The sequence below is a fragment of the Vigna unguiculata genome, chromosome 1, assembly GCF_037176805.1.
Source record: "Vigna unguiculata cultivar grain cowpea cultivar isolate G323 ecotype 2 chromosome 1, ASM3717680v1, whole genome shotgun sequence".
Lineage (NCBI taxonomy): Eukaryota > Viridiplantae > Streptophyta > Magnoliopsida > Fabales > Fabaceae > Vigna > Vigna unguiculata.
Genome location: NC_140792.1, coordinates 27144279 through 27216367, shown reverse-complemented (window position 1 = coordinate 27216367; position 72089 = coordinate 27144279). Strand labels below are relative to the sequence as shown.

Genomic DNA, 72089 nt, shown 5'->3' with positions numbered 1-72089 from the left:
TAAATATTTTTTTAATATTTTAGTATACATGTCTAAAGCAATCTGTAAATAGAAATCGATTTTAGTACAAGTACGTGATCAATTCTTTTATATATATATATTTAAATATACATTTGGTCCCTATTTTTGTTATTTTTATTTAATTTGATCTCTATTTTTTTTTGTGTTCAATTAGGTCCTCATTTTCGTCAAATTGTGGTCAATTTGGTCCTTTTCACTAACGGTGTTTAAATAGTTAACGTGTTTTTTTAACCGTACATGCACGTGTTAGCTTCTGGTTTTTTTGATTTTTTAAAATTTTTTTTTAAAATTTTTTTAAATTTTTCTTAAATTTATATTTTTTTTATTTCAAAAAATTTGTTCACATGTTAAGTCATAATTGTGCCACGTATCAGTTTATAGTAGTATTATTATTTTTTTCAATTGAGTCCCTATATTCGTTATTTTTGTTCAATTTAGTCCCAATTTTTGTTAAAAAAAATCAATTTTGTCCCTTTTAAATTGACATTAAATTTAATATCTTTTATACAAATTATATTAATATTTTTCAAAATTGACATTTGAATTTATTATTTTTTAAATTCAATTATAAATTATTAAATTTAAATATAAATCGAATAAAATTCTTATATTTAATTGCTAAATAGAATATAATTATTTAAAATATTATAAGAATATAGTTATTAAATTTTTTTCTAATATTTATATTTTAAAATACTTTTAAAATTGATATATAAAAATATTTTAAATATTCAAAATATTTTAGAAAAGTAAACTAATATTTGTAAAATTAACATTTAAATATAAAATGTTTTAGATTCTAATATCTAAAATGCAATAAAAATATTAAATATTTTAAATTTAAATGTGAATTTTACAAATGTTAATATATATTTTTAAAATTTTAATAATTATATTTTAATAATATTTAAAGAATTATATTCTATTTAACAATTGAATCTAAGAATTATATTCAATGTATAATTAAATATTATAATTTATAATTGAATTTAAAAAATAACTAATAATAATGTCAATTTTAAAAATTAAATGGTTCTATTTTAACAAAATTTAGGACTAAATTAAACAAAAATAACGAATATAGGGACTAAATTGAACCAAAATAACGAATATCAGGACTAAATTGAACAAAAAGAAATAATACAACCACAAACTGACACGTGACACTAGCATTGACACGTGGCACAATTGTGACTTGACACGTGGACATATTTTTTGAAATTAAAATTTTTTTAAAAAGTTTTAAAAAAATTTAAAAAAAATTAAAAAAATTAAAAAAAGTTAAAAAAATAAAAGGAGTGGACACGTGGCATGTACTGTTCAAAAACATTAACTATTTAATCACCGTTAGTGAAAAAGACCAAATTGACCACAATTTGACGAAAATGAGGACCTAATTAAACACAAAACGAAAATAAGGACCAAATGTATATTTAAGCCATATATATATATATATATATATATATATATATATATATATATATATATATATATACATATATTTGTTTTTACAGATATAGGGTTCTAAAGCATTCTTGTTTGAGCGATAAAGGCTTTCGTTTGAACTAGATATTCTCGCTTGAGTTAAAATTAAATAGAAACAAAAAGAGTTTCAATGACTTGCTCACCTGAGCTAGAGATTCTCGCTTGAGCGACACAAGATCTCGCTTAAGCTAAAGATTCTTGATTAAGCTAAAACTTGAACATAGAGCAAAGTGGAATCCTGACTAATTTCGCTTGAGCTAGATTTTTCTCGCTTAAGGGATAGGGGCTCTTACCTAAGCTAAAGATTCTTGCTTAAGCTAAAATAGCAGATTTATTTTCACCTGTTCTCAACATGCAAAACCAGAAAACACAAACCACCACAATTCACATGTATGCATCAATTCAACACATCAAAACACAATTAATGACCAAGATAAGTAGTTCATTTCAAAATTTCAACAAAATCTAGCTTCCTTTACCTCGAACATATACCAAACTTGACAAGAAGAAGAGTCCAAGGAATTCGAGCAACAAAACCCTCCAATTCAACCTAGAGAATCCCAAAACACAAGAACACAGAGAAGAATTAGGACTCTGATCATGATCAAAGCAGAATTAAAACCCCAACACAGAAAAAAGGGGTGGATGTCAGATTATCAACTTACACAAATGAAAAAAATGTTCGGATGAATTTGAAGAGGACTCCGCTACGAACCTAAAACTAGCCTCAATTTAAGAAGAGATGAATATCAAAAGAAAAAGAGGAAGAACAATGTTGAGTTGAATGGGAAATGCACTGAGGTAAGACAAAAGAAGAGATAAACGTTTTAAGAAAATGAAACTCTGGTGTTTGTTTCCGTAAAGAAATTGGTTTTACATTAGTGTTATATTAGTGTTAGCTTAGTCAATACTAATTGAAATAAATATTAAAATTAAATAATGTTTGTGTTGACTTAGTTGATAGAATTTTTATTTATTTTTATGATTTATATTTATTTTAGTTAGCTTTCGGATTAGATTGATAGTAATTTTATTCATTATATTATTTATTTAAGTTAGCTGCCAATACCTATATAATATATTTTTAATATTTATTTAAATCAACATTAGTTAAGCCAACACTAATTTATATATTTTAAATTCATGCATTTTTGTAACAATAAATAAGAACCGTAAATTATTTTTAATACAAAGATTTCAATTTTAAAATGACAAATTTTCATACTAACAAATATTATCTTTCACTTTTCTATATAAATTTCATTATATCATTTATTTTTTGGTCACAGATTTTTCAGCATCCTTTGTCCACATGAATCTCCTTTATTAAGATTCATGTTCTTCATTCACAGTTATCTCCTTCAACTGGTTTATTAACACTCATTTATTTCATTCATTTCAAATTCCTTCATCCATCATAAAGAAATGTTGATATCACTCTTCATTCTTCATAAATTTTTTGTGTTTGTTTTTTTCTATGATAACAAAAAATAAGAAAATTATTATTATAATTATAAAAGTAAATATAAATAAAGTTTACAATTTTATTATTGTAGATAATTATTTTAATTTTAAAAAATAGTTAAATTTATAAAATAATGAAATAAAAAATGATTAAATTAGAAAATATTATTTAAAGAGAACATCGATAAAATAATTAGTTTAATTTAAAAAATAATTATTTAAAAAAATGTAAAACAGAAGAATATCTCTTTTATATAATAATCATATAATAAGTGCAGATTATTATTAGAGCAACTGTCATTCTAAGGTGAAAAAGAAAAAAGTCAATTTCACAGATAATTTTGGGAAAAAAGTGATTGAAATTCAAATTATTGAATAATGGGACAATTAATAACCGTTAGACGGTAACAGTAGAAACCAAAAAAAAAAATAGTAACAAAAGAAGAGGCACAGAGTTCAATGCCGGAAGAGGGTACAAGTAGTTGGATATGATGCGACCTAACATGTTTTCTGGTTTTCTTCTCTAATCAATTTCCATGCACTTTTCATACACTCATTCCTACGCTTTCTTTTAGGCCAATCCTTCCATTCTCTTTCTCTTTTTCCTTCTTTGCCCAATACTCATAATTATTTTTAACTTTTTTTTCTTAAATTAAACCTTTTATTTTATTTTTATCAAACTTTTTATTTACATTCATTTTTCTTACCTTTAGATAAATTGTTTTGTGATATTTTTGAGAAATTTTAGTTTTGTTGACTAAGATAAAAGAATATTTACTTGCAAAAAATTATTCAAGACTCAATTCGGTAAGAGCAAATTAAATTATCCGTCAAGTGTGAGTATAAGAATGGAACAAATATTCTTTATAAGATCAATTTATTTTTATATATCATTTTGGGTATAAAATGTATTATTTAAAAGATATTCACAATCATATATTGATTAAAAAATATTTGTAATCCAATCAATTATAACATATACGTAAATACATATCTAAGTTATATTATTACATCTAATTTGATTAAATTTCATATTATGATGTATCTTCATATATCTCAAATATAGGTAGTATTATTAAAAAAATATTGTCAACAAACAAGAGATGAAATTAATTATTAAATATTATAATTCAACAATTATAGCTATATATATATATATATATATATATATATATATATATGTTTTTGTGTGTATTATTGTAATTTACTTTCATAACTATACCGTATCATAACCTTTCAATATATATATTTTTTATTTTAAACTCATATTTAATTGAAAGTTGTTGTTTTTTTATATGTATTGTATTCATAAATTCTATATTCTATATTGATCTCAAATTATTCAATCACAAATTGATATCAAGGTAATATAATATTTCATATAAAATTATTGATGATGCCATTGTGTTGCGTGCGCATAATCAAACCTATCCCTAAATCTGTATTTACAAGGTAGGAAAATTCCAAATGTCATATCAATTTGCTTTTCCATTTGGAAATCTAATTTGATTTGAATGGGTAGGATGCTTAGCCCAAATAAAAGTAGGTTGTAAACTAATAGTGTTGGTCCAATAACCAACTACTAACGCTTGTATAGTATGGGATTAGCAAGTTAAGATATCAAAAATCAAGTACTAACCATTGACACCTAACACCACAAATTTCTTTACAAGTCTTTAGTATGTGTCATACTAAAGACTAGGGGACTCATGTATTATATAAGACTAAGTCACTCTCAAACTCAGCAAGAATTGCTTTTGGCCAGGTACATGTCACCCTATTGAGCTGACACATACCTAGTTGTCTCATGACCAACTAGGACGACATTGCATCAACTAGATTGACCAACAATGACACAACTAGTCACAGGTAATTGAGCCTCTTGGCTTAGGCCCATCTAGGTAAGAGTGTCCACAAATGGTAATATAAATCACTTTATTAATTGCTCGTTGACGCACCTGGCTAATTTGAGTCTCGAAGTGTTTTCTTCATGCATAATCCACCCCATGTTAGGATGACGATTACCTAGTAAGAGGATAAGTACACAAGAAGTCGAAGGTTCATAATGCTTTTGAAGTCTCTAGAAAATATATTTGATCATGTAAAAACAAATTCCTTGTTTATCTTTTTTTAATTCTAATGCTTACAATTTCAAAAGGTAAAAAAAAAGAAAAAAAAAAGTAAATCTAAGTTTGCTCAAAATCAAATTATGAATCGATTTACGGTCAATATGACCCAACCTAGTAACTAAGGCCATATAGAATGTATAAGCCACAATAAATGGCATCATAATCCTAGTTTTTACTCATAAATATGTGAAAAAGGTAATTTTGTTTTGAAAAATAAAATATTTCCATTTTCATTTTCGGGGAAGCATACATTGCCACATTTCTTGCTAGAATATGAAGACTGTGTTTCGTAGATGACAACGACCATAAGTTTGAAGTTCTAGATTGTAATAGATTTTGAATGGGACTTCAACGTGGTAGAAAAATTATAATAGAAAAATTACGAGTACCAGAGTTTGAAATTTGTTTTGGAGGATTTAAAACAATTAATATTATGATACATTAATTAAATTATATGATTTATTGCTTTATGGATTTTTTTAACTATATTAATTATTTTTATATTAAAATATAATTGCTTTGTTAATAATATTTTTTAGGCTTCTTTTTACTCGTGTCTGTTATCAAACGTATAATTACTTTTACAAAAATAGTCTACAACAAAATGGGTTCACAAAAGTAATTAATTTAATATATCTTTTATGACTTTTTATCCAAACCGAAGAATTCTCGAACTGTATTTGATACTCTAACGCTCAACTTAGTTTCAATTTTTAGTAAACTGTAATAAATGGTAGTCTATTATATTGCCTCACATAATTGAATAAGAGAATTAGTATTGTCGATCAAAGTTCTATTTTTATCCTGATCCAACGTTATTGTGCAATATTATTAATATTATTAGTGATATATATTCAATTCAACAGTAAATATTAGATGAGAAAGATGTGGCCACTATGCCACTTTCTTATTGATTTTTTTTTCTTTGGATTTTGTTTATTTTCTTTTCACTTTTTAGGTATATGAAAAAAAAAATTACTATACTACGTGGCTTTAAAAAACCGGCGCAAGCAATAATAAAAGGAAAACTAGTTTTTCCGATGTCTTTTGGATCTACATTCATTTGATAATTGTTTTCATAATAAAATTTTAATTTAATATAATAAATAAAATAGTATAATAAAATAATAATAATATGTAACATTGTAAGTTGAGTACAAGAGAAAAATGATACTGGATTATATCATCAAAATAAAAATATCTCAAAGTAGTAACTTTTTTCATTGGTGTCTTTTATCATGCACATTGTATAAGTATAGTAGACTTATGTTGTATTTGGATCGGAAAATAACTCTATATAGATGAAAAAATGAGTATTAATTTTGTTTGGTTCGATGAATTTATAACAATTTGCGAGCGAAGATTTGTAGGTAACTTTCATCTAATGACACTCGTTGAAGTGAGGAGAACTAAAGGAAAAGTTACGTCACTCTATTGAAATTACATATTTTTTTCTCTGATTTTAATGTATTTATGGAAGTGAGTGATGGAGGCTAGTGGTTGATTCAGTCTGGCTTGGGGAGAGGTTTAGAATGAGAGAAATGAGAAAGATGAAGTGTGGGAAGGGAATCAATTATGAGAACGAAAGAATTGATTCTTCCCTCTAATTTTGCACCTACAATCGATTATGATCCTTCACACTGCACCCCATAATTGATTTACCACAAACATTGGAAGTGTGTTCCTGCATCTCCATTGGTGGGTTTTGGCTACATTAATAACACTACAACACCAACATAATTTTATAATAACACCAACAATAAATCTTAATAATAGTTGTAATTATAATATTAATAATAATAATAATAATAATATTATTATTATTATTATTATTAACAACAACTACTCATATTTTATTTAAATATAATTAACACTAATTATATTTTACTTTCAAATTATTTTTATGATAAGGACAAAATGGTAATATCTTATTTTTATTAATTTTTTTAAATTATCAAAATCTATCACGTCGCTAACTTTCATAAACTTTCATCTCAAATGTTTTCATTTCTCATAAATTTTCCGTCAATCCAAACAACCTCCACTTTAGTTCCTTTATCCCTTAAATTCACTTCTCCAAATCCATCTTGATATCAAAACAATCGCTAAATCCAAACAATCTCACTTTTCTATCTTTTCCTTCCCTTTCCATCCCTACCTTCAAAAAGTCAATGTTAATGTGTTGCTCCTCCTTTTTGAGAAACCACAAAAGTAGTAGGACAAAATCATCTTTGAGATTTATCAATATTTGTTCCTGCATGGACAATATTAAGTTATTATGAGGCTCAAACTTTATCTTACCACAATCTTGAGATTCCTTGGATGGTTGCTCCACGGTCTTGTCCGCTAAGTCTCTGTCATCCGCTACCTTGTGCAAGTTATATAACAACGAGGGGGTACCTACAAAAATGGGTTCTGACGTTCAAGTCAGCAAAAACTCTCCAAGTCAAATATCAGATTAGGATGTTAATGAATTGCGTACCTTAAATTACCTAGGTCCATCTATATTTATAGAGATTTAATTGTCTTTGTTCCTTTACTTGTTTCCTCGTGAGCTTAATATTTTTGGGGTCTAATTACATTTAATTGGGTTTGACCAGATTTATTTGGCCTTGACCAAGTCTAATTACATTTAATCAGGATTAATTTGGGCCTACACTGCAGAGCCAATTCCTTTTAGACGTACTTCGCTTAGTTATGTTTTTGTCTATGTTAGTGGAGGTTCGTGAACATACCGACACACTATTTTGCCATTCACTATCCATTTACTTGTCATCTGTTGGTGTATTCAGTTGGACATCCATATCTTCTTTCCTTTTAGCTGATGGTTCCAAGTAGTTAACCAGATTTGTCGTGACGTAGGCAACTTTTAATATATGTGGAATATATAGTTAGTGTTATGCCCTTTTAACGATCTGGGAAGTACCCAGCCTTCTTAGTCTCTTGAGTACTTTATTTTTACTATATCGGTATGTATCCAATTGTGTTATATTTGCAAATCTTAGGTTGGTGGCATGTTTGGTTCCTATAGTACACTATGTATCACACAATGCACAATTATAATTTTATAAATAGAGACATTGAAGTAAATGAAAGCGATACTTGGAACTAGGAAGAGGAACAAATGGAGAGGAAGACATTATACATTCCCAACAATCAGCCAACTACAAGCCAAGAAGATAATAATATAGACATCATTACAACTCCATAATCTCGTGGAACTCTAACTTCAATTTAAGATCAAGAAGAATCATCACTTGAATCCACTCGAAATGAGTTAGATATCTAGCAGACATATATGAATCTTGTAATTTGGACATGCTAGAGCTTATAGGCTTTGAAGAAGTCGACAAAACAAGAAGAATGAGTCAAGGAAAGAAAGGGAGAGATAAAGATAATAGAGAAAAACAATAGTTGGGAACTAGTAGATATTCCAAAAGATAAAGATATTATCGTAGTTAAATGGGTCTTCAAGACAAAGTTAAACCTTGATGGTACCATCCAAAAATGTAAGGCAAGGTTGGTAACTAAGGGTTATTACCAATAAGTAAGTGAAGACTACAATGAGACATTTGCTCCAATCACATGACTAGAAATAATAAGATGTCAAGTCTGCATTCCTCAATGGTGTCCTTGAAGAAGAGATCTACATAAAGCAACCATCAGGATTTCTGATTGAAGGCAAAGAAGGCAAAGTGCTGAGATTGAAGAAAGCTTTATATGGCCTGAAACAAGCTCCTCGTGCATGGTACAACAAAATCAACCAATATTTCACCGATCAAGGATTCAGGAGGTGTGAGCTTACACTATACATCAAGACCTAAGGTCATCATACTCTCTTACTCTCTATATGTAGATGATATTATTTACACTGGAACCAATACAACCGATCAAGGATTCAGGAGGTGTGAGCTTACACTATACATCAAGACCCAAGGTAACTCTCTTACTCTCTATATGTAGATGATATTATTTACACTAGAACCAATACAAAGATGTTGATGGAGTTTAAAGAAGATATGATGAAAAAGACCGTTGAGATGATTAATCTTGGCTTGATGAGTTATTTCCTAGGTAAAAAGGTGAGTCAGAGAAATGATGGAATATTCATGTCACAAAAATAAATATATTGAAGATTTATTTAAGAAATTTAAGATGTATGAGTGCAAATCTGTAAGCATACCGCTAGTGATGAATGAGAAACTATACAAGGTGGATAAAGCACCAGAAGTTGATGCATCTCGTTACACAATAGTTGAAAGTCTATTCTATTTGACAACTACACGACCAAGCATCATGTTTACTACACATTTTTATCAAGATTCATGCAAACCCCAAGTAAAATTAACCTTGGCCTAGGCAAAAGAATTGTTAGATATCTAAAAGGAACAAAAGAGTTTGACATATCATATAGATCCACAAGCAATCCAAGGTTGCTTGGTTATACCGATAGTGATTGGACATGGTTGGTAAATGACATTAAGAGCACTTCAGGCTATGCTTTCTCACTTGGACCAAAAATATTCTCTTAGGCGTTGAAGAAGCAAGCCAAAATTTCACAATCAACAATTGAAGCATAATACATGGTTGTTGCTGAAGCAACAAGTCAAGCTATATGGCTTTGAAAGATACTTAAAGATATGAGAGAAAAACAAATATGAAGATTCAACTCGAGTAATGTCTAATAGAAGACCAAATTGTAGATATTTTTATAAAGGCATTACCAAGACCAAAGTTTTAACTACTGTGCATCAAGAAGGAGTACTAAAATGTAATGAAAATTGTAAAACAATTTATAAATGCCTAAGATAGGAGGTAAAAATCCAAAACATTCTACATAGGTAAAAATCTAGAACATTCTACATAAATGATCGTGGCTAGCACTTTCTAGAATAATCATGTGGGTGAAATGAGGTCTATAAATACCTATGTACACTGACATCTGATATATACACAACTACAAAATATACTTCTTCCAACTATTACTTTATCCCATCAAATGTTCATTTCACAACTTCAAAATATTTATGGTTTTTAGTCTATCAAATTGTCTTGGTTTATGAAATGAGTTAGGGATTTCACTCCACTCTCCTACAATATGTCAATCTATTTTGTCTCATAATTTACATACTAATGATGAAATGAGACGGGACAAACCAATACATTTTGCCACTCTTTCATGAATAAGTTTTTGGTACATCGCTCACAAATTGTTCCTTGAATATATATATATATATATATATATATATATATATATATATATAATTTATTTATTTATCATGGCAATGCCTGTTTATCGTGAGTGATAGCTTTTGCAAACATTATTGAACAATTACAAATATGTAGCCAAACATAATAATAAAATAAATTCAAATGATACTACATTGTTTTCTTTTACACTGCACATACATATTAAAAACCTTATATAATTATCATATTGTATAACATATAAGTGTATTTTATTGTTATGGGGGTGCCACAATAGTGTGAGCAACAGCCATAGACTAATATTTTAATCCAAAAACAAATGTTTATAGCGGCAGGCACGGGTTTGCCATTGATGGGTTATTGTTTCGCCAAATTAAATACAGAATGACACCAAAAAACAATGAAACATTCACATGTGATTGGAACAGGAAGAAGGGTACTAGAGAAGCAACAAAGATGAAGTTGGACAAATATTATATTCTAGATCCTCATGTTCAAGAAACTACATATAATTTTCGTTAAAAACTTGTCTAAACAAATTTAAACTTAACTTATTTGAACGTTTCAACAATTTTTTCTACTGTTTTATTAAGAAAATGATTTTTATTAAACTTTAAACCAAGGAAAAGGTGGAATGAAAATCAAGTAAAAAAAAACGCAAAAGCATTTTCCCGTGTGCGTAAAACAAACCTATAAAGTTAAGAAAACAATATATTTTATTAGAAATATCCAAGAGAGAGAGAGAGAGAAACGTTACCGTTTTCGCTCCAAATGAGACACAACTTTTCAACTTAATTCGCTGCTTTGCCACTCTCACTCACATCTCTTTCCTTCACTCTCTCACTCTCACTTGCCGCCGGAGCTCCGTTTTCCGGCCCCACCCTCGCCGGCGACGTCTTTCCGCCACCAAATTCACCCACCATGGTTTAACAAACAAATTTCGCATCTTTCGAAAAACTCAACTCGTTTTCATTATTCACACACTCTCTCACAAACATGGATCTTCTCTTACTTCTTCAGTTCCTTCTCTTCTTCACTTCGCACCACGCAAATGCCCTCAATGCTTCAATTTCTGGGGACGCATTGTCACTTCTCTCTTTCAAAAGCTTCGTCTCTTCCGACCCTTCCAACATCCTCGCCGGTTGGACCAACCGCACCTCCTCCAATCTCTGCCGATGGCGCTCCGTCGCGTGTGGTGCCGCAGGAAGCCTCTCTGCCCGAGTTACTTCGCTCAATGTCACTGGGCTCGGCGGCGGCCTGTTGTCGCCCTCCGTCGGCGACTTGTCTGAGCTCCGCGTGCTGTCCCTCGTCGGGAACATGTTCTCCGGCCAGATTCCTGCTACTGTAGGGAATCTGCGGTTTCTGGAGGTCCTCGAACTGCAAGGGAACAACTTTTCAGGGAGAGTCCCGACCCAGATGAGTTTTGTTTTTCTTCAGTCTCTTAAACTTGTTAATCTCTCTGGTAATGCCTTTTCTGGTTCGATTCCGAGTGAGATTATTGGCTCTGGGAGTGTGAAAATCGTTGATTTGTCGAATAATCAGTTTTCTGGTGTGATTCCTTTGAATGGTACTTGTGATTCGTTGAAGCATTTGAAGTTGTCTCGTAACTTTTTGACTGGGGAGATTCCACCCCAAATTGGCAAATGTAGAAACTTGAGGACCCTTTTGGTTGATGGTAACATCTTGGAAGGTAGAATCCCTTCTGAGATTGGCCAAATTGTCGAACTGAGAGTTCTGGATGTTTCTAGAAACTCCCTCACTGGAAGGGTCCCTAAGGAGTTGGCTAATTGTGTGAAACTGTCTGTGATTGTGCTTACTGATTTGTTTGAGGATCGTGATAATGGAGGATTGGAAGATGGCTTTAGAGGAGAGTTTAATGCCTTTGTTGGGAACATACCTCATCAACTGTTGCTGCTTTCAAGTCTAAGGGTGTTGTGGGCGCCAAGGGCGAATCTTGGTGGACGGTTGCCTAGTGGGTGGTCGGAGTTGTGCTCTCTGAGGGTGCTCAATTTGGTGCAGAATTATGTTACCGGTGTCTTGCCTGAGAGTTTGGGGATGTGTAGGAATTTGAGTTTCTTGGACTTGAGTTCTAATAATTTGGTGGGGTATCTGCCTTCATTGCAGCTTCATGTTCCTTGTATGGTGTACTTTAATGTCAGCAGAAACAATATATCTGGCACTCTTAAAGGATTTAGGAAAGAAAGTTGCGGTGTGAGTGCAGTAGATCCTTCATTTCAAGAATTGGATGGTTTTAGTGATGATGAATACTTTAATTTTCCTGTTTGGAGGTTTCAAAAGAATGCTTTCGTTGGATCTGGTTTTGAGGAGAATAACACTATTGTTGTTAGCCATGATTTCAGTTGGAATAGTTTTGTGGGATCCTTGCCTTCGTTCTCTCTTGGAGATAGTCTTTTTGGTGCTAATCGTAAAGTCTCGTATGCACTGTCTCTCAATAACAATCGATTCAATGGAACTCTACCGGAACAGTTAGTTTCAAACTGCAACGAGCTCAAGACATTGTCAGTTAACTTGAGTGTGAACCAACTATCGGGTGGGAATCTCCAAACGGCGGTTTTGGAGTGCCTAAGGTTGACAGATTTTGAAGCAGCATACAACCAGATTGATGAGTCAATTGGACCAGCTATAGGTGACTTGGTGATGCTTCAGCATCTTGATTTAAGTGGGAACAAGCTATCTGGATCACTGCCGAATCAGTTGGGAAACCTGCAAAACATGAAATGGATGCATCTGGGAGGAAACAATCTAACAGGGGAAATTCCTACCCAACTTGGCCAAATGGCTTCCCTTGCTGTTCTGAATTTGTCTCACAATGCTCTAGTTGGAACAATACCTGCGAGTTTGTCAAATGCCAAGAGTTTTGAAATTCTGTTGGTGGACCACAACAAACTTTCAGGGGAAATACCTTTAGCTTTTTCTACTCTTTCCAATCTTGTGCAGCTAGATGTTTCTTTTAACAATCTTTCTGGTCATATTCCTCGTCTTCAACACCCAAGTGACTGTGATTCCTACAAAGGAAATGCACACCTGCATCCTTGCCCTGATCCATATTCTGACTCACCTGCTTCTCTTCCAGTCCCCCTTGAAATCCAGCATCATACTCATAGAGGGAGAAAATTAAGGACATTGGTTATTGTTGTGGTAACTTCTGCTTCTGTGGTGCTGTGCACTCTTCTGGGAATAGTATTGGTAATGTTTTCTGGAAGGAGTAAATTTGGTCGGCTTAGCAGTATAAGAAGGCGACAGGTAGTGACCTTTCAAGATGTTCCAACTGAATTGAACTACGACAGTGTGGCCACAGCTACCGGAAACTTCAGCATCCGACATCTAATTGGCACCGGTGGCTTTGGGTCAACATACAAGGCAGAACTGTCCCCAGGTTTTCTTGTTGCCATAAAGAGGTTGTCCATAGGTAGGTTTCAAGGCATTCAACAGTTTGAAACGGAAATAAGGACACTGGGAAGAATTCGACACAAGAATCTTGTGACTCTTATTGGATATTATGTGGGGAAGGCTGAAATGTTCTTAATTTACAACTACCTTTCTGGAGGGAACCTAGAAGCTTTCATACATGACAGGTCAGGGAAGAATGTTCAGTGGCCAGTTATTTACAAAATAGCAAAAGACATAGCAGAGGCCCTTGCTTTCCTTCACTACTCATGTGTTCCTCGCATTGTTCACCGGGATATCAAACCTAGCAACATTTTACTTGACGAAGATCATAATGCCTACCTATCCGATTTTGGCTTGGCACGACTGCTTGAGGTAACTGAGACCCATGCCACCACTGATGTTGCAGGCACATTTGGTTATGTTGCACCAGAATATGCCACCACTTGCAGGGTTTCTGACAAAGCTGATGTCTACAGCTTTGGTGTAGTGTTATTAGAATTGATGTCTGGAAGAAAGTCTCTTGATCCATCTTTTTCTGAGTATGGAAATGGATTCAACATTGTTCCATGGGCAGAGCTACTAATGACCGAAGGCCGTTGTTCTGAGCTATTTTCAGCTACTTTGTGGGAAGCAGGGCCTAAGGAAAAGTTGTTGGGCCTTTTAAAGCTTGCATTAACATGCACAGAAGAGACTCTTTCTATTCGACCATCAATGAAACAGGTTCTTGAGAAATTGAAATATTTGAAAAGTTGAAAGCTTTCTACATGTCATACTTAACAGCAATGGAATGTTGGTTTTATCTGCTTGAAAATACTTGACTGAGGTGAGTGATCTAGTTCCAATACAGAACCTTCTTCTGCAAATTTTACCATCGTTATAATGTTTGCTTGTGTTTGCAATTGGATATAGCTAAAATATCATTCTCTACGATCCATATGGAACTTCTTGAGAAAGAGTATACATTCACTTTCTTTAACCAGTCTCATATATAATGAATCAGTAAAAATCCTACTTGACAAACAGTGGCATCAAATGTTCTCGAAGATACTTGTTCTTTTTGTTCTGTTTTTATAATATTAATCACATGCTAATAGTTGTTGTCTTCAACAAGTTTCATCTAAAGTTCTCAGGCTTGTACTTTTTTACTTTTGTGCCACTTCTCTAATGAATCTACGCTGTGAACATATCTGACAGCTTTTCTTGGTTATGACAATGCTAAATTCCTAAATCTGATTTCAATGTTTTATAATGGGCTGGTCCATGGTACTCTCAAAAGTTGAATACAGTTTTTAACAGTTCATAGGAGAAAAAAATAAAATTGTGAACATACTGTGAATATCTTAATCTGCTGATCATCTTAAACTTCAATTTTTATACTTTCAATTTTACTGCAACATGTTACAGTTTCAGCAACTGCAAGTCTCTTATAATGATCAGTTGTTCATTGCCACTAGGAATCTCATCATAGTGACTCACAAATGAGCTGTTCCTGTTAGTGGCAGGGCTATGATCATCCTTTCACATTGGTGCCAGCAGTTTTCACACCTTCCGAAGATGTGTGCAGTAATGGCTAAATGGATGTTTGTGAATACCATCATCTCATCATTTTCGTCTTATGAGGCCATATGTGAATGCCATTATGATTCTTTTGGCATTTTGGATGGTTTCCTTTGGTGACCGCTTGGCTCCTTTGGAAGATCCAAAGTTATTTAATGGCACAGGGACGAATCAATTGTCATCATTGTTCAGAGAAATGCCAAAAGTGCAAGTCACTTCTCTGTCAAAATGTACCGAAAAAGGTTGTAAATATATATTGACATAAAACCTATTGGTGGATGCTTTCTGATTTTTTGTTCCAACATGTAAATAGAAAGTGTAGGCAGAAAAACAATTTTCCAACTCTATTGTTTTTTCCTTCTCAGACCTGAAGTGAAAAAGATGTTCCTTTTGTTGTAATTATCCAGTAAAACTTCAAATATGTTACATGTTATTATTTAGTCCAGCAAAAAATATTTTAGTATCTCAATGTGTTAAAAAAAAATGTACCAATTACGTCTTGTTAAATTATAAGATTATTTGTCAGTAAGTTGTAATTTTAAGAATCAGTTTGTATTAAATCAAAGATTATTGTTATTAAGTTATAATTTAGTGATTAATTTGCATTTTATACATATTCAAGAACTAAAACCATGGCAGTCAAAAGCACTTTATCAAATCAATAACTACTACGGTTGGCGAATGAAATTGTTTATTGTTCCTCATCATTGCAATTTGCAGGCCACTTTGAATACTGACCATAGGAACTACTAGAAGAAAAATGCAAGTTGCAAATGTGGCCTAAAATTTGGAGAATAATGTCACAATTAGTGGACAAATTTTGATGACTCTCGGATGAATGAGTAATACATATTATGTTAATATTCTATTACGTTGACTCCTGAACATGTTGCACTACTTGTTATTTTAATGGAAACATGTGGAATCGGTGTAAAACAAATTTGTAAGCTTTATAACTTTTTATATCATAATAGCATTAGAATGCAATATTTCAAAAAAAAAAGAGATCACAATCATATATGTTAACCGTTAAAACTATGAGTTAAGGAAAAATCTACTAGTCTCACTATATTATGTAAAGAGTAAGTGGTAGTAAGTTCTCCAAAACTCTAAGAACGTGTTTTTACAAAATCATGAAACCGAATGTGCTTTTGCATAAGGATTGAAAATCCTGATGTGATATGTCAAAAAGCTTCACAATAGTGGTTTAAGTACAAAAAGGACAATAATGAAGTTACCTTCATTTTAGGAGGAAATCCACCAAAAGCTGATGATAGAAAAAGAACCCAAAAATATTTGTTTCAGTAATATTGGATTTATCATGCTACTTAATTTTCTCACAACTAAACCAGCTCATTTATGGGGAGAGCTTTCCGTAACTAAACCAGCTCGTTAATTGAGAGAGCAAAAGATAAATAAATTGTGACTTTCATATCTAAGTGGGATCTTAGTCTAAAAAAGTTTGTCTCCCCTTTGAGATTTGTATTTATAGATAGGTAAAAAGTCGTTCACATTCCAAATTCTCACTTCCCTTTAAATGCATGTTTGGTTCTGCGTCAATTAACTATCCACACTTACTAATGTTACCTTAATTAACTATCCACACTGTGAAGGTCAACTTAGAAAAAAAAAACTAATAAATTAAATAAAAGGGAAAATTAAAAAAGTATTAAGTAATTTGAAAATCGTTTTTCAAATAAAATAAAATATTGTTTTTCTTTTACAATTAGGAGTGCATTTTTAACAATCTATAGTTTAATTTTTTTAATGGATTTTTAACTCTTGTTATTTTTTCTCGGGGATCAAATATTTTATTAAAAAGTATAGTAAAAAGTGTAATACTAAGATAAAAGTTTTGATAAAATAAAACTTATCTAGAGATTATAAAGAATTGGAAAATGGTATTTTAGAAGTGATAGTGATTTAAAATAGTAAGATTAAGTTATTTTTAATATTTAAAGGTTTTAGTATAAATAGATTTGTTATAAACAAGTTTCATTATTTAAAAAATGTACTATCTAGATATCACTTTTCTAGAGTTCTCTAACTTATCTCTAAGAGTTCTCACCCTCCGTTCGTCTGATTGAAGATCCGAGACCATAGAAGTGGTCCTCGAGGTGAGCTCTTCAATTTAGACCAATTAATTTCTTCATTTGAGGTAAGTTAGTTTTAAACCCATTTTCTCGTCCTCCTCGTTTAGTCTTGGTTGCATACGAGGTTTTTTCCTGCTTGCATATGCCTTTATGATATTTTTTCTTGAACCTTTGTTGACCAATGTATTTGTTGGCATGGTCGGATCGTCTTGATGTTGTATCTAGGCTTAGAAATGGGTACCTTGTGTACTAGGAGGAGTTTCCGCTGTTTAGGATTGTGTGAGCTGCTTGGTTAGGTAAGGGAAGTTAATATTGATCTGTGTTGTGAGATTTTTTATCTTTTGGATGATTTGCATGTTCCTACCATTTTAGATTTTTGAGAATGAAATTGGTTATTATGATAAATCTAAATTGATGTGTTTCTAATGTGAAATGTATGAATTAAATGACAGTTATGTGTTTGAGTAAATTGTGATTGTTTAAAGTTGCTTTGGTTTGTGAATGAGACAGGTTGAAATCTGAGCAATTGAATAGTTGGTATAACTCTATTGTTGATAAAATTGTTTTGAACCAAAGTATTAAAAGAATAGTACCAAAATGATCAATTGAACAGGTCTAATTTCCCCCAATCGCTGCATAAAAATTTCTGGTTCCTGATACAACGTTTAGCAGTAGTAGATTGACGTTGAGCGTCAGCCTCATTATGCAGGTCTAGGAGCATTTTAGCTCTAAGCCATTAAGTGCTAGTTTGTATCGTTGAGCGTCGTGGATTTGCGAATGCTTTGATGCTGAGCGGTAGAAGGGCACCATTGAGCACCAACTTTGTACTACACGTTAGAGCATTTTAGCTTCAAGACGCTGAGCGTCAAGAAGTGCCACCTTTTGCGAGAGAGGTTTGGGCTGAGCACCACCACTGAATGCCAGTTTTATGTTTAGTCATGTTTTCTTCTTTGGTTGTTTGAGACAAATCTGTGACAGACCTTATTTATGTTATGAATTTGTTCAAGTATATATTGATGATATTATCTTTGGTTCAAATAATAACTCTATGTGTGAAGAGTTTGTTGCAACTATGCAGGGTCAAACAACTTAAACAAGGGACATTTTTAAGTTAGTCAGAATACTATTTTGATCTACTAAAAAAGTTTTTAATGGAGAATTGCAAAGAAGTTGCCACTCCAATTGCTACAAACTTTCTTATTGATTCAGATGAGGTTGGGCAACAAGTTGATTCCACCAAATATAGAGGGTTGATTGGTTTTTTGCTCTATCTAACAGCAAGTAGGCTAGATATTTAATTTAGTGTGTGATTGTGTGCAAGATTTCAATCTAATCCAAATGAGTCACATTATAAAGCTGCAAAAAGGATTCTCAAGTATCTAAAAGGGAAAATTAATGTTGGATTATGGTATCCAGGTAATTCTAAGATATCTTTTAGGGTGCAAATTGGTAAGGAAAAGCACAAGTGGAACATGTCACATACTTGGCTCAATCTTAATATCATGGAATAGCAAGAAGCAAACCTGTGTGGCACTCTCCACAACTAAAGCGGGATATATTGCAATTGGTCATGGTTGTGCTCAAATCATATGGTTAAAACATCAACTCTTGGACTATAATGTGAAGTTGGAAAATGTACCCTTGTATTGTGATAACACTAATGCAATTCATTTAACTAAGAATCTAATACAACACTCTAAAACCTAACATATTGAGATAAGGCATCACTTTATTAGAGATCATATACAAAAAGGTGATTGTGAAATTAAGTTTGTTAAAACGGAGAATCAACTAACTGATTTGTTCACTAAACCAGTTGCTCATAATAGGTTTAATAAGCTTAGAACAGAATTAGGCATTCTGGATATGAAAAATGTGACTTGATACATCTATGTCTTGTTGATCTTATTGAATCATGTGTTAATTTCACTTAAAAAGTTAAATTCTGCATAAAATGTGATGTGTTAGTATTTTAATCTGTTAAATCTATAAAACAACACAGATTTAATTTAATTTGTCAAATTCAGCATAAAGTGTGATCTGTCAGTGTTTTAATATGTTAATTTTACAAAACACATAGATTTCACTTAAATTGTTAAATTCTGCATAAAGAGTAATATGCCAACATTTTAATCTACTGATTTTGTATTTTTTATGTGTTGATTTCACTTCGCTGATTAGTAACTACATGAATTAAATTCAATTGATTGACCCAGTCAAATAATTCATCATATGATACTGTATGTATTGTGGTAACTACATTTATTGTATCAGCTAAAACTATTTTTTCAGATTCCATTGACCATAAAACACTTTGATTACATGATTCCCAATGTGCATGCATTTGTTTTGATCTGAACTGAGTAGACAACACATAAATTGCATAGGAAACATGATGCTTTATGATCATACACAGATTATTGTGCCTTTAATTGGATCTGATTGCTTATGCTACATTGAATACGAAATCATTGTGCAAATCAATTGATTAAATAGATATTCAATATGCTGATTCTATAAATACTAGCTTTGGCATCATGCATTTGCATTCATATTTGCTAGTAAGAGATAAACCCCAATAAAGAATGCCTTGCAAACATAAAAATGTGCAATCTGATGAGGAGATTTCCACCCCTCACACACCAACCCCTCCATTGTCGAAAATCATGGTAGGCTTAAAGCTTGGTTTGAGGGCCATGAGGACGGAATTCAGTTGTTCCTCATTGAGATAACCCACAAATAGATAATCATCTATAAAGTTCTTTGTTTCTCCTGGTTGAGGTTTGAAAAGTTTGAGGCCTTGAATCACCAACTCAGAACACAAAAGCTTAAGACATTTCTTAAACTTTTTGGCAAGATTTATCCAGATCTAGAGCTGTCAAAACGGGTAACCCGGTCCGACCCGGCTCGACCCACCACAGGTTGATGATTTAGTGAGCCAACCCAACCCGGCTCACTTTTTAACGAGCCAAAAAAATTCGAACCCGGTCCGGCCCACCACGGGTTGGCGGGTTAAACGGGTTGGCTCACGGGTTCACTTAATTAAAAAAAATATATTATTTTTTTATTTTATTTTCAGTCAAAACTAAATTGTAATTCTAATTAAAATCTAAATAAACTTTAATACAATCCAAATACAAACCAAAATAAAAAAAATACAAATTATTTATGTGTTGGATAAAAAAACAACTTAACATGACCCAAATGTAAGGCCCAACTTAATGAAAAAATAAAAACACTTGTGTGACCCTTTTATTTGCGGGTTGGTGAGCCAATCCGACTCAACACAGGTTCAACCCGGATGAGCCGGGTTCTAAATGAGTCGGGTCAAAAATCAACCCGTATTGAAATTTGTAAAAATATTTCAACCCAACCTGGCCCAAACCCGTGGTGAGCCGGGTTGGCTCGCGGGTTCCAACCCATTTTGACAGCTCTATCCAGATCTAGTGAAAGTATTCTATGCCAACCTCAAGTTCAGTGGTGGTGTGCTGAACTTCAGTGTGAAAGGTGACAAGATGGAGATTACCAGGAAAACTTGGAAGGAAGTGGTTGGTTTTGGACATAAAGGTGTGCAAGTTAGAAAGGGGAAACCACAACTATTGAGGAATTGAATAAAGTTCAATATTTTGGCCAATGTGTGAGAAATCCAGAGGAGCAAATTCGCAACTTTCATGTGGGGAGACTTTGTGTTGACGAGAGGTTGCTAGCCAGGATTGTGACAAAGATCATTATGTCTAAGGGGAGCAATCACTCAACTTTGAATTAGGGTAACTTGGTGGTAATGTATTGCATCTAAAATGGTGTGGTTGTTGACTGGACCTACACAATTTGTAAACATATGATGAAAGAAAAAAGGCTAACAGATTTCAAGTTGCCCTATGTCGTGCTCATCTCCAAATTCATTAAGCATTTTGGAGTGGATGTGGAGGGAGAGCTTGAGGAGTCCACCGGTTTGCTAAATGGGGTCTCTGCTTTCAACATGCACAAGATGGGATTCACTAAGATTGGCAACACATGGATCATAGAAAATGATGTTACTGCAAATGTTGGAGTTGGTGCACATGATCATAAGGTTGGAACAAGTGGAATGCATCAAATTGAAGAAGAGGCTGCTGAGTTTAATCCTATGGCCATTGAGTTGTACAATTCTCTGTGTAACATCCCTATTAGATATTACTTATTTAAAATCAAGAAAATAAGGAATGAATATCAAATGTCAAATCTTTTATTAATTCCAACGCGAAAAACTTCAATAAAAAGAAATCCAATCGTCAAAGATCAATCAAAACTATAGTAATAGTCTTATTACAATTTTCAAAACCCAATACAGTAACAGAAAGTTATAAATAAAATCCTAGCTCGAATCCCAAGGTAGCCTCTCTCTCCGTCGTCTCGGGTGTTAGCAACATCACATGTATCATCAACTGCTCTCATGTAAAGAATTACACGATCATCGCCAAACTCAAACATAATGGGTGAGCTCGACAATATAAGATATCACATAAATTAAATAATATAAAACACCCAATTATATTATCATAATTAGACCTTGGCCAAGTTCTTAATACCCCAAGGCTTTTCAACCTCCAATTCACCTAACAAGTTAGCCATGGACTCAGGTTTTATGATGCTCACACGAACATGCCCGCTCGTGGTCCTACCTCTACGAACCTCCCCGCTCATAGTCCGACTCTACAGACCTGCCCGCCTGTATTCCAACACATGTGATCCACTAGCTACATACCTCCCCGCACGTAGCATCTCTCAACTGTGAGCACGGAACATACGAATCTACCTCGCTTGTATCCCCATAGGAGAGTAATTGAGTATGAACCTCCCCGCTCATACCATCACATGTTAACCACCATCCATGAACCTACCCGCTCATGGTACAGCATCTCCTAATCCACGTTCACATCAATGCGTACAAACAATACACACAAACTGCATTAAACTCGCTTGGGCTAGAAGCCTTAGCTTAAGCGACCAGGTCTATCTCGCTTAGGCTAAGCTTTCTCGCCTGAGCGAGCGTGCTACAATAGCTTACTTACGAAGTCTCGCTTAGGCGAGCCTATCTCGCTTGGGCGAGCTCTTCCTTCGCCTAAAGCCATTACTCTAGCCTAGGCGGTGAGTTACGCTGAACACCAAAACCTAGCTCGATTTCTCGCTTAAGTGAGAATCACACGCCTGAGCGAGTTACCCTGTCGCCTAGAATAAGATTCTCCGCCTGGGCGAGGTGCCCAAGAAGAAACACACAACGCTTATGAGTGCTCGCCTAGGCGAGATACACTCGTCTAAGCGAGATACTCGCGTTCAAACAGTCTTGCATTTCTGATATCTTCGCCTAGGCGAGCCTTGCTCGCTTGAGCGAGTATATCAGACATCTACACTGTTACGCACTCGAAAAAAAACCAGAAACCACACCCAATTCTTATCACAAAGACCATAATGTGCAAATTGAAAACAAAACACAACACGTATGGAAAACACATAATTAAACACAATTCCAAATTTCGAGTTTAACCCATAAATAACAAATATAGTACAGAAACCCAATCAGATTCATATCCTTGAGTAAACATTTCGATCAAACCCTATCAAGGCACACCAACTCCCAATTCACATCATGTATAGCACAAAAATTCATAATCAAACCCTTTCATACATGCATTTCAGAGCACCCAACATTCATAAGCATATAAGCATACAAAAGAACTCCCCTAACCTGGTTTTTTTTTCTCAGCTTCAAATAAAAGAAGGTGGATGGTTCTTCTGGCCCCAAATTGGTTTCCCTTAGTGGTCTCCCAACTCAGCTCTCTTGGATTTCCTCTTACCCTCTTTTCACTCAATTTTCGTGCTCCTCACCACTTTCTAGGTTTTCAGATTTCAAAACCCTCCTAATTACTCTATTTTCCCTTTTAATATGGTCCTAATTATGGTTAATGGCAAAAAATAACGAAAAAGGCTTTTTAATTATTTATAATTGCCTTTCATAACTCATTATGGGCTGTTTTTCCCCTTCTCTTGGGAGCCTAATGTCTCTAGGGTTTCTCTACCCTTTCACATTCAAGTCAGAATTACATTAGCAAAAATAAAGAAATTAATTTCGTTCTCAGCAAGGTTTGAACACACAACCATGACATCACAAGACAGGTGCGCAACCAATTCAACAAAATCATGTTTGTGATAATTTCTATAATTTTATATTTACGTTATCACTCAACATAATTATGCATATTATTAAAATTAAAATAATTCAAACAACACAGAAATGGCATACATAGGACTCAAACCCAAGTCCTTTAACACAATCAAAGTACTCTCAACCATTTGAGCTAGTACTTTTCCACATCACGACAATTAACCTTAAATGTCATAAAGGCTTCTACTACCCGCATTTATTAAATAATTATTTATTTAATTATTAAATTTCTTGGGTCTTACACTTCGGAGGAAACTGGTCCTACCTACTTTCAGTTTGAAAAGATGGTTCTCAGCCAGCTTCAAGAGCTCAACGTGTGATGAAGATCACCCTAGAAGGCTTTCACCATAGGCCAATGGCCTAGCACAAATAGATTACATGCCTTTTAATTAGTTACATAAATGTATAGGTTTTGTAATTTATGGTGTAATTGGCATTCATGGGCTTGTATTTTGGTCCAATTTAATTTCCTTGCATCTCTAGGCCTTATGCTTGGAATGAAGTTAGGCATGCGTCTGGGCTTGCAAGGCCCAATCTGCAACCAGCGTCTCCAAAGAATCAAGTTGTCAACATTTGTGCATTAGCTTTTGTGGGCCTCATCATGATTCTTCCATAAGCCCAATTGGTTACTACATCACAATACGACTTTCACCACTCGTTGCCAACGCTGGCCTTTGGTCCAAGAGTTCAACAAGTGTTTACCAACCTTGCTTTTTGGGTCCTAGATCTTCAACTTCATTTGGCCTAAAACGGGAAGCTAGTGTTCTTTTCCTTTGATTTGTGTCTGGCCTTTCTCTCTTCTCACATGCATGGGAGCTAAGGTTGCCTCCCTCACGCGTTCCACCATCATTAGCTAGGGTTTCCCTTGTAAGTTGCCTATTTTTTCTTTAAATAGAGGTTCATCCACAATTTGTAATTAGCTTTGATGAATATATGAGAGTGGTTATTATCCCCCATCTTCGTCTAGTTCACCTTCTAGAGAGGTATTTGTTAGGAACAAGGCAATAAAGGAAAGAATAAAAGAGAGAAAAATAGACACAGAGGATTTAACGTGGTTCGGCGTACAATGCGTATGCCTACGTCCACGACTACACTAGGAAGTATTTGTATTTCTGGTGTATCTTAAAGCTTTGCATAAAGTCTCTTATATAGTAAAATAGAGAACCACATCTCACTATTCTAAGCGATGTGGGACTAAATCAAGCACCATAATACTAACAATTCTCTCACTTGGGGTTTGATTTACATTACCACCTAGTGTAGTGCCTTCATCATCAATTTTCTCGAAGGCCAGTTGAGGCAATGCAAAGCCTCAACTTAGTTGTTGTGACAGTCTTGGTCAACATATCAGCTGGATTCTCTGCACCTGGAATCTTCAACAAAATCAAATCTCCATCATTTATCAAGTTTCTGATAAAATGATACTTCAATTCAATGTGTTTGCATCTGGAGTGAAGAATTGGATTTTTAGCAAGACAAATGGCACTTTGACTGTCACTGAACAATGAAGGTTCATCTTGCCCTTTTCCTAATTCTTTTAGAAGATTCTTCAACCATATCATCTCTTTTGCTGCTTCTGAGATAGCTATATATTCAGCTTCATTGGTTGAAAGGGAGACTCTTTCTTGAAGTTTGGACTTCCAGCTGATAGCTGTACCACCCAACGTGAAAATGTAACCTGTTGTGCTCTTTCTACCATCCAAATCACCTCCCAAATCTGCATCAGAAAACCCCTGTAAAGTGAGATTACTTCTTTTAAAGGACAAATGCATCTTTGAAGTGCCCTTCAAATATCTCAATATCCACTTCATGCCTTCCCAATGCTCCTTTCCGGGATTGGATAGAAACCTGCTCACAACTCCCACTGCATGTGCTATATCAGGTCTGGTGCAAACCATAGCATACATCAAGCTCCCTACTGCAGATGCATATAGCACTTTAGACATGTGATTTTCTTCTTCCTCTGTCTGAGAAGATTGCCTTTTTGAGAACTTTAAGTGAGTTCCCAAAGGTGTATTCCTGGTTTTAGCATTTCCAACATTCCTGAGATAAGTTTAGAATACCTTTAGATCTATCCCTGGAAATTCTCATACCAAGAATTTGCTTGGCTGGACCAAGATCCTTCATTTCAAAATTTTCTGACAATTGTTTCTTCAACCTGTCAATTTCTGCCATATTAGCACCAACAATCAACATGTCATCAACATACAAGGCAAGAATGATATAACTATCAACATATTTCTTCACGTAACAACAATGATCTTCTTCATATCTGTGAAATCCCGAGTTTCTCAGAAACTGATTAAACTTCTTATACCATTGTCGCGGTGCTTGTTTCAACCCATACAAACTTTTATGAAGCTTGCATACAAGATTCTCTTTGCCTTGTACTTCAAAACCTTTTGGTTGTGCTATAAAGATTTCTTCCTCAAGATCTCCATGTAGGAATGCAATTTTCACATCTAACTGCTCCAGATGAAGATTTTCTGCAGCTACTATACTCAAGATAACTAATGGTAGTCATCTTGACAACAGTAGAGAAAATTTCTGTGAAGTCAATTCCTTGTCTCTGTTGGAACCCTTTCACTACGAGTCTGGCCTTATATCGTTTGCTGCCATCTGGTTCTTCTTTTAACTGATAGACCCACCTGTTTTGCAAAACCTTCTTTCCTTCTGGAAGCTTGGTTAAAGACCATGTCTTATTCTTCTGAAGAGACTTTATCTCATCTTCCATTGCTAGCTCCTACTTAAGGTTTTGGGTTGAGAGTGGTGTCAGTGTCTTATGTGGTTAAGCTCAGATCTCATTGGTGTTGTTCTCCCGAGTGAAACCCCCTCTGTAAAACCTGACAAGTGGTATCAGAGTTGATGCTTAATACCGGCTCAGACGAGTGCAGTACCAGTATGGTCCTAGTATCGAAAGTCTTCCTGACAGTGTGGGTCAGGTAAGCGTGTCCCGTTAAGAAAAGAACGTCAGTACAGAAAAGGGCAGAAAAGGAGTACTCGTGGTTGGGTAGCTTCCGCTGGAGGGGGAGTGTACCAATGTGGTTGAAGGGACTCACCCTTGAGGGGGAGATTGTTAGGAATCCAAGTGTGAGTCTAAGTCCCACATTGACCAAAAATGAGAAAGTATAACACTATATAAGAATCAAGACCCATAAACCCATTGCCTTAAGGTTTTGGGTTGAGAGTGGTGTCAGTGTCTTATGTGGTTAGGCTCAGATCTCATTGGTGTTGTTCTCCCCAGTGAAACCGCCTCTGTAAAACCTGACAATATTCATCTCCTTAGGTATCTAAAACACTGAAAGTGTCCGAGAAGTTTCCTTGTTGGAATGTGTCACCGAGAGAGACTTATGATTTCAATGAGAGTGTTTCACGTCTATTCTGCTGCGAGATTTTCAATCTCCATCGAAGGATCGATGATTGAAGACTTGACTGGGGATTTCTACCGTTCAAATCACGATTCAAACGATTCTCCATGAAGTGCCACTCATTAACATGTCATGGAATGAGCATCATGCTTTCTATAGTGAAAGGTTTCAAGACCTTGATGATCATATCCAAAATGTCACTGACCTTCTATCTATTGCCTATAATAGAGATAATCCAAGAAATGATTAAGTGAGGTGGCTCTTAGGTCATGCATTGCATTTGGTGTGTTGCATTCATACTTTTCCTACTTGTTGTCAGTTTTATTATAAGTTGCTTTTAGGTTTTAATCAATTGATTATATCGGTCTTTATCAGCTTCAGGTAATTTTTTTCTTTGCTTTTGTTGGTTGTATGTTATTCGTTGTCCCTAATAGTTTATCTATGTTGGTATAATGAATGGAAATTTTAGTATTTCCCTAAATACCTAATTAATTACCTTTATTTGATGGATCAAAAATGGGAGAAAAATTAAGCTACATATCATGAATTGATTAAGATAACTGGACCTGAATGGTTGGCACTGCTAAATGAATGAAACTGCATAAGTTGTAATGAAAGTTGGATCTAAAATTTGAAAGAAAACCACAATAGTGATACGATGAGCATGTGTGCATGTATACTTTTGCTTGTGTGTGCAATGTATATGTATTTTTATGGACAAAAGTTATTTCAGGTTTTCACAAGGGATCTTACTTCATCAGTTCAATTTGAAGTACAGTGAATTTTGGCTTCAACAAATCAGGGGAAGATTATTAACACAAGTGACATTGGTGCATGAATTTGATGAAACAAGTGCATGGGATCATGTGTGTTTGATGAGGATATGATAAGAACTTGTTGATGATCAAGTTTGTGGCCTGTTGTATCTGGATTTATCATGAAGATCTCGAAGCTTGAAGTTTGAATTGTATTTGTAGACTATATAACATAGTGTAGATGTCATTTTGTCTTGTGTATGCCCTTCTCAATCTGTTAAAAAGGATTTTAACAGGTGAAAAGACTTGTTGAATATAGTTTTGGTATAAATGTATTCAATCAGTTGAATTGTTATTCAATCGATTGATTTCACTTAAGTCAAGTGAAATCAACAGATTGTATAGACAAATAAACCTGTTGAATTCACTTATGACCAAGTTCTATAAGGTCTTTTTTCAAAGAGCGGAGAAACACTTGAGATTTTTTAGCGCAAAAAATAGTGGAACGAATTTGGAAAACTCTTTCTCTCTCTTACTACACAATGTGCAACTCATGATTGAAGATCTTTTGATCTTGGAGCAAAGTTTTGCTTGTTTGAAGCATTGAAGGATGTGTTTTGGTTGGCTAGGGAGAGTCTCCAACCAGGTTTGGATGTTCTTGTGCTTCTGTGTGTTTCCTGGTATGATTCCAAATTTGCAAGTGGGATCTTGCAATGTAGAGGTTAAGGTGCTTGTGGGATTCAAGGATCTTGGTGTTTTGCTTTATTCAAAAGTGTAATCTTTGAGGCATTTTGTAATTCTTTTGATATATTGCATGATCAGACTCAAGTTGTCTTGATAAACTAGATGTAGCTCAGTTTTGAGTGGACCTGTATAAAAATCTCAAGTGAAATCAAAAAATTATACGAACAAATCAACCTATTGAATTCACTTAACACCAAGCTTATAAGTTGTTTTTTCATAGAGTGCATAAACACTTGAGATTTTTGAGAGCAAAAAATAGTGGAACGAATTTGAAAACTCTCTCTCTCTATCTGATTATACAGTATGCAACTCATGATTGAAGATCTTTGGATCTTAGAGCAAAGTGTTGCTTGTTTGAAGCATTGAAGAACGTTTTTTGGTTAGCTAGAGAGAGCTTCCACCCACATTTGGATGTTCTTGTGCTTCTATGTGTTTCTTGGTGTGATTCTAGGTCTAGAAGTTGGATCTTGTAATGTAAGGGATAAGGTTCTTGTGAGATTCAAAGATCTTGGTGTTTTGCTTTATTCAAAAGTGTGGTCTTTGGGGGATTTTGTAATTCTTTTGATATAGTGCATAATCAGGCTCAGGTTATCCTGATAAACTACATGTAGCTTGATTTTGAGTGAACCAGTATAAAAATCTATGTGTTTATGTTTTTATCTTTCTTTCTCTCCTTTATTTTTAATATAAAGTTTAAAGAAATTTGTGTTTAATAGTCTTTTAATGGTTATTGTATGATTTGACATTATCTGAGACTGTATCTCTATTTTGTTGATTGAAATTAATCTTGATAAGTTTTAAACATTGTTTCTGAGTTTATCTTTAAATTCATAAGTTTGCATAATTCTCAGTTTTCAATTGATTGTTTTTATATTTTGATCTGTTGAAATATAATGTTGTGTTATCTGTTTAATGAAATCAATTTGTTATCCCTATTTTTAATCGATTGGAAGTGTACATATCAGTAATAATTGCATTCTTTTTTCATGGTTGGTCTGATTCAATCAAAAAGGAGATTTAAGAAATTAAAAGTAATCAAAGTTTTCAAAAAGTCAATTCAACCCCCCTTCTTGGCTAATTACCCATTTCACTATTTACACAATTCACATTGTTGAACACTATATCACTTAGCACAAAGGCAAGATTTTTCAGTTAGTTAAAGTGTTGGGGACGGTAAGTTGGACAAGTCTAGGTCGTTGATATAAGAGAAAATGAGTAGAGCATAGCTTTCTTTTTCCTTGATGAGTGAATTTTTTAGGACCAAAATTTGTCTTGTTAGGGAGAATGTAAAAACCTAGAAAATGACATTTTAGAAGCGATAATGGTCTAAAAATAGTACCCACTTTCTTTTAGATGTGTTAGTTTGGTACCCGCTTTTAGAAATGTGCCAATCAAGTCCCAACGTTTTTAAACGTGTCTCAATTAGGTCCCTTTCAGACAAAAAATATTAGCGCCGATAACTTTATTAATGACTTTTACCACTAAATTTTAATATAAATATCAATACTTAATTTTATAAGTCATTTTAAATATCAATACCATTTATGGCGTTAATAATTTTTTTCTAAAAGGGACCTAATTGAGGCATATTTTCAAAAGTTGGGACTCAATTGACACATTTTTAAAAGCATGTACCAAACTAACAAATCCGAACGAAACTGGGTACCATCCGACTAATTAAAGCTTACTTTTAATATTAAAATATTTTACTATAAATAGTTTTGTTATAAACGAATTTCATTATTTTAAAATACAAAATCTCTCTAAAAACTATTTTTCTAGAATTCTCTAATTTATCTCTAGGATTTTTCACCATTCGTTTGTTTGATTGAAGATATGAGAACATTAGAGTGGTTCTCGCGGTGAGCTCTTTAATTTAGATCAATTAGATTCATTTGGGTAAGTTAGTTTTTAACCCTTTTTCTCGTCTTTTTCATTTAATATTGGTTGCATGTGAGGTTTTTTCCTATTGGCATGTGCCTTTGTGATATTTCTTTTGAACCTTTGTTGACCAATGTCTTTATTGGCATGGTTGGATCGTCTTGATGTTGTCTTTAGGCTTAGAAAGGGGTACCCTGCGAGTTAAGAGGAGTTTTCGTTGTTTTAGGTCTTATGAGTTGCTTGGTCAAGTAAGAGAAACTAGTATATATTTCTTTTAAAAGATTATTTATTTATTTATTTATTCAGTAATTAAAGTTAATGGTAATATCTTGATAAAATTTTTGAAGTTATCTACCCACATTTAAAATGTGAGGTTCCTATTATCATTTCTCTAGTTTAACTCACTCAGTATAATTCATCATTTCTCATCACAAAGAAATATATACTCATAAATAACTTATAAGAGTGGACTTGATTTCTTGAAACTATGCATTTTTTCTTAAAGAATTTAAATAATTAAAATGAGGTTGTTGTTATCTCCAATTTAAGGATCTAGAAAAAGAGGTAAAGAGTAGTAGATATAATTTTTAAAAGATGATACTCGATTATTTATTATTAAAAAGTTGAATTGTAAATAGTTTTCTAATAATTGAGATTCATTTTATAAAGCACTCTATCTTTATAAAACTTCCTTTAGAACATCCTCTAACTTTTCTCTAGATTTCTGAATTAACTGTTCATTTGATGGACAATCAAGAACCACTAGTGGAGTCATTATAGAGAAAAAAAAATGAATTTTATTTATTCATAAGTTAAATGTGTAAAAAGTATTCCTATAACTTACTGTATTTTTTATATTTTAATTTTACATAAAAAATTATTTTATTTTATAAGATTATTTATTTATGTATTCAATAAGTTAAACTAATGGTAATACCTTGTAAACACTATGAAGTTATTTACTCAGATTTAAAATGTGAGATTTGTATTATCATTTCTCTTTTTGAACTCACTCATTATATTCTATCATTTCTCATTAGAAAGAAATAGATACACACAAACAACTTATAAGAGTGGACTTGATTTCTTAAAACTACACATTTTTTTAAAAAAATTTAAACAATTAAAACGAGGTTGCTACTATCTCCAATTTAAGGATCTAGAAAAACGGGTAAAGATCAGTATATATATTTTTTTTAAAGATGATGCTCAATTATTTTATTATTAGAAAGTTGAACTATAAATAGTTTTTTAATAACTAAGTCTCATTTTATAAAAACACTCTATCTTTCTAAAACTTCCTTTAGAACCTCCTCTAACTTCTCTCAAGTTTTTGACTCAACCGTTCATTTGATGAACAATTAAGAACCACCAATGGAGCCACCTCAGAAAAATTTTCATATATTCTCAATCAGAAAAAAAAAAAACAGGCTAAATTCACTTTTGCCATATTTTTTTGATACATTTTAACGTTTAGAGGTGAAGTTGGTTGTGATGACCATGTATGTGCCTCAAATTAGCTCAAAGTGAATCTATGTTGAATTATGTTCTTAGTGATATGCTTTGTTCTTTGATATGATGTTTGTAGGTAGTTGTAGTATCTTGTCTGATATAGAGCTCTAGCAGCATTCCATAAAGAAGAGTATGTTCTACAACAGGTAAATGAAACTAGCTTTAAATTTAATAATATTGATGATTGATGAAATTGAATTTTATGGTGATGATTTGTGATGAATTGGTTGTGTGAAATCTATTTTAAAATGTTGATTTTATATGTATGAAGTGAATGATTGAATTTATGCTTGAAATGTTATTAAATTATTGACATTAATGGCATCTATGAATTGGATGTGTGACCAGATTGGACTTGTCTGAGGTTGTAGTATGAGTAAAACTTTATCTGTTTTCAACTAAAAATGAGTGAAAATCCTTGTCGAGTTGGTTAGAAGACAATCATATCAGAATTGACCTACAAAGTTATAAAGACTCATTGGGCGAGCATACGACTCGCTAAGGAAGAATCCAAAATTTGCAAGTCAAAAAGCTCCAACACTTTGACTCGATAGGCAATTTAATCCTCGCTAGGTGAGCTTACTTAATGCGGTGACAGGGGGTATATTCACTAGCCAAAGCCTGGCTATGCAAGTATGAAAATGCTGAAAACCTAAAAGCAAGGTGTGTGCTCACATAGAGAAAGATACCTAGTTGTGAGAGTCAAAGATTTTTTTTATTTGTACAATTGATAAGAGATATAATGTACTATATAAGAATTTACCTTGTTATGCACGTAGGAGGGGTGTTGCTTAACCATTATAGTTATAGCCCCTAAGAGGTAGGGATGAGTTATGAAAAATGTATGGCCTTAAAATCTACTCAGTACACTAGTCCTCCGAAGGTTGTGTCAGATATTTATCTGTTTGTGAATTGACTTGAATGTGATGTGTGATTTGTAGTATGATGTAAATTTATTCTAGCTTATTATGTGTCATTTGTAGTGGTGTTGGTATCCACATGTTATGACTATGTAATTCATGATAGTAGATGATAATGCAAGGTCTAGAGAGAGTAGCTTTAATGCTTTCATGGAAGGAAAATTGATAGTATAGATGTAGAGAGCAATGTGATGTACTAGTTTACTCCTTGTAATCTTTTGAAATATTGTTGAATATGTTTTTCATATGGAGGATTGTACATTATCTTATAGACTTTGTAAACTATATATGTGCATTTGATATAATAATGTAATAGCCTTTTGACAATGTTTGGATGCTATAATTTCCTCGTTACCTAAAATTATGCACCATAAAAATAATGCCTCCAAATATTCAAGGAAAACATCACTGCTATTAACTCCAAGTCATGAGTAAGGTAATTCTTCTCATGAATCTTTAGTTGCCTTGAAGCATAGGCCACAATTTTCTTCTCTTGCATAAGAACACAACCTAGTCATGATATGATCTTCAGGGGTCTTCTGATTTAATTAAATATAGGAAATAATGATTTATATAATAATATTTAAATGTAATATTAGTGGGTATTAAAGAGCACTTGTTGATAATTAATGTGGAATTTAGAGGGTCTTGCGTAATTCATTCTATAATAAGATCCAATTTGTAATATAATGAGATACATATGAATTTGATAGCAAATTAAAATTTCTCTTTGAGAACTTTTTGGAGTTCTGCGTTATAATAACCCAATTTTGGCCTTATTAGGGTAACTTGTAATGATCAACCTCATGACTTATCACTCACCTTCTCATGTTTCTTGAGTGGGGCGTCAATAGGGTTGGCTCACCACAAGTTGGGTTAAAAATTAGTCAACTCAACCCGGCTCGACCCACCACGCGTTGGTGGGTTAGTGGGTTAGCTCACTTACAAATTTTTTTATTATTTATTTTATATATATATTTCATTATAATGAAAATGAATTGACTCTATTTATTTTTAATAATAGTGGAATCAAAGTGTTCACCTAATTTTTGAAATATTATTATAAATATAGTAGTTAAAGATTAAAGAATCAACATATATAACTTGGCAAACAAATAAATTAAACATTCAAACTATTAAAATATTATTGAGCAACATTCTAACATTTGAAAATATGAAATTGTGAACCTATATAATTAGAAATAATAAATAATTATAATAAAAACGAGATCTTCTATTGTATGTAGAGTCAGGTTAAAGACTTAATCCACCTTCAACCCGGCTAGAACTCGTTTAAACTGTGGGTTAAAGTGAGTCGGGTTTTGTTCAAACCACTATAGAAAAAAATGACTAATATTGGGGCACTGGTCAACCTCATATTGAGTTCTAGAAAACTTTGTTCACATTTATCCATTCACACAAATGATTGGTCTTTACAAGTTAATTGCGTCAAAGAGGCCACAATCTTTGAAAATCCTTTTATAAACCTCCTATAATATCTTGGTAGTCTAACAAAGTTTCTGATCTATGTCACCGTATTAGGACGTTCTCATTTTAGTCATGCCCCTACCTTTGCAAGATCTACTAATATACCTTGAGTTGAGATGACATACCCTAGAAACTGCACTTTTTCATCAAAACTTACATTTTGACAGTTTAGCATATAAATACCTCTCTTTAAAGTGCCAACATTGTCCTCAAATGTTCTTCATGTTCTTTAGAGGTTTTGGAGTATATAAGAATGTCATCTATGAAGATGACAAACTTATCTAAGAAATGCCTAAAGATTCTATTGATATTGTCCATGAGTAGCGTAGGAGCATTGGTCAGTCCAAACGGTATCACCACATATTCATAGTGCTCGAATTTGGACCGAAAGGTCATTTTCTGCACCTCTTCAGCCTTTACCAAGATTTAACGGTATCCAGATCTCATATCAATCTTTGAAAACATTGCACCTAACAATTGGTCTATTAAATCATCTATCCTTGGCAAAGGATAATTGCTTTTTTATGATAAGCTTGTTGAGCTGGTTTTAGTCGACATACAACTTTGAGCTTCAATCCTTCTCCATTACTATTAGAATCAATGCTCCCCAAGGCGACACACTTGGTTAGATAATTTTTTTTTCGTGTAACTCCTATATCTACTTCTTCAGCTCAACAAACTTTTTATGGTCTTCCTCCTTTTCCTCCATACACGTGAGTATAACAAAACATTGAGTTCCTCCCTTTAACTCACTAGAAACTTGTTGAGTTGACAACAAAGACAACTTTGGCTCCTCAGGAAACACCACCTTCTTTTGGTTGCAATCAATAAGAATGTGATTGATAGACAATAAATCCATTCTTAGGATTATAGCAAACTCTTGCGGAGGTAGTCATATCAAGTTGACTTTGAATATATGTCCCTCTACCATAACATGAAACTCATAGCGAACCTTTGAGGTAGACACTTAACTAGAGGCTAGAGTTGTCACTACAACATCAAATTGTAACTCTTTCATTGTCATTCCAACTCTTCAACACAACTGCTTAACACAAAAGAGTGTGTTGCTTCATAATCAAACAACACTCTTAAACTCTTATCATCTATGGAACAAACACCAAGAATTAAATTACTTGATCTTACAACTTCCACTCCAGACAAAGCATGAATTATTCTAGTTGCCTAAGGGTGATTGCCTCCTTTGATTCCTTATTGTTGTTGTTGTGGTGGTTTGACAACCATTGTAGCCCCTTGTTGTTGAAGCAATCTTTAGAAATATGTCATTTTCTTCTGCAGACATAACACATCAAAGTACTCAAGAACTATGGAGAATCTCTCCTCAAATGAGGTCCATCACATTGATAACATTGCACTCCTTTTGTTTTTGAGGTCCATTGGGGCTTCTTCTTTTCTCTCTCTCTCTCTCTCTCTCTCTCTCTCTCTCTCTCTCTCTCTCTCTCTCTCTCTTTTGGCTTACTCACATAAGGACCTCTCACTTGTAGCCTTAGCATCCGACTCTCCTCCTTTAGCTTCTCTATCTTAGCCTTTTGCACTAAAGTTGAAAACTCTCTAATTGTCTTACGCAAGCGTAAAGTAAAGTAAAAATGCAATGGATTGGTTTAGACATCAAGCAAGTAGGGAGATCATTTACTTGATCTCCTACTTGAGACCATTATTAAACTTCCTACATCTTCATACCTCATGGGAGGATAGTTGATAGTATAAATGTAGAGAGTAGTGAGATGTACCAGTTTACTCCTTGTTAACATGTTGTTTACATGAAGGACTGTATATTATAGTATAGACTCTATAACTATATCTGTGCATTTGATATAATAATGTAATAGCCACTAGTACAGTAAGGGCTTTTGCCCCGGTTATTTTCCACATTTTGCCTCGGGTCTGGAACCGAGGCATATTGGGGCAAGGCCAAGGCCTCGGTTATCACCCGAAGCCATAGACCCAGTTTTATGCCTCGGTTGTTTTGAAACCGGTGCCATAGACCCAGCTTTCTGCCTCGGGTCAGTTAGAACAGAGGCCATAGGTGATAAATATTTTTTTTAATTCAAATTTTTGCAGGCTTTTTGGCCTCGGTTATGGTTAGAACCGAGGCCATATGTGAGTTTTTTGCCTCGATCTTGGTAAGAACCGAGGCATATTCCCCTACTTTTTTTTAAAATAAATTTCCTATTTTATATATATTCCCACATTCATATAATTTTCAGACCTGCATATAGTTTTCAGACAGCAACACAACCATAACAGAATATTTTCTCAAACATCCATAATCCAAAAACATTTAAAAGATAATTGAAATGTACACAATCGAAATACATATATCCTAATCAATACTATTGTACATTTGAATTATGAATTTTGCACATGCTATCCTACCAAACTTTATGGACTTCTCGGGAATTGGCAAAGGACTCTTGAATGTCTGCAAAATAAGACATTAAGTTAGTATATAGAAAGACAACTTTAGTATACCAAACTTTAGAATATTGCAAAGTAATTGTTTTAATTTAAAAATATATTACCGTGTCCCAATTAGTTGTAATACGAGCACGCACAATTGTTGTCATCCATTGCATTATATAGTAACCGCACTCATATGAGCCGGTTTGTCTATTACACTACATTATATCAACAACATTAAAATCAATTAATGAAGAAAATCAAATCAAACAATTATAAATATATGGATAGAAATATCAAACCTGGAGGGAACACCATGCAAGACATTTTGCCTTAGCCGTTGATCTCCCTGACAACATGTTATGTCCAATAATTGAACTATGATAAAGGGAATAAGTTAGGATACTTTTATATAACATGTCATTTTCATAAGATTGAGATTAGGTTTCTTACCAATCTATCACTTGTCTAAGATGGTTGGGGGAGGGCAGTGCAAAGAGCAAAACCATACAGCAAGGTTCTCCCTTAGGGAAACCACAAGTAATTGTCAATGATGTCTGAGAAGAAAATAAATTTATTGTTATGCATTAAAATGATAGATTATATTCATAAGTTAACAAAAATGACTTACCCAGCAATATAAGGGACAAAATAAATTTATTTTCCGTGTTGAAAGCATCCAGTGACATATGATTGAATGTCATCAAACTTGTTGCCTTCATGAGTGAGTTGGGGGTCTACAAACCCATATACATCATTCAGTCCCATAGTTTCAGTGACACCAGACAAATACCTAAACATAAAATTGATTTGATATAAGTAAATAGATAAATATATCATATAACTATATATAATGATTGAAAGACTTACATCATCCAAAACTGAATAATGGTAATATTCAGTTCCTCTTGTCCCCGTGCAAGCTCCAAGACATCTTGGGAATGCAAGTAAAGTGGGATGTCAAGATCTCTCCCAAAAATGTTAGCATCCCAAGGAACCTGCATCGGGTTATCAGCTATGATTTCTACAAGTTGGAGCAATACACCAAGAGGATCGTCCAAAGAGAGAAGAATCTTCTTTGATTGAGGTTTTTCCTATATTGATGCAATTTCAGTTAAAATGGAATATAATTTAAGTTTGAACATAATAAACATGTAAACTTAAAAATGTAGTATATTTGAGGGTTTAAGAGTATTTATCGGGGAGTCAGTAACAACCAAATCTCTAGGCCAGGCGAGGAAACACTGGAATGCTTGTGCCACAGTATACACCTCATCTGTGGGCACAGGAACTAAAGCATACGACATGAGAACCTCCTCTACCGTGACCTTAACCTCATCCTCTGCTAACTCCATGCCATGAAGAACTGTGGTTGCCTCAAATACTTTTCCACGAGCCACTGGTGTCTTCTCTGTACCATCCCAAATATATAGCTGACATGGATGAGTGTCATCCATGTCATCCCCGGGTGGAGCTGAACAACTCCCTTTTCCGCTTCTACCTGTTACAGTCAACGATTTATTAATGTTATTCAATTACTTTATTAAATATCATTTATTCAATTCATAACTTATAGAAAACAAATTTACCCGTGGGAGGCACAAATGGGTCTAGTTCTGGCGGAGGATCCACTGGCGAACGAATGCCATAATGCTCAAATTGGCGCATAACTTATTCTCTCACCTGCGTCGTGATCATTTCCTTCATTCTTTGTTCATAATCAGCACCATGACTGCATGAAGACTGACGAGAGGAGGAACCGAAAAATTGGCGTATGCCGACTCTTGATCCAGCACCACGCACACGTCCAGGGTGCTTAGGTCGTCCAATTGCAGCAGCAAGTATGTCATGACGAACTTCTGGAATGAATCCTCCTTGGGAGGTCTGCTCAACCAACGAATCCTACAATGTAACAAAAAAATTTATAAATAAAAATACAATATAAAACATGAACGAGCAATTTAGATAAGAATTGTATCTTACAATTTTCTCAGAGATTTCTCGTGCAGAGTTAGAAGTGTAGTTGCCCGATGAGCGTAAACGGGCTAACTTCCACTTCTGATGACGTGATGGTGGTGAAGGAGGCTCAGTATCTTCACCCTCAGAAGGTGGGGGCCTAGATTTTTTCTTTTCTATCATTATCTTCTCTTCAAGTTTTCTATACCCACCATGAGATAATATGTGCGGGTTTTTATTTTGAGCACTTATGCTTTGAGCCTTTTTCCTCTTTACCTGTAACATATAAAACCCACTTTATGAATTAGTTAAAATTTTGCATAATTATCAATTGTGCTATTGATGATTTCAAATAAACATACCTGCCATCCCTCAGATGTCCGAAGCTCAAGAAACTGACGCCATGTGTCTTCATCAATCCAAGTGTATTTCAACAATGGATTTTCATTCTTTTTATGTCCAAAGACATACCTAGACGTCAACTTGGTCTTAAAACCACGAAATTTCTCAGCCACCGATGACAAACATTTTTGTCTTAGCGTCGACACATTTGGAATATCAAATGTTAGCTGCAATATAGAAAATGTCATCAACAATATTTATCATATTATCAACAAAATCAAAGTATAACGTTAATAACATTAATATTAGTTACCAATAAATCTTGCCATATCATTTCCCGATCAGCTTCAATGACATGATCAAAAGATGGCGTAAGGATTGATATTCTCTCTAGTGCCAACATTCCTAAATAGCTTTTGAAGACGTCCCCAGAACGACCACTAGGCTCACCAGTGTCGACGTTAATATCAACATGTGTTTTCTGACCTTTAGCTCTTCTAATTAAGAGCTCTCTCAACCTAGTGGCTCCTCTGGTGGGTCTCTTAGCAGGTGCTTCATCCTCTGATGAAGTATAATGTTCAGCCATGTATTTGTGAAATGAAAACATAAAAAACCATTAATAAGCAACATATAAAATAATATATATAAAACATTATTTAACAAAACACCTAAATTTTAACAAGAACATGAAATTCGTACATAAAGTTATTGATTGGTCATATGTATATTCCTTCATCGTGATCTTCTCGAATTGCATGTACATCATCAACTAGATGGATTTCATCAACGGTTGTCGTTCTTCTAAATGGGTGGGCGACATCAATATTAAGATCACTCATATTCTCTTCATTAGGATCAATCTGTTTTTTTTCATGAAGAGCGACAAACCAATGTTCAGTTGCAAGATCTTTAACATAGAAAACCTGAGATGCTTGTTGTGCCATGATAAATGGCTCGTCTCGATAACCCACCTTTCGAAAATCCACTACAGTCATTCTTGATTCATCTATTTTGACACCACTCTTATTGTCAATCCACTTACATTTGAACAGTGGAATAGTAAACATGGTATAATCAACCTCCCATATCTCTTGTATTACACCATAGTATGTCATTGATCCTACTACAGGATTTTGATCTTTAGATGTAGAAAATTATAGCGACTCAGCTTCAAGCACCGGGTCTCCTTGGACCGAGGCCTATATCCTGACTTCCAGCCACTTTTTGGCTTCGGGTCCTACTGGACTGAGGCCTATACCCTCACTTCCAGCCACTTTTTGGCTTCGGGTCCTACTGGACCGAGGCCTAAACCCCTCTTTGGCACCGGTTTTGAGCGAACCGCGGCCTATACCCCTCTTTGGCTTCGGGTATTTGGAGAACCGAGGCCTAAAACTTGGCTCTAATTGCAAAAATGTCACTGCACCATTATATACTTCGGTTCCTGGCCAACCGAGGCATATAAGACGAGGTAAAATGGGAATTTTGCACTAGCGAGACTTTTGATAACGTTTTGATGCTATAATTGATCCAAATTCGAATAAAATATTTCATTTTAAATTGGAACAAGTCTATTACTTTTTAAACTTAAATTGGAATAATCAGTGTTATTATGTATGAGTATCATTATCTTTAAATTTAAATCAAATCCCATTTTTCTTTAAGTTTTAACAAGTCTCATTTATAATTGAACACAAAAGGAAAAAAAATTCTACACTAGTGGATTTGTGGGAGTTAAAAAGCTATATATATATATATATATATATATATATATATATATATATATATATATATATATATATATATATATAATAATGAAATAATTTGATTGGGTGGAATTGTTCGAAACAAATATAGGCAGTTATGAAAAATTAATGGTATTAAAATTGTCATACAAGCTATTAAAGCATTAAAATTCCTTTGAAACGATAATGAAAGTTGCACAACTACAATACTAACTATGCAAGAGAATTTAACTCAAGCATGTAATTAATAGAGGCAAGAAAAAAAATTAACAGAAGAATAAAATTAATTTCGAATGTATAAGAAGTGAAATTATATTAACCAGCATAAACACATTTACTACTATGCTTGTGTGTAAATAATTTTTAAATATCCATAAATTATTTCAATTTTAAAAATAGTAATTAAAAGGGTAAAATTAAAAATACAACTAGTTATAAATATAATTATAGATATATAGTTGTAGATAAAATAAAATTTAATTATTGAAATAAAAAATATTATAAGTAATATTATGTAAATAATTATTTTATTATTAATGTAAATATTGTGTACAAGAGAAAACGATCTTATAATATTTAATTACTTTAAAATTCATTTTTAACATTTTTCAATAAATCTAGTCATTAATATATTAATGTATTTTGTTATTGATGTGGTGGACAATCACAATAAATAAATGATTATGATTATGGAGATAAAGTTTTTTTTTCTTGTTGAAGTTCTATCCCAAAGAAAACATATATTAGAATTAGATTCATATTTAATAGTTGATAGGTTATATTTTTTCATATATGGTTATGATTGTAGTCATTGTCATGATCATTGGGAGATTGTGGTTCTATATGGTTATATGACATTAGTCTTACACATATAAGACCTTAGACACCACTTTTACACCAAAATCTTAAGGCAATGTTGTTATGGTTCTTTATTCTTATATAGTGTTTAACTTTGTCTTTTCTATCCAATGTGGAACTTTGACTCACACTTGGACTATTCCCAACAATAGTATCACATGATCTGTCAAATATTTCTTAATAACATAAAGAGTGGTGACAATAATAATCCATTTCTTGCACATAAATGTCAAAATGGTGATCACCACCGGCCCATAAAAGCGACATAAGTACAAGATCATTGAAACAAAGATATTTTAGTGTATCAGGAACACGATCATGAAGTTTGTCTTTGCAATGAACACTCAACTATATAAAACACAACTCCTTTGGATGTAATTTATTAGTTATTTTAGTAGTAACTTTATGTTGCAGAGAAATATTTTTGAGAAACAATTAATCATTACTCTTGTTACCTTTTAACTATAGAGTAAGAAATAACAACTAACATAGTGTTCTCGTAATTTTGAAAAATAAATCCGTCATTGCTCAATTTTTTCTTTAATAGGATAACTTTAAAGAAGACCAAATTCTCTTACATGAACTCAGGTAAATATGATGGATATATATTTTTAATGTATATGAATAATTAAGTATACATTAAGCATGAGATTATATATATTTATGAGTGTTCTAATAGGATAGACAGAATAGATTCAACAAACAATAGATATTACTAAGATAAGCTTTAAATATAATCTTAAAAGTGAATTTTAAGTCTAATTCAACCATACAAAACTTAATTATAAAGTAAAATTTACACCTATTTATATATATTATATTTACAAACGAGTGATCTCCAACATTATTTAATACTATTTAATAATATATTTATATTTTTGTTCTTTAACTTTATTTATGGATTGTTTGCACTGCCGTCATCTGGCATTCTCCAAACTTAAAATTTCGTTAATTTGAGACTTTGTATAAGATAATTAATTTATTATTAGTCCAACAAATGATTTATTTGATTTTAAATAAAGGGTTAAATATGTTTTTGGTCCCTTAACTTCCAGTGAATTTTGGAAATTAGTCTATTTTGAAACTTTAGACCAATTTAGTCCTTCATCTTTTGAAATACGTGGATTTAAACCTTTTAATCAAATTTTGTTAAGTTTATTTGATATTTCAAGCACATTTCATAATAGTATTTGACTTAACATTAAAGTAAAAATGTGTCAAACAGTATAAACAACTCAAATACAATCTTGAAATGCATATGAAACATCAAATAAACCTAACAAAATTTGATTAAAAGGACTAAATACATGTATTTTGAAAGATGAAGGACTAAATTAGTCTAAAGTTTCGAAATGGACTAATTCCAAAATTAACTGAAAGTTAAGGGACCAAAAACATATTTAACCCTTAAATAAAACTTATAAAATTTAATAATAAAAATACAATTTATTATAATAATAAAATCAAAAATGTATTATTAGTCAAGTATATCCATACATATAGTCTACATTATTCAAATATTAATATTAATCCATTATGATTTATTTAAAACATGATTGTTAGTTTTGAAATGGTGATTTAAGCCAAGAAGGGAGGGGGCTTGAATTCACTATTTAAAACTTTTTCGAAAGCTTAAACTCTTTTCAATTGAATCAACTAGACTAGAAAGTTAGGATGTAAAAGCAGCAGACCAGTACACTTTCAATCAGTTGAAAAATAAAAATAGCTGACTAATTTGTTCTTAAGCTATAAAACAGTTGATTAAAAAGACAAATCAATCTACTAAAATACTGAGAATTTATGCAGAATACAAAATTCGTAGATTTAACTCAAACAACAATCTTTCACATATGAGACTTGTTCTAATCAATTTTTTTAACTATTATACAGCCTCAGATTACACAAGAACCATTAAAACACAGCAAAGAGTGAATTACTCCATTTTCTTGAGATTTTAAAGTGATTCAAAGAGAGTGAGAAGAGGGAAAGAGAATTACACAGTTTTTTTCATACTGATTCACTCAATCACATAGCTACATTCAGTTTTCCAGGACAACCTGAGCTTGGTTTCCACTATATTCAAAAGTTTTACAAATCAAACACCAAGATTAGACTTTTGAACAAAGAACCACACAAGATTTTTGACTCACTAAAATCTAGACAACTACCCTGCAAAAATCACACTTACAGACCTAAAATCACATCAAACAAATAACCAGAGGCACTAGAACATCCAAACCTGATGGTGGCTCTCCCTAACCAACCATACATGTGTTCTTCAAGCTACTCATAAGCGAAAATGCCTCTAAGATCAACCAAGATTTTCAAACTTCACGTTGCAGTTGTGTATTGCAAAGAGAGAAAGTGTTTTCGAAGAAGAATGACAAGATTTCGCGCTTAAAAACTCAGAAATGTGACTCTACTATCGAAAACACAACATATATAGTCTAGTTTAAGTGAAAACAATCAATTGAATTTTTTGTACAGTCAGCTGATTTCACTGGACTTAAGTGAAATCAGTCGATTGAAAAATAACTCAACTGACTGAATATATTCATACCAGAAACTATATATTGCAAGCATTGTAACATGATACATATTATTTCTAGATTTAACACACTAAAAACTTAATCTTCAAGTGGATCCTCATCAATCTTCATCAACCATATGTAATCTTCATACACTTAACTTTATCAATTCTTTGCTTCAAACTTACTTCTGCCAACAATGATAATATATGAATAATATACACTGATATAATTAAGACTTAAGTATGATAAGAACATGATATATATATATATATATATATATATATATATATATATATATATATATATATAAAATAACAAGTTTAAAATTTAAGTCTTATAAGACATAATTATTAAAATATATTGATATAAAATTAAATTTAAAATCTTTATCTTAAACATGATCTTACACCACAATAAATAAATATATATATATATATATATTAGAAAATATAATTTCAGCTAACAATAAATTAAAATATCAACAACTAAAATTCAATCTTATAAAAATTTAACATTGAAGTACAAAATAAATAAATCAATATCTCATATAATTGAAGTAGTTTTGACATGACATGAAAAATGTATTTATGAAAATTTGTGTTAAAATAAAAAATATAAAAATCTTAAAAGTGATTTCTCATATTATAATAAAAAGTAAATTAAGATTTTATAAAACCTGAGTATACGAACATGATATAAATTTAAATCATGATGTTTAAATAAAAAATAAAATAACTTTCGTCTTGAAAAGGTATTTTCATCAATAGTTAAATAAGGCTTTTGTTAGAGTGTTAATTTTATAAAAGTATAATTATTGATTTAGTTCCCTTAATTTTTGGTTTTGTTCAATTTGGTTTCTTTATTATTGGTGGGTTCAATTTAGTCCTCAATTATTTAAAAAGGTTCAATTTGGTCATCTCCGTTAGGTTGGACGTGTCAAGTTGTGAAATTTTTAATTCTTTTTTAAAATTCAATTTTTCTTGTTTTTAATTTTTTTCTAAAAATTTATAAATTGTCACATGTCAGGTTACCGTCATGCGACATGTCTTTACAATCATGATACGTGGCAGTGGTAATAGTTATTTTGAATTTAGTCTTCTATTTAAATTTTCGGTTCAATTTTGTAATGATCCAATTTTATTTTTTCCAAATTGAGACCAAATTATTAAATAAACTTAATTACAACTTATATATACATGTTACAATAATTTTTTTGAATGTATACATGAAATCATTTCACCTAAAAACTCAAATTATTTTATTTTTTACATTAGTATCTTTGTAATTTTTTACACTTGAAATTTTTTAAATTTTGTACACTTGTAAAAAATAAAATAATTTGAATATTTAGGTGTAAGGATTTGATGTATAAATTCAAAAAAAAAATTATTTTAACATGTATATATAAGTTAGAATTAAGCTTATTTACTAATTTGGTTTCAACTTGAAAATGACAAAATTTGATCGTTTTAAAAATAGGGATACTAAATTGAACTAAAAAAACAGATGACTAAATTGAAAACAACTATTACTACTGTCATGTGTCACGATTATAAACTACTACGTGACACGACCGTATCCTAACATGTGACAATTTATAAACTTCTAGAAAAAAAATTAAAAATTTTAAAAAAAAAATTATGATTTGACACGTGTCCTGTATGGACATGGTGTTAACTCTAATTGAACAGATAGAACCAAATTGAACCCTTTAAAATAATTAGAAGAATAAATTGAACCAACCAATAATAATAAGGAAATTAAATTGAACCAAACCACAAAATGAGAAGCTAAATCAATAATTATACCTTTTATATAAGTTATGTAAGAATATTATGGCAAAGTAGAATTTGTAAAAGTTAAATTAAGACTTCATAAATTAAAACTAACAATAAATACAACTAATTTTGTATGCAATTTTATTTAATAATTACTCTTTTAATGAATACAATACATTTGCTTGATAAACACATTACATTTACTTTACCCATTGATTAATTATTGGATTAAATTATGTGAATACAGAATAACTGAAAATAATTAATACTCCATTATAAGTTAAAAAACAATTATTTTTAGATAAATTACAAATATTGGAAACATATATTATTTGAAATGGCTAAAATAATTATATTTTTAGTACTTTTATGATTTTGAAGCATGACAAATAAAAATGATGAAATGAGTTTGAATTTAAATACTTTATCTTTATTGGCAAAGTAAAATTTTATTTTTATTCTCATATTTAGGGGTGGCAAAATGGACCAGCCCGATCCATTTGAGTTTGGTCCGTCTGTTGCCCGTAAAAAATAGGTCGGGTCAGGCCGGCCCGTCAAACAGAAACGGGCCAACAATCACAATCCGTCCCATATAGAACGGGCTAACGGGCTGAGTCGGACTGGCCCGTCCACTTTTTTTTTCTTTTTTTTTAAACTTTTTTAATTTGTTTTTAATTTGTTTATTTTTAAAATTTGTTTATATTTACATATAAATTATTATTAAAGGCATATTTAATCAAATAAAATATTTTTAAAATTTTTAATTGATTAGTTAATGTTTTTAATTAGATAAATTAAAAATTATTAAATTTATATATTCAATTATAACTAATAATGAAACTTAATTTGTAGGTGTTAATAATTTAAATTATAATATTATTATATATTTACATATTTAAAAATATAATATAAAAAATTAATATTTTTAATTACTTTATTTTTTTAAAACATACTAGGATGGACTGACCCGTACTTTGGCCTGTCAAGTTGATGGATTAAATTGAACGGACCAAAACAGGCTGACGGATTGAAATCTTCAACCCAACCCATCTTTTTTAACACAAGCTGACGGACTGGCCCGTTGAGTCCGCCGTTTTGCCACCCCTACTCATATTTATATTCAAAAAGTATGACATTTTTGTCTCACAGTGCAAAATCTTATAAAAATATATCTTATAAAAATAGATAGTTTGGACATAACATAAGAACGAAAGAAGTAATTGCAGTGTGATGTCATAAGATTAGAATAATTTGGACTAAATAAAAGTGAGTCCATTTGATGAGGTGGTAACATATCATTAACCAAGTTAATGTGGGCTCCACTTCATTAATGTCTATTTATTGATTTTACATTTCTAATGAAAAATTTTATGCGATGGTTTAAAAATAATATTATTTTAAGGTATGTTATTGTTAAGGTTAAAATACCTTTTTATTCCAATTTTCGTCAAGTTTTTTTAAATAAGTTCTAATTTTGGTTTTGTATTCAAATAGGTCTCAATTTTTGTCAACTATGTTCAATTGGGTCCTTTTTTGCTAATACCGTTTAAATCATTAACGGCCATGAACAGTGATTGTCATGTGTCATTTTGTGGTTTTTTTGAATTTTTTTGAATTTTTTTATTTTTAATTTTTTTTTAATTTTTTTTTTAATTTTTTTTAAATGTACACGTGTCACTTTGTGATTTTTTTGAATTTTTTATTTTATTTTTTTGAATTATTTTTTAAATGTCCACGTGTCAATCTAGTAGTGTGCCACGTGTCAAAGTCAATATTCTATATTCAATTTGGTCCCTATATTTGTTATTAAAATAAAAATAAATAAAAAAATTTAAAAATCAAAAAAATCAAAAAAATCACGAAGTGACACGTGACAGTCATTGTTCATGGCCGTTAATGATTTAAACGGTGTTAGCAAAAAAGGACCCAATTGAACAAAATTGACGAAAATTGGGACCTATTTGAACACAAAACCAAAATTAGGACTTATTTGAAAAAATTTGACGAAAATTGGGACCAAAAAGGTATTTTAACATATTTTTAACAACCAAATAAAGTATTAATATGTTAATCTTATAAAACTTTTATATTAAATTAAAAAGTAAGAAAAGAAAAAAAGAGGCTTTAAAAATAATAATATACAAAATGAAATATAAAGAAAAAATTAGAGTGAAATTGAATCAAATCTTAATTTAAAAATAATTGTCGATTATATATTAATATTTTTTTTATAAATTTCATGTTTGAATGAAATAATTTAAGAATGTAATTTATTTATTTTGTGTATTTAAAATTTTTTGAGGTAGAATGAGTTAATTGAATGAAAAAAATTGAAATTTAAGAATTTTGAGAACATATTTTAAATTAAAAAATAGAATTTAAAATTTACTAAGAAAAGAGAAATTGAAATTTTACAATTAGTAACTTCTTCTTTATACGTATTATAAAATGAAAACCAAATTAATAAATTTTAAATGAATATTTAAATTTAACTAATATCTTTTTTCAATTTTGATTCTAAAATACATATTTTTGAAATAAAAATTTATTTTGAAAGAGTAATTCAATTAGATTATCCAACCATAAAAATTGAAATGGAACATATTTTTATTATTTATATAAATAAAATATTTAAAATGAAGATAATTTAATTATAAATAATTTAAATATAATGTATTTTAGTTCTTTAAAATGGTTGAAAATATCTAAGTTAAAGAAACTATAGTCATATTTCATGTAATCAAGTTTCATTAATTAGTATTTAATAAGTGATTCTATATCATTAATGATATTTATTGATGAACATTTACAATGTTCAAACTTAATAGTCCTAATTATATTTGCATTTATGAGTTTTAACTTTCATGTTACCATTAATTTAGATTCACAATGATTGTTATTATTAACAATTGTAGTAACTACTATGATAATTCTCATTACACCTAACACCGACCGAAAATTTTCATTATCCTACGTGGTGGAAAAGATTACAATAGTGTGGTGGTAATATGTAAGATCAGCTTAAGTTCCAAGCAAGTAAAATCTTTATTTTAGGCCTTTAAAAAAAGCTCAATAAAAAATATTAGGATTAATATATTTTTATTAAATTAATTGTAAAATTAAGTTTGAGAATAAAATTTAATTAAAATATTATAAGTGATTATAAATTTTTATTGATACTGAAAATGATATTTAATGAATTAATTTTTTTTTTAATAAATCATAATTTTGTTTAGGAAAAGTAAATGGTTAATTGTCTCTATTATCTTACTAATCAATTCTTATTTTTATTTTATTTTCTTTCTTTATGATTTCTCATCTAGTTATTCTACTATTTGGCTCCTTGGTTTCTTTTTGAACATTGCTTCACTAGTTTAGCTTGATACATTAATCAATTCTCATTGGTTTATTTTCATATGTGATGTGTGTGTGTCTCACTATCTATATTTCAAGTGGTAGAAGGAACTAGTTGACATTTACCATTTTTATGTGAGAGTGTATCATTTCAGACAAAAAGATAAAAACTAAAAGTTAAACAAATTAGTTTTATTATGTATTGAAAAAAAAATATGAAATGAAATTAATTACGACAAATTAATTGATAATTATTTACAAAAATCTTGAAAAATAAATTTTAAATACAATTATGATACATTTTAACAATACATTTACTTTACCCATTGATTATTTATCGGATTAAATTATGTGAGCTCAAAATAACTAAAAATAATTAATACTACACTATAAACTAAAAATCAATTATTTTTAGACAAATTACAAAATATTGGAAATGACTAAAATAATTATATTTGTAGATGGTTTTGAAGCATGATAGGTAAGGATGATAATGAAACTTTTGCATGATACTTATCCCATTGAAGAATAGGTATGAGTATAACCTAAACTCATACTTACCATTTTACCGATTCAAATATTTATTAATGTTCATATAAACATTAGCAAAAAAAAATCACGAGTAAGAAAATTGTAAGGGGTTATTAATTAGAATATAATGAGGTGATTATCATTAATGATATTTCCTTTAAACATTTATGATGGTCAAACTTGTTAGCCCTCATTGCATTTTCATTTTTTAGTTTTAATGTACCTTAAATTTAGATTCACACTTACTATCATTATTATTAATAGTGGTAGTAATTCCTATGATAATTTTCATCATAATCAACACACACTACAATTGTTAACAAGTTAATTGCAATTTTAGAATGGAAAAAGACATCCAAGAAAGGAAGTTGATAATGACAATATTGTTGATCGCACATCACAATAAATTTAAAACATGTAGATGATGTAAATATAATTTAAACTTGATAATTTTATTAATGATTATGAAGAGAAAGTATTATTATTTTTTATTCCAAGGAAAACATACTGTAGAACCGGATTCTTGTAAAATAGTACCACATGGTCCGCTGTCATATATTTCCCAATAACACTTATAGTGATGACAACCCAAATCCCTACTTTGCACATAAATGTCAAAATGATAATCAGCACCTGGCCATACAAAGTGACAGAAGTACAAGGCTGTTGGAAACCAGAAATTTTCACGAATTCGAAAATGAAATGATTCGCCGAATTTTAGCGTAACAGGACCCACATCATGTTTTTTGTCTTTGCAGTGAACAAACAACTGCGGATCTTTCACATGTAATTGGTTGGTTATTTGAATCGTAAGTTTATGAAGCTCAGGAGGAATTGTTTTAGGAACCAATCCATCATCACTCTTGCTACCTTTTGAAAGTAGAGCAAGAATTAACCACCAACAAAGTATTCTCATGATTTTGGAGATCCAATCCATCATTGCTCAATTATTTCTTTGGTAGGATAACTTCAAAGGAGACTAATTTCTCTTACATCAACTCAGTTAACCACATGTATAAATACCTCTAAAAATAATTAAATATTCATTAAACATAAAATTAGATATTCATGAGTGTTCACAAGATGTGATAGACCCAACAAATAATAGATCTTACTAAAATAAATTTTAAATATCATTTTAAAAAGTGAATTTTAAATTTAATTCAATTTCATCCATTTTATTTATAAAATAAAGTTTACGTTTATTTATATAATTTTAAATTGCTCTTATATTAAAAAATGTTTGATCTCCAACATTATTTATTACTATTTAATAACTTGTATTTTGTTCTTTAATTTTATTAATGTATTATTTGCACTAACGTCATCTGTCATGCACGAATTGGTTAAAGAGAAACGGGAATTTGAGACTTTCTTTAAGATAATTAATTCACCGTTAGTCCGATTGATGATTTATTGATTTTAAATAAAAATTATAAAATTTAATAATAAAAATACAATGTATTAAAATAGAAAATGTATTGGTTAAATATTTCCATACATATACTCTATATTATTCAAATATTAATGCTATTTCATTAAAATATGATTTGTTTAATACATATTTACTGTAAGGATAATGTATAAATAATACACCAGATATAATTAAGATTGAAGTCTTATAAGGTATTTATAAAATAACAAGTTTTAAGATTTGAGTCTTATAAGACATAATTATTAAAATATATTGATCTAAAATAATTTAAAGTATTAAATCTTAAACATGATATTACACCACAATAAGTTTTAAGATTAAATATATTTTTTATTTCTCAAGAGTGAATTTTGGAATTAGTCATTTTTTCAAACTTTATGCCAATTTAGTCCATTTTTAGAAATACGTGAATTTAATTCTTCTTACTAAATTTTGTTAAGTTTATTTAACATTTTAAATGCATTTTATGATAATATTTGAGTTAACCTTGTAGCGAAAATGTGTCAAATAGTATAAATAACTCAAATACTATCATAAAATGTGCTTGAAACGTCATATAAACTTAAAAAAATTTGGTTAAAAAGATTAAATTTACGCATTTTTAAAAACAAAGGATTAAATTGGTCAAAATTTTTGATAAAAAACTAATTTTAAATTTTACTAAACCTTAAAAAAATAAAATATATTTAATCCTAAATTATATATATATATATATATATATATATATATATATATTTATCTTATTCTCATACCCAAATTAAAATAATTAAATATTACTAATATTTAATCAATGACAACCATTGAATAAGAACAATTAATGTTCAATCAATGACAGGCATTGGGTAAGAACAATTTTTGGACTAAAGTGGAAGTGGGAGAATTTGATGAGTTTGTACCATGACATTAATCAAGTTAATGCGGGCTCCACCTCATTGATGATTATTTATGATTTTTATGCTACTATATCCTACGTCCATTTCTAATAAAAATTTTCATAAGGACCGTGTAAGAAAATATTTTTCTATATTAGAAAGATATGCTATTATTAATAATTAAATAAAATATTAATTAAGATGTTAGTCTATAAAATTTGTATGTTAAACTAGTGAAAACACATTTGTTAAGCAAATGTATGTTATTTTTTTATGATAATAAAAAATAAAATTATTATTATTATTATAAAATTAAATATAAATATTTTTATAATTTTATTAGAAATAACTTTTACGTATTTTGTAGGAGATTTTATAATTAAAAAATGTATATTTAAAGGGTAAAATTAGAAAAAAAACATGTAAAAGCAAAAAGAGAATTTTTTTATATATAGGTATATATACTTTTTATAATTTTATTATAAATATTTGTTTATTTATTTTGTAGCTAATTTTATAATTAAAAAAATTGCTAAGTTTAAAAAATGATTAAATGGAAAAAATGGTTAGATTTAAAAAAAAAAACACTTCAAGAATAAAATTGGTAAAATAAGTATTTAAAAAAATATTTACTAATGTGAATTCAAAAATAGATACTAAAATAATAAAATAATAAAACTGAAAATAGTTTTTTTATTATGAATAATAATTTAAATTTTAAAAATAATTATTAAAAGGATAAGCTTGAGAAAACAGAAGAGCACACCAAAGAGGTATGTTTCATTATATATAATTATAGATTATGATTAATTATTTAAATTTAAAAAGTAATTATTAAAAAGTAAAATTAGAACAAAAGAAGAAGACACCAAAAAGGTGTGTCTCCTTATATATAACTATAGAGTATAGATATATAGTTATAAATGAACCTAATTACATTTTATTTTATATCTGTTTTAAGGTTTAATAATTTTTTTTTGTTATAATTTCTGCGATTATGTCCTCAAATTTTTTCAACTCATAGTTCTAATTTTCATAAAAAATGATGAATGTGGTTTATTTTATAAAATTGGTGTTGACATAATTTAGAGACGGTGACAATATGAGACTATAAATAAATGAAATGTAACATTATATAAGTCCAATCATCTAGGTATCTCATTGTACAAGTCTAGTCACCTTGATCTCATGTTATCATTTATATTGTCACTCGTCACTGTCAGTCAACAACAATATATTGAATTCTTCTTAACAAAATAAAGGCTACATTAAAAGAAATGGGTTAAATAACTTTAACAAAAAGTATTACCAGAAAAAATTTATTAAATCCACTAAACTCTTATTTTAAAGAGTCAAATCATGTATAAATAGTTGATGGGGAGAAAAACGGAAGAGATTAGAGAGCCAATTAGATTCATTAAAAACGTAATTAGAAAACATTACTCATCCCCATCCATTTGATAAAAGCAAAGAAAAACAAATTATTATTATAGATAAATATATTTTTTGTCCTCTAATTTCGGTGAAAATTAAAATTAGTCAATATTCGAAACTTTGGACCACTTTAATCCTTATATACAGAAATACATGGATTTTTTTTTTCTAAGAAAAATTGTTAAGTTTAACGTTTCAACTAATAAATCATGTTTGAAACATCAAATAAATTTCATAATATTTGTTTAAAATAATTAAATTCACATATTTAAAATAATTAAATTTACAATATTTCTAAAGTTAAGAGATTTGAAAAAATTTTAAAAAAATCTAATGTCAATTTTCATTAAATATTAAAGAATAAAAAATCATATTTAATCCGATCACTATTATACATCAATATATTGCATGAAGTTTACGTTATCTTACCAATTTATAAATAACTCTATCATCGTTCTCAGAAGATAATCCCAGTTTAGGCTGTATAGTCATACTTATTCAATTTGTCTATTTAAGACGTTCAATCACATATTTTAAATATAAAAAATATTCTATAATCATACTTAAACTTCATACTAAATATATATTTTTAGACACAAGTTTTATATTGCAATACCAGATTATTTTTATATTTGCTTCTAAACATTATGAAAATTAAAATTAAAATTAAAATAAGAATACAGATTAAAAAAATTATACGATAAGAAATCCACTATACCGATTAAAAGAAGTGGTCATAGATGGATAAATATTAGATTCGTTATATAAAATTAAATTTGAAATTAAAGCTATAAATACTAGAAAAAACTAAAATTGTATTGATACTTTTATGCAACGAGAAGGAATAACTCCGAAACTCATCCTTTGTTTACCATATATACAAGAATTTCACACTATCGTTGTAATAATAAATTCATAAATTTTTCAATAAGCTAGCTCAAAATGATAATTTTTCATTAGTTTATACTTTTTTTTTGCCATGATAGTATACGTAATTTAAACATGGGCATTTTTATTCATTCATTCTTTTATTTTTAACTTTCATATCCTTAAAAAACATAAAACCATTTATCCAAATTTTTTTAGTAACAAATGATTAGCCCACAAATAAACTAACATTTCTCAATTTTCAAAAGAATTTGTCATGTTTCCAAAATCCACCATCAGTGAAGGTTTAACTAAAATTGTCACAGAAAGTTGAGACAATCCAGTGTTGGAGTAACAAAAGTGGTAATTACACTAAATTACATGTAAAAGGTTGAAAATAATGTGAATCCAAACACTGTAATTTTATTAACACAAACTAATGGGAAAATAATAAAATACAGAATACACATTGACATAGACTTACATGAAAAATACAGAAGATTGTGTACAGAAAGCAGAAACTAACTTCCCTCTTGAGATTTGTGTAATGGAAAATTCTAACTAAAGGTAATTTCTGGATTTTATCATTATCAACCAACACAAACATGTACATGAGACATAAGAACCTTCTTCTGACATCATCATCATCAAGGAGCCATGTTTCCTTGTCTTGCCTTGAGGACAAGCTCTTCAGTGGTGGTGCCAATGATTTCGTTAGCCCGTTTTAGCCCAACGCATTGATACCGACCAACAGAATCCTGAATAACAAGAGTAGTTTCCAGTCAACAAAGAAATCAAAATATTCTGACAATTATATATCTGAGAACAAATGGGAATAATAAAACCAAGTTACAGAGTGTTCCTTTAAAGAGATATACTATTATTTATATACTAATAATCACTACGGAAATATTTTTGAGGAATCTCACCCGAGTAACAATTCCCAATTTCTCTAATTTCTCAACAGCATCATCCACATCAAAATTACAATCCTCACCAAACTCTTCTTTGATTAGTTCCTCACACCATTGATCAAGATCCTGATTCATATACCAAACAGCTAATGTAAGTACTTAGACAGCAATAACAAAATCTTGCTCTTCTACGTATATAATAGAATTTCTAAATATAGAGAACAAAAGAACAAGATTGGTAATATCTTATGTTCATGTGCGTACCTGTCTTGTAGCTTTGCCCTGTTCCATCAGAATAAAGAATGAAACTATTACCTCTTTGACCTACACATTAAAGAATTACAGATTGATGGCCGTTAGTTACATGCTTAAATTTCAGCTGAGAGCCCAAGCTCTTAATACGCGGAGCAACTGGAATCCATAAAATGATCTTTCAACAATCTAACAACTTGATTACCAAATATCTAGTAGTAGCATAATCTTAAGACCCAAATAAAAGATGATATTTCTTAAATTATTAGACGTTTAAAAAATGAATTGCAAATTGGAGAGCATTTGAGAAGTAAAAGCTGATATTTCAAACAGTATCCCTATACTTTTCACTCTGTTCAGGAACATTTGATAGAAGGGAATTGTTTAAATGAGTTGCGTTGAGCTTTCAACTTTAATTTCCGTCCATATAAGATATCAAATATGGTTTTTGTTCCTTCCAAAGATATTGAGGGACCTTGGGCTGGAAGCATTCAATTTGTGTTATTTGTAGAGATGGTATAAAGGTATATTTATATCCATCCTATTATTTACAAATGGGGTGTAGTGGGTCTTGTCAAGCAAGATGAAACAAAGTAGGGTTTTCTATCCTAAGTGGACCTCATGTCCAGTATCAAGATCCTAAGGGTTTTAGCTATCTCTCCAGTTTTTAGTTTACATAGTTTAGTTTTTAAACTTTACATGTATACCGGGGAGCAATTACGGCCAATATATGATTATGGTTGCTAACAAATAGGATGATTTTTCTCCCTTGTAAGAAAATATAGACATATAAACTTGTTAAAAGAAGTGGTAAAACAAGAACTTCAAATAAGCCTAAGATATACACACACATGCATGAGTGTTCACACAATATCAGATGAATTTCCCACAAAATCCACCAATCAAATTGAAAGGTCGGTTTGAAACTCATCCAATATTGTTTAACATTCCATTCTCGTATATCAACATATAATACTTTTTAAACAGGATACCTGATCACACACAATTGCTTAAATTCAACAGCTAATGGATTCTTAGTGTAGCAGTATGGGTCAAACAAACAACTAACAAGGTGATGTGAATGAAACCATCACAAATTTAGCACGAGGACATATCATCAAGATTATATATTTTAATAACCAATATATAAAATCCCAACTCTATCCATGTTCCTCTAGATTGACAGACATACCAAAATGTCAAGAATCTGATTATGTGTTGGGAAAAAAAATGCTTCAAGACTGAGACATGTCCACATTCCGAATTTGTTATTTTTATTTGTTATTGCTTTCCTAGTTTTAAGGAGTCAGTTAGGAAGTTTTTGGTGCTTTGTTATCCCTATTTTCATGACTTATTCCTTGCGATCCGCTAAGCAAATTCTGCTTTTCTTTTCTTAAAAAAACAAATTCCAACAACATGATTAATAATAAGTTAATAACAAATTTACAGAAAGAATTTGAAACAAAACCTTTGTCACACTAAAAGCTTCCGTTCATGGGAATCACTAACAGGCAAACCCATTGGTTCACAAACCAGCCAAATTGGAAGGTACATAATATACTGCGAGGCAGAGGAAACAAAGAAGAGTAACAGTCTGATGGTAGTAACTAATAGAAAATAACTGGTGGCAGCCATGAATTAGAAGTCGGTAAATATCGAGCGTATATGTTGTTTTTGCAGTTTGTGGAGAAAAATATTCTATGTATGATATGAGACTTGCCTCTGGGACAAGAAGAGTACTGCTGTATTGAGTACAATTTTCTGTTCAGTAATATATTTTACCAGTTCCCTGTCATCCCGATCTGGGTCATGCTTAAGAAATGAAATATATTTGAATATTATATTTTAAAATTGTATTGTTTAACAATGTAGTATTCAAAATAGTTTTCATTCGAGTTTCTCAGCATTCAGAAACAGCAACGTGCATGACTCCAGTTAGGTTAGGGATATTCACAATGCTGATTGTGTCACTTTTGAATAAACCTATTATCTAACCCATTAATAATTATACATATTAGGTTAGGTTTGTGTGATTTTATAGTCAAACACAACCCGGTCATAAACATATTGTCAAAGAGAATAAAACATATTGCTCACGGTAATCATATAACACATCATATTCAGCAAAAGTCATACAAAACAAAACAATTAGTTATACTTAAGTTTTTGAAGTCTTCGTTTTAGAAGAATGGAAATAAAACAATTAAATAGCTAAATAAGTATGTGCTCTGTATGAGTGAGTTCTCAAGTTCACAATTAAAACAGGATAAGTTCTCAAGGGTTCTCTCAAATTCCCTTTCATTTAAAAATTCAGGCTCACAAAATCATTACATATTGAATCCTAACAGTGATAAAAATTACATAGATTCATTCATGTATTGTAAGATACGAAGTCATTAGATTCATCCTAAGATAAAATTCAGTAGATCGCCAAAATGTATCGAATTGTAAGATTGGAATTTTGAATCACAAGATTCCAATAACTATGATAATTAAAGAACCTTAAATCAGAACTACATTGACATTTTTTCACACTAACAGCAGCACTGCCAAATGACATTTTATAGCAACAGCAATACGTGAGAACAGTAAATCCACCCAAAAGAGAATCAAACATCAAATCAGAGCACAATTATAAGGACAAATCAGTAGGTACTGAAGCAAAAAAATATCAGTCAGCACCCAACGCACAGAAACAGAAACAAATTGAAGAAACAAGAGTTCAATCAAATCCCAGATCAGCCAGAGTCAAACTAAAGGAAGAAAGATTGAGGATTGAGCAGAAATAAGCTGGCAAGTCTCTGGTACCATTAGAGCGGCCAGTCCTATCTTACTTTCTGAACAATTCTAAAATCATTAACAAAAATTATCAACAATGATTTAATTTAAAAGAAAAAGAATATCAATACATCAAGCTGGGACTTACTTCCTGTTGAATGACGTCATCACATAAATGAAGAAGTGTACCCTTTCCACTGTCAAGTTGTTTGTCATACATTGACTGTGTAATCAAATTTTGATATTGAGCCATGTTTTGTTGGAACCTACAGGGAAAACAAATTAGTGGCCACTGTGGTTAAATATATTCAAATGCATTTACTTCCATACACCTTAAGTTATTAGAATATGACAATGATAATGTGAACACAATTCAACAAGTTACATGAATTTGTATGAAAAAAAGAATGAAGAGACAACAATTTAACTAGTCAACAAGTTGAGAGATTTCTATCAATAGTGTCCAACAAAAATAGATCAAGTTTCAGAGCTATATGAAAACAATTTTCACAGCTGCGGAAAAATTCAGTCGAAGTATGATCTTTATTGGGTGCTTAACAACTTTATTTTCCTTAATTTAGATCATAACCTCTCTCATTATAGAATAGTTTCTTTTGAATTTTTTTTTGTAGGAGCAAGTGCTAAATTTCATGGGAAAATAGCCAATTAAGGACAAAGTGTCAGAAAAGTGGACTTTAAGCCTAACTCAACCCCACAAAACCTATTTGTAACGTGAAGTTTGCATCCCACTTATATATTATGAAATTGTCTTATCTCTAGTCAATGTGGGACTTCCAACACAGAGAAAGGAACAACTTCGAAGAATGGAAAAGCATGAGTATTTATACTTTTTCGGCTTTACACATCAGATTGGCATGAGAAAAAGTTGTAGAATACAAATAGTTGGCCTCAACTAAAAAGGTTTTGGTAGTGTCTTTCTGAGGGTTTGAGAGAGGTCTGAAACAAGAGCACCAAGGAAGAGAAGAAGGCCTTCAATCAACTGACAAGAAGATTCAAAGCTCACTCTTTTGCTTTCAAAAGGAAACCCATAATCACCATGGATGTTTGATCCTTTTTGTATTGGGATTGAATGCAATCTTTCCAAACTCTTTGTAGTGCTGCTTATATATATATATATAGTCCATAATTTTATCCTGTGTTAATGATTTGATTTTGTTCTTAAATGTTTAGATGAACAGATCACTTGTCTTCTTTAACTGATTTAGGTTAGGGTTGGAAAACAAATCTTAAACTTGAGGTTGAATCAAATCATCTAATATTTTTTGAATGCTAGAGATAGATTTCAATCTATTAGTTAAATCAAGTTTTGAGCTTAAAGCAAGGATTTTATTACGATGATTTGCAGAATTCAGATGTTATAGTTAAATCTTTAGACTTTCTAGATTTAGGGAATTGATCTAGAAGGATTCTTGAACTTTCAATAACACTGAGTAACTAAATGAATACACACATAATCAAGAGAGCACAACAAAAGGATAACGTGAAGTTCAATCTCAATAATTCTTCTTTTCATTATTATTCCAAATGTAGCAATTTTTACTTTTGAAATTGAAATAAAATCATTTTGAAACGCTATTTTCTGTAGCTTTCACTACCAGTCAAATAAAGATTATGGTTGCTATAATTTTTGCATAAGTCCTTGTGGATAAAACACTTGTTAAAAGTATTACATCACCTCAATACGCTTGCGGAAAGGAAAATCTTAACAGCATATATCAGCAATAATAGGGAACAAGCAACAAAATACTTACGTAAAGTATGTCTTAGCACAATAACCAATTACAGTGGATAGAACAGCAATGATGACCCACCAATCAGCTGAAGGCATTTCAAGTGAACTAACTACAGCAACCTGATAAGACCATCAGATTCATTAGTTCAAGATGATGGAAAACAAGAACACTAAAACATAAAAAATAAATCAAGGTTAAAAGACTAACCAGCCCAACTATAGCTGATCCAAGAAACTTGACCCAATCCATTGGTGTTAATCCAGGGTTTTTCTTTTCTGGCTGTCAAGTAAGAAGTTCTTAACGAAGGTCATTACTAGTACCAGGGAAAATTTATTAATATAAATTTGAACGTTCATAAGAGATTCATGTTAGATTTCTGTTTAATGGCATATGATGCTTTTCATTTTCTGAGCTGAGTGTGTAGCAGAACACATTCAACTTTTAACCATAATATTCAATATATGAAGTCTTCACAATGAGGTAACTCACAAGAACTATTTCCATATCAGCCATTGGAATGTTTTTAAAATGCTTCACAAATATTCCTCGTTCATCTTTTGATTTGGTTCTGGCTCTCCTGAAAAATAATTTGCTTATTAGATTTAAAAATTTCAACAGATATTTGATGTATAAAGATCTACCTGTAGACAACAATTATCCTATCAAATGTCGGTTCTTGGATTAAGGTCTTGCCCAGCAAATTACGACAACTGGCAATTGCAGCAAATAATCACATGAGTGACCGGATCAACACATTAAAAATTTGTGCAAAAGAAAACTGCATAAGCACTGCATTTTGGTGAGAAAGAAACATAATATACTTCAAAGATAAACAGTACATATACTAATTATATGTGGAACTCAATAATTTCCTATATATTAGAGATCTCTCAATGACTAACGATATGATCAAATTATATTATATAAGTGTGTGTAAGCCTTATCATACTGAATAGTTTTGTAGGCATGAGTTAGGCATAAACTTACTTTATGTGATAGTATCCAAATCTATTATAGTAAGGTTTGTCAGGCCAATTATGTCATTCACTAGCAGGTCACTATTGAACCAGAAGATGTATTGGAAATCTCATATTGACTAGATATATGGTACAACTTTAGCATATAAATGACTGTAAATCCCATCTTTGAAGAGTTTGTAGTGTTGAATAAGGCATAAACTCACTTTTTAAGACTGTACTTAAATTCACTTTTCTGAGTTTTAGATTTTCACCACAATAGAATTCCCCATGTTCCCTGAACTTAACCAACAACACCAATCCAGGTTGACTATTATCTCAGAAATGACAAATGTCTATTGTTAGAAGTTTAATATAAAATCATTCATATGAATTCATCTAACTTCAGTTTTTGACATAGTATAGTCACCTAACAAGATTTTAAAATAGTTACTTCAGTACAAAGTATTAGAGTTCAAGATTTTCATCACAAAAAAATTCTCCATGTTCCTGTACTTAGGCTTAATGAAGACCAAAAACCTCTATCCAAGTTGACAATTATCTCAGAAATGATCATTGTCTATTGTTAGAATTGAAACATAAAACCACTCACGTGACTTCATCCAACAACTTCCGTTTTTGAGATAGTTCAGGACAATGTATCAGACTTTCCGTGTTCACATGATCTTGAGTTTAAAGTTCGTTGTCCTTGTTCTTCTAATAAAACGATAAATTCTGTAAAAGGTAGGTTGACCAGTGAATTATTGATACTACAAGGCCAAAGTGCTCTTAAGTGAAGGGACATGTTACAAATATAAAATAAAATCATTCGTGCATCTTTCCCTGCTAATTTAAAGCTTTATAGACAGTTGTTTCATGACCTTCACCCAATATTGATGTTACACTACTAAGATGTTATATTTCCAGAGTAATGAACATACAGTACCAAAACTTTATGCGGTACAGAGCATAGAATGAGAATTTAAATAGTAAGTTGAATGAAAGATGCCAACAATCAATTTTCAGAATTAACATTCAACTTGAAGATGATGGTCAATCTTACATGCCAAAATTCATCTCATCTAATAAGCTTCTATTACAATTAATAAGTTATAAAAAGGCACTGGCCTCCATCCAGAAAGAAAATAAGAAAACAAGAAATATAGCAGTAGCAACAACAACCACGATGTGGAGAGAAAGCATTTTTCAACCTTAGTTGCATATTTTCAAGACGTATTCGCTCAACATATAGGTCCTGTTCATCTACTTCAGAGTTAATTTCATTGTCCTTTGGAATTTTCTTATTTCGCCTTTTTGACCTTCGGGATAAAAGCTTTTCCAACCTGCAAGCAGTACCGCTCTATAAAGTTGTATGGGGAAAAAAGCACCTAAAGAAGCATCCTGTGTATACCATGTACATACATGAATAGATTAAAAAATATGGCCTTTCACTACACAGACGAAACTCATATTGACTATAATAACTCATGGAAACAATAAATTATTTCATATTGGCCTTTCACATGTCTTGCTGAAACTAGCTAATATGATAATCAATAGTGGATATTCATAGCATCAACTACAAAATATTCCACACTGAGTCTGCTTACCTAGTTAGCCTCAACAGATATGCCCAAAACCGTCCAATAAGCATGTCCACTTTCTCCATGACAAAGTAGTCACTTGTTCGATCAATCCCAATGCCACGACGAAAGATAACATACTAAAATAATATGCTTTGTTAGCTTGCCATTTCACAATCAGACTAGACTCAAGGGACAACAACAATGTTTAGATTGGAATTTGTATTTGCAGGTTCAGCTCATTTATTTTGAGGAACTACAACTTTTTCCAATCTACTGCAAACAATTAAAATAATTATAAGAATAATTGTGAACTAGCCTCTACTGTGAGTATACAACGGTGTGTGTGTGTGTGAGAGAGAGAGAGAGAGGGAAAGATCAATAATAAATCAGCATCAAAGAAGTCAAGTAACAAAAGCCAAATAATATCTACCTGATCTCCACAAATACATAAACCTTCTTAACCTACAAAGTTCTGGTCTTTACTTAACAACTTAACATCACAACATCCGATATTGGACCACTACCAAAAGACAGTGGCATCAATCAATGTGATTCATGATTTGGTCCAAAATTCGCAACTTCATAAAAAAACTTAAGATTCTGCTTCTCGAACAAGGATGGACTGCCAATACTTCAATATAACATTGTCTAAGCCAGTTGTTAGGGTTTTGAACTTTAAACATCTTGTAGAATGTCTGTCATTTGTAACAAAAATAAATAAACTTGAAAATGAAAGGTCTTTCTCCTGAAATGATTTTATGTATGCTACAATAACTTAAAAATGGGGCAGGGAACCACTGAGACTTACATATACACAGATTCCCAGCCAGATAATAAATAACGAACACCACAGAACCATGAAATGCTCTTGGATAAATACCTTCTACACTAGATTAAGAGCCATACCTTATCAGAAAAATCAGGAAGGTCATCATGATGATGCTCTTCAAAATATTTCTTCAGAAGTGTCTTGTCAAGCTTCATCAGCAAAAATACAGACATGAGCAACTACTAACAGCAAAAACAAGCATCTAAATATACCATTAAAGGAACGTGAATTATGCACAAACCTTAGACTCATCAACAGTAATGGGAAGATTTAGAAGATATTGGCCTGAATGTGCAACGTCAATCTCATCATCAGTCACTATCTTGAAGTTGCTCTTTTCCATGACCTACATAAAGAAACAAAGAGTCTTCACTCAACCACTAAGGGGTGTAAATTTAATTTACAAAATATCACTTCGTTGTTTAGGTTTTGAAAATTAAATTTGTTACGATTACCTTAAGCTAAAACCCATGTCTTTAGCCTTAATCATTAACGACCCTACAATGCGGTTGTACAACAAACTTTTAACATTGTTACTCTATGTTAAAAAGCAGCCATTTAATCTTTTCACTCTTCCATCCTAATAACACAGGTGAACTCAAGACTGTAGCAACAATTTTGCCTCATCCCTCCTCAATGCCGTAGGTTACTATATATTGAAGCAAAAATCTACTAGGTTCTCCAAAAGACTAGAGTGTCACCAACATAGGTCTTACAAAGATTTTTTTTTTTCACCAAACTAATCCCTCAAAGGATAACCACTACCAAATTCATCCATTCAGCGTCACAACTTCAGTAGTTCATAAAAACGCATGTGGAGACATTTTAGATCTAGAGAAACTAATTTGGTAACATAATCTTTGAAGATCAGTGTAGGATATTGCTCTTTTTCGAGGAACTAATTTGGTGACAAAAAAACCGAAGAGGAAAAATGTAGAAGCACCCATAACCATTGCGAGACTGGTGCATTTACTTTTTATAGTAACACCGTAATCCGTGATAGATTTTCAAGTATATATTATACTAACAATATCCCCAAGAGATTATACTTGAATGCGAAGTAGAGAGAGTACCTGAAAAAGGTAGGTTAAGAAATTCTGTTCAAGCACATCAATTTCTTCGGGAGATAAATTCTGCTGTTCCAACTTTTGTGCTCCATGCACAGGGTCAAAGAGGGAATAAAGTTGCTGGAGACACAAAGGAATCAAGCTCCACAACCACCAGACATCTAAAAATATATCAGAAAGATCAAGGAACGAATAATACCATCAAGTCCTCAAACTGTAGAAGGTACCAAGCTCGAATTGTGTACTCTATTCTCTTGGAGAGCTTCAAAAACTCAGTCCGGTCTGAACTATGCTCTGCGTATAATACCCAAAAAGAATTCAAGTCACAAAGAATTTAATGACAATGAGTCGAAGAAAAGGAGAAAAACGAGCCAAATTTCTTCTAAAGTATAATATATACAAAATTTGAACTCCAAATTAGCACTCAAAAACTAAATCATTAAGGGGTCGGAAATACCAATCTCAAATTTGTTTTCAATCGTGGAAAAGCAACACTGATTTTGCCACCCTCACCAATACTCTCAATTCGAAGGACAACCACAACACAATCAGAGCACAACAAAGTCCAAACACTCCCCAAAAATGATTTTATAACTACCAACAACAATAACAACAGAGAGACCAATTTGAGATGGCAAAGGTGAGCAAAAGAATGTTCAAACAAAAGCAATACCAATAAGATTGGCCAGTGTCATTATGAGCTTAGGCTTCAGAATTGGAATGACAGATTCCCGCTCTAAACGGATGAAATCACCCTTGCTTCGATCCACTTCTTGCAAATGTGCCATTTTGGCTTCTGCCTATCCTCTTCGTAGCTTCAGCACCACTCCTTACAAAATCAAAACTTGGAGCAGCAGGGGCGTAAAGGAATAGTTTTTATTCGGTATATCAAAAAGTTAGGTGCAGAGAAGAGTAAACTAAACAAAGGGTTTCTAATTCCACAACAAAAATTCACAGTCACACTTCGCAGTGCTGTAACCGCAACACCAATAAGGAAGATGAAACGACTCTTAGGTGAAGGTGGGTCACAACACAAGCATGCGTTTTCCACCAAACTGAACTTTCGGGTTTCTTCTGAACTTTGCAATTTGGAAAATCAAGTTGAAAATGGAGAAGTCACTGCTCTATTTTGAATAGAGTCAAGTCACTCCTCGCTGAATTTTGATACCTTTGTTTATTTTCCTAATAAATCCAAACACTGTAATTGTAAATGGTAAATGGTAAATAGATCACAAATCATCTTTCATAGAAGGAAACAAATTTATTCATATATTGACTATTTACTTCTACATAGTTTTTTTTAAAAGATAATTAATTCAAAATTTATGATGTTTATAAAATTTAATTGGTTGATAAATAAGAGTGTACAAAGGAAAATTTTAGTTCTTTCACTAGTTTAGCCATATTTGTAGTTGTTGCCTTGTTTATTATATCCTGTCAAATATCATTGTGTTAATAAATTATTCTTATATATCAATAAATAATAACTTGATATGATAAAATATATGTGAAATCTGTAAATTTATAAGACTAAAGTAAAAACTAAAAGTTTGGAAATAAAAATTAAATTCGGTTAAGGTGTATTGTTTATGCAATAACAATATGAAACATTTTTACATTTTTATTTAACCATAATTTGTCGTATATAATAAAGTTTCAATTTCATAATAATTATTTTAAGAATTATTTATTGATAATATAAAATTATTAAAATAAATAACCTACTGGAAATGTTTTTGTCTTATAGTATTTGCAGACTGTCGGTGAAATGAGTAAATTTGATTGGACAAGCCTCAGAGTGTGGAAAAGATATATTGCCTGCTGTCTTTTCATATCATTAGATTAATTCATTGTCAATAAAATCTCCCTCTTTATTAGCTTTTTTTTTTTTTTTTTTCATAAAAACATGATGATATTGTTATCAACGATGACAGAAATATCTTCCTTTTTACATTAGAAGGATTGGGCTTAAACTAAATGAAATAAATAGAACTTGTTTTTAGTCACTCTATTATTACTAGATGCACCCACGTTAGTAGGAAAAAAAATGTTATTATTATTATTATTATTATTATTATTATTGTTATTATTGTTATTATTATTATTCTCATTATTATTATTATTATCATTATTATTATTATTATTATTATTATTATTATTATTATTATTATTATTATTATTATTATTATTATTATTATTATTATTATTATTATTATTATTATTGTTAATTTGTCATCTTAGAGGAAGAATACACTAAAAAAAGTTAGTTTGGAAAACTTATTTTGAAATAAATACTATATGTTCCTTGTTCCAAAGCATCACATATTCATAAAGCTTATTCTAGATATTTCATTCTTGAAAATTCATTCTAGAATGTATTTTATATGATTCAAAAAGTTTATGAAAATTCTATTTAAGAAGTTCTCTTTTCAAAATCCTATTTCAGAAACTATGTTCAAAAAATTCAAATTGAAAATTATGGTACGAGAATTTTGAAAACTTTATTTAGTAAAGATATGTCAGAGGTTATAGGAAGAAAAAATGTTTAAATTGTCCTAAGTTTCAATTTCTAAGTGATGTGAGGTTATTAAATGTATCATAACAAACTCTCATGCCAAGGGTTAGGGGACTTTTCATTCCCACAAATCACCGCATTCGAGTATTGTCTATTTTGGAATCTTGAATTTCATTACAATTTTTTTTTTTAAAACATCTCAGAAGATTGTAAAAGAAAGTATTTAAATTGTTTTTAACCTTAACTTGTAAGTTATGTGGAACTATTGAGTGTATCAAAACAATAATCACGTTCATAAAAGATAAATTAATATAGAAGTTATGAGGATGAAATAAAAAATTGTGAAATTTCCGGAAGAGAAAGTCAATAAATAACATCAAAACTCTAATTTAAAAAAGAAAAGGCATAAATATATTTTCAATATTTTCATCAATGTTGCAAATAATAGACAGATAAAAATAAATAAATAAATAAAATTATTTAGAATTGAAGTTTCGAAAGATTAGACTCCTTGGAATGAAGTTGGAAATAATAATTAATAATAATTTTCATCAGTGAAAAAATTTCATCATCTCCGAATTTCCTTTGTAAAATTATTATCATTCATATCACTTAAATTACTCACAGATTTACAAACTTTTGGTTCAATTTCCTATTCTTTCTATTATCTTTCTTTTAATACAAAGAGTTTCAATTTTATTTTTGTTTTCCCTCAAATCCTTGTTTTTCCAGCTCTTCAAATTCACCCTCTTATCCAACAAAGCCCAAGTGTCTTAAGTTAATAAATTGTAATATTTTATAACGGTAATTGTAGTGTGTCTATAAAGCACTTAAATAATTACTAAAAGTTAAATTTTAACATCAGTCTCTTCATATTTACTATATGAAAGAATAATTTATATTTAAATATATTAATTTTAAATTTTAAATCGTATTTCAAGTTTTTTTTATGATTTATAATTTATCATGACTTATAATTAGTTGGCTTGTCAAGAAATTTAAATATGTATAAAAGTTAAATTTTACAAAAATGATATGGTTTACTTTTATTTCTTAAAATAGATTTTTTTTAAAATAATACTTCTTTTAGATCACAAATATTTTTTACATCACCTGTAATGAAAAGTACATGTGTGATATAAATTTTCTTATGAAAAATTTTCATGAAAATCATATTAAATGATAATATATTCATCCTTCATATTATTAATATACAAAAGTTGAAGTGATATTATTTAACTAAAATTAGAACTATGTGGATCTTCATATAATTATATTATTCTTATAAGGCAAAAAAAAAATTCAAAAAACCACTAATTTCATGTTTTATGTTTTTTCACACTCTCACGCTTTGTCCTCAATTTATGTCTTTTTTTTTTGTTAGTATTATGGATACCTATAAGAATACTTCGATCCTTAATAAACATTTGATAAGGAAATATTATGATTGAAGGATGATTCACTCCGGAAAAGCTAACCTTTTACGTAGAAACTCACTTTTTATACTATTTTTGGTAGGCCTTTATTTTGCATTTTTATCATTCATATCAAATAAATTACTCACAAATTTTGACAAATTTTTAGTTTCATTTCAGTTAAATATGTTTTTATTTCTTAACTTCCAGTGAATTTTTTAATTAGTTTATTTCGAAATTTTGGACCAATGTAGTCCTTTATCTTTCGAATTACGTAGATTTAGTTTTTTTAATCAAATTTTGTTAGGATTTATTTGATATTTCGTACGCATTTCAGGATTATATTTGAGTTGTTTATAATGTTTGACATGTTTTTTCTTTAATATTAAGTCAAATACTATTATGAAACGCGCTTGAAATATCAAATAAACTTAACAAAATTTGATTAAAAGTACTAAATTCACCTATTTCGAAAGATAAAAGATTAAATTGGTCAAAAGTTTCGAAATGAACTAATTCCAAAATTCACTAAAAATTAAAAAATCAAAAACATATTTAACCCATTCAATTTTCTATTCTTCCTATTATTTTTTTTAATACAAATTACTTCAATTTTATTTTTAAAATTGTTATTTTTCCACCTCTTCAAATTCACTCTCTTATCCGACCAAAGTTCAACTGTCTTAAGTTAATAAATTGTAATATTTTATGATCGTAGTGTTTCTTTAAAGCAGTTAAATAATTACTAAAAGTTGATTTTTAATATCAGTCTCTACATATTTAGAATGAGAGAATAATTTATATTTAAATATATCAATTTTAAATTTTAATCGTACTTCAATATTTTTTTATGATTTATAATTCATCATGACTTATAATTAGTTGGGTTTTCAAGAAATATAAATATGTATGGAAGTAAAATTTTACAAAAAGATATGTTTAACTTTTATTTCTTAAACTAGCATTTCTTTTTAAAATAAAAATAATATTGTTTTATATTACCTGTAATGTAAAGTACATGTGTGATATAAATTTTCATCTTATGAAAATTTTTCATGAAAATCATATTTGTAGACCAACTATTTAAATTTTTTTACCAATTTGGTAAAAAAAAACCATAAAACTTTATTATTTTATTTTTATAACTTTCATAAAAAATAACAAATTATTTTATTTAGTAATTTTGTCAATTTTGTTAAGAAATTGTTTGTCAAAAAATCATTTTTGTTTTGAAAAAGCTAACCTTTTACCTAGAAACTCACTTTTTATATTATTCTTAATGAGCATTTGTTTTCATTAATGATTAAGGAAGGTCCAAGTAGGACTTAATCATGTTTTAAATGTTGTTTGCTTAAACTTACTTAATTACGTTTGTTTTGATGATAATGTTGTGCAAACTAGGTTATTATTAGGGTGCAACAAATTTGATGTTAACATGGTTGTTATTGTGCAAGAATACTGGTAATTTAAGACTATTCTGACAAAGGTGTCAACCATTTGGCTTCCATGTAATAAGGTGTCGATAATATATCAGGATGTTGACATTATTATGTAGTACATTAGCCCTCTAGGCTTAAGTGAGTGCGATAATTCTAAAAGAAAAATTTAATTATTTGTCGATGTGCTCTTAGGTCGTATGATATATTTGCCCACAAGCTCGAGCAAGTTAAGTTGGGGAAGAGTTTAGGTTGTCTTGGGAGGTTTGCTTCTTAAAGATGTGAAAGGTCGCTTGACCACAACCATTGGTGAGGGAGCAATTTAATAGTTAAAGGGCAAAAGCATCGTTCTGGTACAATTCTTTTGAAAAATTACCGAAATTTGTAGATTTGAAAAACTTATGGATATGGGTAAGTCGTTGATAATGTAGATTTTTACCAATATCTTAGTTATCTTTTGTTAACAGAATCAATTCCTCTTGAGCTTTTAACGCACTTAATCCTCACTTTTACTTTGCTTTTGTGAATAAATACAATATGGGTTACATAGATCTAATTATACTACTAATCCCTATTTTTTGTGTCCAATTTAATGATAGGAAGCTTTTTTCTCAAGTCAAAAAAGTTGTCTACTAGATAAGAAAGAAGAAAAAAACCAAAATTGCAATTTCCAGCATTGAGCACCATAATCAGCACTGAGCGCCAGTTGATTCGCATTTTTGGACGCCCAACGCCAACGCTCAGCGCCATTTGGTTCACATTTTTTGGCGCTGAGCGCTAGAAGTCAACACTAAGCACTAATTGGCTCGCAAAGTTGGACGTTGAGCGGTGTAGGGACAACGTTGAGTGGCACATGTGCTGATGTGGCAAATTTAACCTATTTCTTATGGATTTCTCGAAGGGAAGGCATTTTTGGATGTGGAAGGTGCAAGAAAACTCATTTTGGAGAGCTTGGAGGTCTGGTAGGGCTTGTGGGAACGACTCCTTCTTCCTTTTTGTATCTCCTTTCTCTTCCATTCTTCTATTTCTAAGCTTGAGGTCTCCATGACAATGGAGAGCTAAACCCATTTTTGTTGGGGTTAGATGTAGCCTCTGCACTCTTGTGTAAATTGCAAATGTTTTGATTATATATATGCCTCTTTCATTAAATGTTAGTCTTCTTGTTTCTTCACTTAATGCTTGCATTATTTTGGCCATCCATTGCATGATATTTGGTTCATTGGGTGTGAAAATATCTTTTGAAACCTTGATTTGGAACAAGAAAACTCAATAGAGCTTGTATCTAGGAATGGGGCTTGACCCATTGATTGTCTAAAATCCTAGTGCATAAAGCGGATTTTCTTATTGAGAGTTCAAGGGATTGACTCTTAATAAGGAAATTTAGGCTTATTCCACTAAGGAATTAGAGTTTGAGTAGATTTGTAGGTTTACATTAGCATATTGATGTAGAGGATGTAAAATTGTATTTGCATGAGAGTGAAGTAGGGTTAGTCTAGTTTTGGGTAAAGGGGAGGATTTTAGGAACGAAGTTGACAATCAATCTCCTACGTTGCCCAAGGGTAGCAACCGTGTATTGAGAAATTATGATTTGGTAAATGGTTGGATCCAAGATTAGTTTTCAAAATACCATTGGACTTCAATGCTTCGTTCATTTGCTACGAGCGTAAACATTTTTGAAGATAGGGTGTAAGATGGTGTTGTCTCCCTTTGTAAGCGTAGTTCTATCGAAGATGTTTGTTATGGGCGAGAAGATTTTCCCAAAGATTTCTTTTATTTTTATTATTGCTTAATAGTGGATGTTCTTGTCTAGCTTCCCTTGGATGAATTCTTCATTAGGATTTTTATTGCTTTAAACGTTCAACTTACCCAATTGCATTCAAATAGTTGGGCTTCACTCTAGTCCTTTTGGTTATTGTGCTTGGTCTTGAGTCTAAATACTACCCCAAGTTTTTTACATTTTTATAATACTAGGTCTTGAGATTGGGTTGTGTGGTTGTCTTTAATTAGCTAGTTGAGAACTTGTCTTCTCGCTCCCTTCACTTCTTTGTTCAAGAATTTCAAATAGAGTTTTTTCAAGGTCATAACTAGGATAAAGGGTTGCTCTTATTTCTGTGATGGTGATGTTCCCAAGTTTCTTTTTTATTAGACTAAAAATCCTATGCATTATAATGTTTGTTGAGGTCAATGATGACCAATGAAGACTTTGGGACTTTATTCGTCTTTGATTGACT

At 31.1% G+C, this 72089-nt stretch overlaps 2 protein-coding genes across 5 annotated transcripts; one reads left to right on the top strand and one right to left on the bottom strand.

The window, feature by feature from the left end:
- Nucleotides 1-11050: 11050 nt before the first annotated feature.
- On the top strand, nucleotides 11051-15674 carry LOC114193824 (LRR receptor-like serine/threonine-protein kinase RPK2). Of its 4 annotated transcripts, none has more exons than XM_028083794.2 (2): nucleotides 11051-14541; nucleotides 15221-15674. In XM_028083794.2, the coding sequence occupies exon 1, from the start codon at nucleotides 11304-11306 to the stop codon at nucleotides 14469-14471; it is 3168 nt and encodes a 1055-aa protein (XP_027939595.2). In that variant the 5' UTR covers nucleotides 11051-11303; the 3' UTR covers nucleotides 14472-14541; nucleotides 15221-15674. The 4 variants fall into 4 exon arrangements, with proteins under 4 accessions (XP_027939595.2, XP_027939587.2, XP_027939572.2 ...); XM_028083786.2 differs by having other exon boundaries at nucleotides 15215-15674; XM_028083771.2 differs by having other exon boundaries at nucleotides 15173-15674.
- A 39085-nt stretch (nucleotides 15675-54759) lies between these two features.
- LOC114185201 (uncharacterized) lies at nucleotides 54760-65631 on the bottom strand. The gene is made up of 15 exons (XM_028072792.2): nucleotides 65166-65631; nucleotides 64692-64786; nucleotides 64499-64612; nucleotides 63667-63771; nucleotides 63503-63574; nucleotides 62621-62733; nucleotides 62222-62353; nucleotides 60696-60764; nucleotides 60544-60631; nucleotides 60262-60333; nucleotides 60073-60173; nucleotides 58449-58566; nucleotides 55535-55594; nucleotides 55286-55396; nucleotides 54760-55114 (listed from the first exon to the last, which is right to left on the bottom strand). Exons 1-15 carry the CDS (start codon nucleotides 65278-65280, stop codon nucleotides 55004-55006), a joined length of 1476 nt encoding a protein of 491 aa, XP_027928593.1. The 5' UTR covers nucleotides 65281-65631; the 3' UTR covers nucleotides 54760-55003.
- Nucleotides 65632-72089: the final 6458 nt, after the last annotated feature.

Coding starts and splice junctions, on each gene's coding strand:
- LOC114185201 (XM_028072792.2), bottom strand. CDS start 65,280: ATGGCACATTTGCAAGAAGTGGATCGAAGCAAGGGTGATTTCATCCGT. Junction 63,772..64,498: donor TCTTAACCTACCTTTTTCAG/GTACTCTCTCTA, acceptor TTCTTTATGTAG/GTCATGGAAAAGAGCAACTT. Junction 63,575..63,666: donor TTACTGTTGATGAGTCTAAG/GTTTGTGCATAA, acceptor TTGCTGATGAAG/CTTGACAAGACACTTCTGAA.
- LOC114193824 (XM_028083794.2), top strand. CDS start 11,304: ATGGATCTTCTCTTACTTCTTCAGTTCCTTCTCTTCTTCACTTCGCAC.